The sequence below is a fragment of the Hibiscus syriacus genome, unplaced genomic scaffold (assembly GCF_006381635.1).
Source record: "Hibiscus syriacus cultivar Baekdansim isolate YM2019G1 unplaced genomic scaffold, ASM638163v2 tig00002511_pilon, whole genome shotgun sequence".
NCBI lineage: Eukaryota > Viridiplantae > Streptophyta > Magnoliopsida > Malvales > Malvaceae > Hibiscus > Hibiscus syriacus.
Window position 1 is genome coordinate 1117015 of NW_024061932.1, and position 72089 is coordinate 1189103.

At 34.4% G+C, this 72089-nt stretch overlaps 1 protein-coding gene across 1 annotated transcript; it reads left to right on the forward strand.

The window, feature by feature from the left end:
* Nucleotides 1–28196: 28196 nt before the first annotated feature.
* On the forward strand, nt 28197–46984 carry LOC120147334 (G-box-binding factor 4-like). The gene is given in 7 exon segments (XM_039160736.1): nt 28197–28251; nt 39123–39453; nt 39455–39563; nt 39659–39732; nt 40998–41025; nt 41517–41574; nt 46731–46984. Coding segments are annotated over 7 exon segments (909 nt in total).
* The last annotated feature ends 25105 nt before the right edge of the window (nt 46985–72089 follow it).

The window sequence follows — 72089 nt, forward strand, 5'->3', positions numbered from 1 at the left end:
AGTAGGATCTATTTTGGGGTAACACCGAGGTAAACTTTTTCAAGTTATATATTACTCTAGCCGTACATTGAATGAAGCACAATTGAACTACACCGCCACTGAGAAAGAATTACTTGATGTGGTATTTACTTTTGATAAATTTAGACCATAGCTAGTAGACACTAAAGTTATTGTTCACACTGATCACTCGGCTATAAAATACTTAGTGAATAAAAAGAATGCAAAGCCTAGACTTATTAGATGGATCTTACTTTTGCAAGAATTTGACTTAGAGGTTGTAGATAGGAAAAGTACTGAGAACCAAGTTGTTGATCATTTATTTAGGCTAGAGAACAATTCTGAATGCCATGACACTGTAGACATTCAAGAGGAATTTCCTGATGAGAAAATTTATATGCCACGACAATCCCATGGTGCGTTGACCTTGTGAATTTTCTTGTTAGTGGAATACTGCCTTTTGATTTGAACATCTAGGGTAAAAAGAAATTCAAGCACGATGCTAGGTATTATTTTTGGGATAACCCATATTTATTTAAGCATTGTGTTGATCATCTCATTAGACGATGTGTACCTGAAGAGGAACAACGTGACATTCTATACCATTGTCCCTCGACCCCAAGTGGAGGTCATTTTGGAGAAGCAAGGAATGCTGCCAAGGTCCTGCAATCAGACTTTTATTGGCCAACTCTGTTCAGATATGCACAGACATTTTACAAATATTGTGATCGATGACAACGCACTGGAAACATATCCAGGTGACACGAAATGACACTACAAGGTATGTTGGAAATATAGTTGTTTGATGTTTGGGGCATCGATTTCATGGGACCATTCCCATCTTCCGGAGGAGATTTATACATCTTTCTTGTTGTGGATTATCTATCCAAGTGGGTAGAAGCAATAACAACATCAAGGAATGACTCTAAAACTACTCAAGTTTTTACACAAGAATATTCACTCAGTTTGGAGTACCTCGAGCTATCATTAGTGATGAAGGAACCCACTTCGATAATAAGTTGATTTCCAAGTCACTAAGGAGATATGGAGTTCATCATAAGATTTCCACGACATATCATCTGCAGATAAATGGTTAAGCTGAGATATCCAATTGTGAGATCAAGCAAATTTTAGAAAAAGTGGTGAACCCAAGGCGAAATGATTGGTCACCAAAATTAGATGAAGCACTCTGAGCGTATAGAACAACGTTCAAAACTCCTCTGGCATGTCACCATTCAAGCTGCTGTATGGGAAGGCTTGTTATCTCCTGGTCAAACTCGAACATAAGGCGTATTGGGCCATTAAGCGATTGATTTTGATGCTCAGTTAGCTGGGGAGCATAGAATACTGGAACTTAATGAAATGGAAGAGTTTAGGACACAAGCATATGAAAATGCATGAATATACAATGAAAAAACCAAGAACTGGCACAAACAAAAACTGATGCCACTGCATTTTCACGTTGGCCAGAAAGTATTGCTTTACAATTCCAGACTTAAACTTTTTCCTGGGAAGCTTAAATCTCAATTTTTATGACCATTTGAGGTGCATTATGTTTATCCCCATGGAGCCGTTGACATTAAGAACATAGATGATGGAACGATCTTCAAAGTCTACGACCAGCGTCTGAAAGCTTATAATGGAGTTCCACCTCTACGCGACAAGGCAATGTTGTACATGCACGATGCTAAAGTGTGCCAAACTGAAACCCAAATTTCAATGCCACGATATTGAATTCCGTTGACTGTACATAAATAATAAATTTATTTTTTCCTTTATTTTGTTTTGTGTTTAATTCTGGTTTGTTTTGTAGGGGACCCACAGTACTGCAGCCGTGCATGGAGTGGTTATCAAGGGAGGAAAGGACAAAGAAATTAAAAAGGGGAAAAATATTCTTTTTGATTTATTCCTTTCTTTTATTTTATTTCCTTATTTTTAATTTTCTCTCTCTATTGTCTTGTTACATCACATTTAATTTTATAGTTACTTTCTCTTTTTACCACCTACCCATTTACCCTATCCACTCATTTCTTTTCAACTATCCACTCACTCCATCTTTTCTTTCTTTTTTCTTTAATTTTTACTTACATTTCCTTTTTCTTCATTTTCCTCCAAAGCTGAAACTCTCAAAGCTTTCCAAGCACATAAAGCTCACTCATTTTTCATTTTTCTTTCTTTAAAACACTGCAAGAATGGTGCGTACGAGACCTACCGAGGTAGAAGCTCCTACTACTCATCAGTTCAAAAATGATGAAGCAACAGCAAGGTTTCAAAACTTCAAAAATAGGAAGATCTTATTTGAGTTAGGGTTTATCTTTACAGATGAAGAGGATGGAGATTTTGGACTAGACGTAATGGATATAGTCATTTCAGACAATTGGAACAAGTTTGCAAGGCATCATGGTTCAGTGGATGCATCGTTGGTGAAAGAATTTTATGCTAATATTTCCAAACCGAGCCAGCATGCAATTTTCGTGCGAGGTAAGTACATTCGATTTACACAAATTGCCATTAATTGTTACTTTCATTTACAGTGTGTGGAAGACCAACATACAAAGTTTAAGAAAGACGCCGACAGTGCAACTTACGACGGAGTTTTGGAGGATTTGTGTTTTTTGAATACCTCTTGGAATGGCCTCCAAACCAACCGTTAACAGTTAACCGTGAACACCTCCAACCTCGTGCCAAGCTGTGGAACCATTTCATGAAGAACAAGTTAATGGAAACAACCCACAATATGACAGTATCTCTCCCCCGATTAATGCTATTACATTCTATTATGGTAAATCGTTCTATTGATGTGGGTAGGATTATTGTTCAACGAGTACATGAATGCTCAGGTAAAAAAGGCTAGTGATTTAGTTTTTCCAAATCTGATTATTGCTTTGTGTCGCAAGAGAAAGGTATGTGAGAATTCTTTTGATGAAATTTTATCAGGAGTTTCAGGTATTACTAGGGCCCGGTTACCATTATTGTTGGGTTTTGAAAACCCAAAATCTAAGGCCCCTGTTAATGAAAAGTCTTCAGATGATGCACAATCTAATGCTGAGGTAAGAATATTTGCCCTCAAAGAAGTTGTCATGCAAATTCAGACTCAGTTACATGCTTTGCACGGTGACATCAAAAATTTCTTTAGTTATGTGAAACACAAAGATGTTGTGGTGGAAACTATGTTTTAAGAAATACTTCCCCACGTGCAACAGAATTTCCCAGGTTTTCCAGATGAAATTATGTCAGTATTCAATGCCGAGGCATCTACAGAACCAGATGACGCTGATCCCCCTGTTGATGAATCGATTCCAGACCCTCAACGATCCCAACCCCATACTCACCTATTGTCTAGCTGACAGAACCCCTAGTCCAGTTCCTGCACCTGAACCTTCTCCTAAATGACACAACAACCGGTGTACAAAGAAATTGGCTGGACGCATCAACATCTCTCATTACTATTCTACATCTTCATATTCTAGCCCTGCACCACTTCGCAAGCGTACAAGACGAGGAGCTGCCAGCACCTCCATGGCAACACAACCACAGAAAACATGAGGTACCTCCATTTGCATCCATTTGCATTCATTTTTCATTTCATTGCATGACATATAGTTTTATGTTTTAGTTAGTTCTCTTCAAGCATTGAAGAAAATACTTTCCTTAAGTTTGGGGGAGGTAGTGTTCTTTGTAGAACATGTGCATGATAGTATTAGTAAAATGTTATGCCATGGCATTAGTAATTAGTAAGAGAGTTAGAAAAAAGTCTTGATGATACCCGATGATGATGAACTTTTTAGACTATAAAATGAATGTAAATGACTATTGAGAATGATAGAATTGACTTTAGGGGTTGACGCTTTGTGAATTATTCTTACACGATTTGTATGTTTTCTATACTTAGGAAATTTAGAAAATTTTTATGAAGAAACTCTGGTTAGTCTTGGCATCGAAATTTAGTATTGTACTTAAAGGATAAATCAATGATAACTCTCTTACATCCGAGATTGTGAATAAATGCTTCGACATAGCTGTAGAGGGACACTCATATTTGCTGTGGCATTGGCTGGAACTTTCTTGAATAAATAGAAGTTAAATGCATATGAGTGAATGAAAGTAGTCACTGGATGACTCTACCTAACTAGCTTGTGGGCGGAAGGTATGCTCCCTTTCACCTAGAGTATGGGAAGGTATATGTGATGGGCTGACTCTCCTTGTAGCAGTAGATTAAAAAAGGAGTACAAATGTGCTTAATGAATAAGTAAATGTTGGGGCAAAACTAGGGAACTTGATTAGAAATTGTTTAAATTTGTTAAGTATAGATTGGATACAATCACACACACACACACTACCACAAAGACTCTTGACCTAGGGAAAAGTACTTGAATTCTTGATATGTCTAGCCTGTTGAAGCCTAATTTTGTTGAGGGTTGAAATTCTATTTTTGTCTTGACTGTTTTGCTATTGATCATTGGCATGACATTCTGCTTATGTTGATTGTTATCCATTGCTTGAGGACAAGCAATAACTTAAGTTTGGGGGTGTGATAACTTCATAAAAAGGTTACTTTTAAGGTCTTTTTCACTTAAGTTATTGTTTGTTTAAACGCTCATTTTAGTCATTTTAGGATCATGTAGTTGCATAGAGTTGCATTAGTGGTGGTATTGCTAATTTATCTTGTAAAAGTGATGTATGAAGGAAAGGTTTGGTTGTTTATGTTGTGCAGGAAATAGAAAGAAAAGGTTGCTCTGGGAAGGAATGTCGAGACATCACACATTTCTGAAGCAATTTGAAATACCTTGGCATTTCTGGCGCAAAAAAGGACAAAAAGATATTTTTGTAAAAGAACAGCTAACAAGGCACATTTCTAATGGTTATAACCGTCTGATGGGGACCATTTTCACCTGGGAGGATAAGATTCACGCCCAAGGAGTGACTCTAGGGGTATGATGGGTAATTGGAATGTTAAAGCCCATTATTACCCTTGGATATTATATTTTTATATACACCGCATATGAGAGAGAGAAAAATGAGGGAATTGACCATCTTCAGCTAGATTTTCTCACATTCTTCTGTATCCTTCTTTTCATTATCTAGTGGTGTTCCTCCATTTACGAGCTCCAAGGAGTGGCGAGCTAGGCGTCCGAGAGGAGCTAGCAAGCTAAGGCGAGTCATGGTGGTTGAGTAGAGCTCCAGCTGCGCACGTCGAAGGCTTCTTCTCCCTTCCCATTTACTGTTATTTTCCATTTGATATTGGGTTATTGGAACGGATGAATTTCATGTTTTATTTCATGGATGATTCAAACCCCACCATGAACTAACCTTATTTTATGGGGTTGATTTTATGGATGTTTGATATTATTTTAATGGTAGATTTACATTTATCGTTTGCATTTACTTGTTTTTCTAATGAATGCTTTATTGTCTAAGTTTGTAGGAGGCATGAGAGTGTCCATTACTTAGATGAAGGCTAGGTGTTCGAGAGAAACTTAGCTATTAATACTTGTAGTATTCGAGAGAAACACAAGTAAGATTCGCATAAGCAATGGGGTGTAGTATTTTCTTAAGCTTAGAACCAACATAGCAATACTATATCCTAATCCCTTAGTGCTTAAGAGAGACTAGGATAGGATTTCAACGACTATGAGGGGTAGTTTTTATCATTAGTGTAGGCTGCCATAGTTGAGACTGAGTGGAGATGTCGTGGCATTCTATTCTGTAAGGTTCCTTTGACTAGAGATAGCAGGAGCATTTTCAGCAAACCTTGTTGAGCAAGTGGAGCTTAGATAAATCAAATTTGCTTGAGAGATAATATTATCATCCTTAAATAAATCTCTACCATTCATTTTCGTGAAAGCTTATTGTGTGAGGATTATCAAAATATCATTTATTTACTTTTTTTTATCATTTTTCATTGTCTTGAAATTTCTATAATTTTCAAACTATCTATCCATATTCACCAACATACACTTTTCATTGTCGTGACATTCTCCATTAGTACATATCATTACTAACTATACTTACATATAGTAGTGCTTTGGTTTGGTTAAACTTTTTAATTTCCACCAATCCCTGTGGAGACAATATTCACTCATCACTTTATTACTTTTGCGATTGTGTATACTTGCACATTATTTGCGTATAATTTTATAGTACTCACAACACAGAACACTGACCCAACGAGCTAGGGTTTTGTCATAAGCTAGGGGCTCCGCACGGTTCACAACTTTTAGATCGAGGATAGATCAACGACTCAGATTGAAGATAACTAGGGTTTCAACAATCGCACCAGCGCCGCATAGGAGTAACAGCCGTTGGATCTGGTCAAAATGATCCAACAACAGATCGAGAAAACTGAAAGGCACCCACCGGCTGAACAATGGCCACGCACCGATGAAGCAACCAGAGCCAATAAAAGCGCCAAAAAATCGGCCATGCAATAGAACCCCAAAAAAATCGGGATTGCACCATCCCATTTAGTCGGCTAATAGCAAAGCATCCTCAACCCCGAGTAAATCAGAAAATAAGGGAAAACGACCCCCCGAAGCAAACGAAAACATCCTCGGAAAATCTCTCCAAGCATGGCTATAAAAGCCCCTGCAAAGCACGAAGAAAGGACACTTAAAAATCGACACAGAGACATCACCGGAGAAACCCAAAAAAAGGCAACAAGAAAAATGCCACGAACAATCGATCATCAATCAACAAATAACCCAACAACGACCATAATAACCAAAAAGAAAACACCAACCAAGCCAAAAATCGAGTAAAAATAACCAAGCAAAATCATAAAATATTAAAAGCCTTCGCCAGAAACACATAGATGCTTTTTCGGGGAAGGAAGAACGTCGGTATTCGAAGAGTCAAGGTAAAACCCAAAAGTTTTGCTTCTAGATCTATATCGTTGTGGTGATTTTTAGGCCATTTTAACTTTGGATTTAGGCTTGGGGTGGTGAAGGGAATATTTTGGTGTGATTTTTTCTTTTTCCGGTAACTGAAGGTGGTGACAAGAGGGGCGGAGCGGTGGCGGTTGACCACTGAAGAGGTGGTCGGCCATTGACCGAGAAGGGTGAGGAAGGAAGAGGTTGAGAGAAATATTTGAAGGGGAGAGTGTTTTTTTTCTTCAAATGTTGAAATATGTTTTCCCCTTGATTTTTGGGCTTTATATAGAGAGGACCTTAGTGAAATTATAAGAAAGTTTAATTATTTCCACAGTCCCTACACTTTTGATGCGTAATTCATTTTGGTCACATGTTGTAAATTGGCTATGTAATTTTAAATTAATTCAATTTAATCCCTATTTATATTTTTATATTTATACAATTTAACCCTTTAACCTTTTATTTTTCTCCTTGCAACTTTTAATTAAATTAAATTTAACCCCTATTTTAATTATTTCTAATTTAATCCTTGTTTTAATTTTCTTTTATTTATTTAATAATGATTTATTTATTTATTTTTACAATCTAACATTTATTTGATTTTTAGGACAATTTTAATCGAATAAAGGTATGTAATTCGGATCAAATTTTAAATTTTAATTTAACTTTTAATTTTTGCAATTAAGACAACTGGAAAATTAAATTGGTACCGAAATGATAGTACAAGGTGCTAATCCTTCATTGACTGTAATCCACTCCCGAATCCGAATAATTTTTTGGTAAAACACAGATCATGTAAAATGGTAAATTAAGGTATTTGATCAACCTAATTTTAAATGATCGGTGGCGGCTCTAACACATTAAATTTAAGTCGAAGCCCGATTCCAAGCCTGCCTGAAGGACGATTACGACAACCTGGCGACTCCACTGGGGACAGGTAAGTGAGTCAGGACAAAATTAATTTTCGGTTGTCTTCTTACGCGAAATTTTTTAAGTTTAAATTATAATTTATCTTTTCGATCTTTATTATTTACCTTTGATTATTTTTTCCAAATAAATAGTTGTACTGATGTTTTTTAATGATTTCATCTTTTCAAAAAATTCATCTCAAGCACTATACCCGAGCTCCAAACCTTTTCGTAAGTGGAGGTGAAAGTGACTCATTCGTGGGAATTTATTCTCTGTATAGTCCTAGCAAGTAACCTTCAAGAAGACATGGTGCAATTTTCTCTATGTCAAGATAGATGAATCTTTGATTCGACCCTAAGTGTAATTTTGGAATCCAAGGTATAGTTGTTTTACATTCAACCAAGAAGACATGGTGCCCACAATTGAGGAATACACTACCCTATTGCATTGTGAAGGAATCAGAATGGACCGGGTCTACACAAAATATTTCAAAAGTCAGTCTTTCAAGAATGGGTTGGCAAAGGTTGCAAGGGTAGATGAAAAGTGGGTAACTGACCGGATTCAGCACAAAGGCATGGGAGAAGGAATTGCTTGGACTCACATCAAGCAATTAATGAAGAATCATTCTGATGAATGAAAGGTGATTGACCTTTTGTACTGGGTATCTATGGCTTGGTTGTCTTCCCAAAACTTTGAGATACATCGAGACAGCTGTGGTGGAATTTTTTGAACAACTACTTAAGCGAGTGAACCCTGCGTCAGCAATCTTAGCTGAAACTTTTCATTCACTAAATCATTGCAGAATGAATGGTGGAGGAAGATTTATAGGGTGTGCACAACTTCTTCAGGTTTGGATCCATAGTTTTTTCTTGAAGAATGATGGGATTTCTTACCGCCGATTTAGCACCACTTACTCTCCTTTGGAGGAATTCCTTACACAAAAGTGGCGAAAAGGCATTCTGAATGAGAAATGGGTAAATGTATTCATGCACCTTCAAGATAAGGAAATTGTATGGAGAGCCCCTTGGCTGACTCATAGTGACATCTTTTATCGATGTGGAGACTCAGGAATCATAATGTTACTTGGGTTATGGGGAGGAGTTGTTTATTCTCCGCTTTTAGCACTTCTTTAGTGTGGGGCACGTCAGTTTGTCCCAGTTACACATGAGACATTTTGATCAGAGTTTGCATACCATGAGGACAACTACAAGAATAAGGTCAAAGATGTAGTTGAGTCATGGAAGAAGATATTTCGTACAGATGTCGTAGCTGCTAAAGACATGCTTACTCTAGATTATATAGAATGGAGGAAGCTAAGGAATTTGAAGCTACTGAGAAGGATACTGAGAAATTCGAACCTTGGAAGAGAATCTTAAACATGTTCCTTCTTAATTAGAGATAGCAAAGAATAAATTCGAAGCTGAAAAGGAGGAGTTGAATCAAAGACTAAAGGAACTTAAAACTGAAAAATCCCAATGGAAGTTAAATGTCGATACTGAGAAGGATCGAGTAGACATGTTAGAAAAGGAACTAAGAAAGTCTGCTTTGAGTTGGAAGATTTGATAAAAGGGTATCAAGAGAAAGTTCAGAACAATTACATCTTAAAAAGATCTTCCGAGTACTGGAAATGTGAAGCTAACAGCCTGAAAAGAAAGTTCGAGGAACAAGATGAAAGAGAGACCCTAATAGAGCAATTAAAGACTTCCTAAAGATGTTTGTTAATAATCCAACACCAGAACAAACAATTAAAAACCAAGGTATCTGATTTGGAAAGATCCATTCAAAAGCAGTAAGAACAGGATGGTAGAACTATAGATGACTTGGAGGTCGTTGTAGACAAATTCAAGAAGTAGGCAAGTGAGCTTCAGATAGTTCCTTTTGATGGAGGACTTCAGTGGCTTTTTCGTTGGGAGCAGGCTCAACAAATGGTGAAAGCTAGAGAAGTAGTCATTCAAAACTTTTTAGAGCAGGTATAGAAAACAGCTCGTCCCCTGTATGGCTTGGAAAGAGAAGCCAGAGTGGTTTGACAAGGTATTCAACCAGTGACAAATGAAGCAAAAAGACTTTTCAACATTTTAGAAGCCATTTGGGGTCTATAGGACCAAGCTAGAATGTACATTTGAGTTGTTTTGGTCTCTTAGAAATAAGATTTTTGGCCCAATAAATATTATTTGTAATAACAGACACGTTTTTGGATCAGTGCCTCGAAAACTTAATGCATCATGCATTCCTTCATATTTTGCATTTTTCTTTTTCTTTTCATTTATTTACATTCACATTAACTAACAGAAAATGTCTCATCAAAAAAAGGGAACAAACGCTGGACGCACCTCCTCAAGTATTAGACACACCTAATCTTCACAATACTCATTCAAAGAAAAAGAAGATGTAAGCTAAGATCACTCAACTTGAAGAAAACATGCTAAGGTTATAAAAGGAACTTGAAGAAAAAATAAGTCAAAATCAACAAAATACCTTGGATTCCATCACTAGGAACCAAGAGTCATTAGTTGATCAGATCGTCGCAAGGCTGTATGGCCTAAATTAAATGAATGCTCCATGGGCAGGGGTATCTGAAGAGGTCATTGTACCATCTACCCCACAGCTGATTATCTCACATGAGATCTTACAGGGACATCAAGGAGACTCATTTGCTGTAAAAGCACAAGCTTCATCTGTTGCAAAAGCACAAGCTTCTGTAACTATCCCTCAAAATAATCTGAATGATTATCGTATTCCGAATTTTGATGAAGAGGATAAAGAAAAGAAGATGGAGGAAAAAATTAAGTTGTTGGAAGATTAAATGAAGACAATTAAGGGAGAAGATAATTATTACGGAGTTGATGCTCTGAAGCTAAGCTTAGTCCCAAATTTAATTCTTCCTCCTAAGTTTAAAGTCCCATATTTTGACAAATGCGATGCGAATAGTTGCCCTTCAGCTCACATTACCATGTTCTGTCGAAAGATGACAGGATACGTGGGAAATGATCAACTCCTAAGTCACTGCTTCTAGAAGAGCCTGTTAGGTTCAATCATCCGGTGGTATGATCAGCTGAACCGTTCGCACATCAGAACATGGAAAGATCTCAACAAGTCTTTATTAGAACAATACAAACATGTAAATGACATGAGGCCATATCATGTCATGCTGCAAAGTATGGAGAAGAAACATAATGAAAACTTCAGACAATATGAACAGCGATGAAGGGATTTAGCTGTGCAGGTTCATCATCCTTTGGATGAAAAAGAAACAAATAAGTTATTCGTACATACTTTGAAGGCTACTTTCTTTGGGCATCTGGTTGCAATTACATCTAGTAATTTCTCTGATCGGATTATGGCTGGAGAGATGGTTGAGAACATTAAACAAGGAAAGATAGATGGAAGTGAATCAAGCAGGAGACCTCCCATAAAGAAGAAAGAATGAGAGATCAACAACATCAACACCTTTAGTACGAACAAAAGTGTTACTATCTCCAAGTCAAAATCAACTGCAGCTGTACCATCAGGTACTTCTAGACAATATGCGAGGGAACCAATGAGGGAAAAGAAGTATTTTGAGCCGATTCCCATGACATACAAGGAACTCTACCAGCATCATTTTGACACACATGTGGTGTCACAATACCAGTAGAACCACTAAAGCCCTCATACCCCAAGTGGTATGATGAAAATGCACATTGTGAGTATCATGGTGGTTTCCTGGGGCATGCTATTGAAAATTACCTCGCATTTAAGAGGATCGTTTAAAGGATGCACAACAGGATCTGGATTCATTTCAACAACTCAGAAACACCTAACGTTGCGTAGTCTGCCTAACCACTAAGAAAGTGGGGTTAATGCAATCATCGAGGAGAGAGGCAAGAGGGTCAAGAAAAGTGTTTCTGAAGTAAGGTCTCCTCTGGCTTAGGTATGGAGACAAATGGTAAAGGAAGGATTTCTTGCGCCACATGCAATTACATCGGAATATAAAGACGACAATTATTGTTTTTATCACAAAGAAGTGGGACACGAGGTGCACAAGTGTTCAGAATTTAAAGCTTTGATCTAGCTGATCAATGACAAGAAGAAGCTGGAATACTATGAAGAAAACAAGGACACTCCGAAAGCCGATGTTTGTGCGACTGAAGATTTATCTGATAGGGGGAATGGCATGGGCCGTCCTTTGATAATCACCCCCAAGGTGAAGATGGAGGATAAAGTATTGAAAAAGGTGGTAATAACAGCACCAGGACCTTTTCTCTATAAAGACAACAAACAAGTACCTTGGAAATATGAATGCCAAGTAAGCTCTTTAAAGGAAGATTTCGATGAAGAAGGGCCTACTATTGGGAAATACTAATCCCAAAAATCTAACCTACCCTAGAGACCACTTGAACCATTCAAAGGGGATGTACTAGAAGTAAATGAGCCAATAAAGGAAGAAGAGGTTGTGGAGTTCTTAAAAGTTCTAAAACACAGTGAGTACAACATTATGGAATAATTATATAGCCTGCTAGCACGCATTTCAATGTTGGCACTACTGCTGAGTTCGGAGGCACACAGAGAGGCCCTTCTGAAGGTCTTAAATAAGACATTTGTGCCAAAAGACATACCGTTCAATAAGATGGATCGATTAGTTAACAACATCCAAACTGATAATGTCATCTCATTTTTCGATGATGAGATTTCGTTCGGAAGAAGAGGTCAAGCTAAAGCACTATACATCACCACTCATTACAAAGGGCATGCTTTGCCAAGAGTATTAATTGACAATGGTTTCACCCTTAATTTAATGCATTTGGTCACTCTAAAAAGGCTACCAATGGATATTTCCCACATAAGAACATGCTAGAGTGTGGTTCGAGCATTTTATGGGACAAAGAGAGAAGTGCTCGGTAAAATTGAATTACCATTGACCATTGGACCAGCCACATATAACATAGAGTTCCTAGTGATGGACATTATGCATTCATACAATTGTCTTTTAGGAAGGCCATGGATTTATCAAGTTGGGGTAGTACAATCAACATTGCACCAGAAAGTCAAGTTTGTTATTGGCGGGGCTCTTGTAATCATCAATGCTGAAGAAGACATAGTGGCCAGCGTGACCACAGATGCCCCTTACGTAGATGTGAATGAGGAGGCTTTGGAGTGTTCGTTCCTATCATTAGAGTTTTTCAATGCCATATTTATGACCGAAGGGGGTAAGATTCCCAGACCAAGACTCTCATAATGCACCAATATGGAAATCAAACAAACTTTGGGAAGAGGTTCAAAGATATGAAGAGGGTTCAGGAGTTCTTTACAAGGGAGAATTAGCCCCATTTTTCTTATTTCCAAGCTGGATCAATTTGGGCTTGGATATCAGCCCAATCATCAACAGATGAGGAAGGAAATTCAAATATGCCAAGAGATAAGAAGGGTAAGAATGACTGAGGAAGAAGTTCAATGGAAATCAATGGTTTTTCCTCCCCTTCATAACACATTCTGATCTTCTGACTATTTGTTTAAGGAGGAAGCAATTATGACCTTACCTGATCTCGAAGAAACTCTGAAAGACTTAAGCATCAATGCTATAATAACGGATGACACTGAAGACATTGATAGATCTGGAATCCCTCCATTATCGTCGGGGTTCATGCTTAACAATTGGATGGCTAAAGAACTACATGTGGTTTTCAAATCTCTTTCAGAGAAATACGCAAACTTTCCCTATTTGCCTATACCCGGGGCAATATATGATCTTTTGTAAGGGTTAATGAATTGTTTTTATTTATATTTCAATAAAAGATGCAATTTTCCTTTCCGACAAACATTTCTTTTTATTTATTTATTTTCTTTCGTATATAATTTTATTTCTTTTCTTCATTTTATGTGGGATATTTCTTCTCTCGCATATACATATTTTTCTTCTCCTTTCCCTTTCAGGTCTTTGGATCTTCATGATGTGGACAATAACGATTCTGACCCGGAGGTGGATTTTGAACAGATCAAGTGTCTTGGGGAAATTGATTAATGTGACCACAAAGAAGAGTGTGACTTACCTTCTGAGTTATTAAGAATGATGGAGAGAGAAGACAAACAAATATTGCCCCGTGAAGAGAAAATTGAAGTCCTGAACTTGGGCACGAAAGAAGAAGAGAAAGAAATTAATATTTGTACGACACTCTCGTCTGAAGCAAGGAAAAACTTGATAGACTTACTTTGGGAGTACAAAGCCATGTTTGCATGGTCGTACCAAGACATGCCTAAGCTAGACATGGATATGGTAGTCCATAAATTGCCAATCAAGCCAGAATGGAAACCCGTGCAGCAAAAACTAATGAGGATGAGACCTGAAATGCTCTTTAAGATAAAAGAAGAAGTCATGAAGCATTTTGATGTGGGTTTCCTTCAAGTGGCCAAGTATCTAGAGTGGGTGGCTAACATAGTGTCGGTACCAAAGAAGGATGGAAAAGTGCACATGTGCGTCGACTACCGAGGCCTTAATAAAGCAAGTCCTAAAGATAACTTCCCTTTGCCGCTCATAGTCACTTTGGTGGATAATACATCCGAAAATTCCTTCTTCTCATTCAAGGACGGGTTCTCGGGATACAACCAGATTAAGATGCATCCATATGACATGGATAAGATCACATTCATCACGATGTGGGGGACATTTTGCTACAAGGGCAATAATTCATGCAACCAATTTCCATATTACTATATAATTATCTATATATACAATATTTTTCATGAGACTTGCCACAAGTCTCCATAGATCATAAATTAAACTTAACAACTATGATTTTACTCACCTTTACTTAACTTACCAAAAATACACTCAAGCTCTAAGGAGGCTCAAATATATACTTTCTTCTTCCCACGAGAATTATTCCCCACATGCACAAACAATAATTTATCATCAATATCCATTTACCCAACTATACCCATATATGCATTCTTAGCCTCAAAAGTGCATATATTCTCAAAAAATAATTTCAACATTGAATAAATATAATAGTTGGATTCCTACTAGTAGTAATACTTTATTTGATGTTTCTCTCCCAAAATCCCTAGTTTCTCACATAAAAACCTACATGGTGTTTCCTAGAGTTTTAGTCGTACTCATTAACTAGCACGATATCACACTCATTTTAAAGGAAATTCCATGGGAAATATTTTTGTATTTTATTGGCTATCCCAAAATCTCACTACTTTAGGAGAAAAAGAAGGAAAAAAATAAGAACCCTTACCTTCAAAGGCAACGTCTAGTAGAAGAAGAAAAAGAAAAAGAAGATTGTTGTTCAACTAGCCCGTGGAGGTAGGCATTGCCGAACTACGTTAAATTTCGTCTCTTGTACATGTCTTATTTTCTGTTGATATCGCTTTGATTATTTTTCTGCTCTCAAATTCCTAACAGTATGTACTTACCAAAATAATTTTGTGAATTGTCTTCGTCGAAAGGTATGTAGGAAGATCCAATCTAGAAGATTGTTTGGGCGAACCTTGCCCCTCCAAATATAGAATCATTCGTTGAAAAGTCGTCCATGACATAATTCCTACCTCTGTTGAACTAGCAAAGCGTGGTGTACCTGTTCTTGCTAACTCCTGCATTTTTTGTTCTAAGGAAGTTGATTCAATAAACAACCTTTTATTCACTGCTCATTTTCGTGGATCATTTGGTCTAAATGTTGGAGGTTATGGGATTATCATACAGTGATTTCGGAGGACACTCGCTCATTCATAACCATTTGGGAGAGAATTCCTGTCAAGCATGCTTCAAAACCGGTCTGATTTATAGTTCTATTTAGTTTTCTCTGGACAACATGGCTATGTAGAAATGAAACAATTTTCAACTGTAAAAAGTTATAGGTAGATTAGGTTTACGACCTTGCTTTTATGCGGATTGATTTTTCGGCAAAAAACAAATTACCCTTATCGATCCCATCAATTATTGATTTCATGTGGATTCCATGTGCAGTTCACATTTCGAAAGCTCAAACAAGTAGACCTGTTCCGAGTTAATGTTTTGTTTTGGTTAGTCTTCTCCCCAATGGTTTCTTGCAAGTTTTGCTGCGAATTACCTTACCAAGTTTATCATAAAAGGGTATTTGGTTATTCCAATAAGTGAAGAATCTCATTATCATATGCTGAAATCTTGATTTGGATAAAAATATTGAATAAACTTTGGGTATGAATTTTTTATTTTTATTTATTAGAAAATCATAATGTATATATATATATAATAATGGCTGATCAATTGGTCCTTCTTAATGGGTGGACCATTTTTCCATGTGGATCGAATAAAACCAAAAAGGGGAATTGACAAAACCAAAAGCTACTTGATTCGTAAAACCAAATTTGGTGTACGAAAAAGTTAACGATGTAATGATTCATTCATTTTCTAATATTTTATTAGCTAAATTTTTAATCATTTTCAAAAATTAAATTATTTTTACTTAAACTATATGTTAAAATTTTTAATAAAGGAGTACGAAAATAAAACAAAAAACAAACAATAGATATAATTTTTTAAAAATAAAATTTTATATATTACAATAAATCAAAAATAATAATTTAAATACTAAACACATAATTTACCTAAATATCTATTAAAACATAAACTTTTTAACAGTATTGAATTCACGATCAACATAATCTTCTGTGTACTTCATAGTGACATGTCATTATAAAAATATTTTTAAAAGTTAAAAAATACATGAAATAAATATAAGTTACCATGCATGTTGTCATATCAATACTATTACAAATTTAATATTCTAATTTCAGAAACTTAAAATTAAAATTTAACTAAATAATAGAATAATGCATAACATGAAAATAAATATCTAAATTATACTTAAAATTAATTTTTGGTGTATAAAGATTTTTCATTAAAAATTGGCGTCTAATGTTTCCTACATTACACTTTTAAGTGTCCACCATTAAAAAACCGTTAAGTGACATGTGTCACGTTCAAATTTTTTAAAAAAATATTTAAAAAATATTATATTTTTGAAAAATAAGAAAATATAAATGTACATCTGTCACTTAATGATTTTTTAACAGTAAATACCTAAAAATGTAATAAAGAAAATATTAAGTGACTATTTTTATTAAAAAAAGTCTTTAAACACCGAAAAATAAATTTTAAATATAATTTATACACTTATTTTTATATTAAGTTAAAGAATAAAAATGAAATTAATAAAATATATTATTACATAAATTTGCAAGGCTGCGAAATGTCATCATCAGTGGAACCAAATTTTTAAGCATGCAGAATGAGGAAGGTCCAATAAACAATTACAAGATGTTTACAAAATATATTCATTTTATAATACATTAGAAAATAATAAAACATTCAAATATATTTAAATTAATATTTAAAATATTATAACAATAATTATTCTAAAATCCTAGTTTATAATTGAAGGTATTTACAGATTACATGGTTTTGATATAAGTTGGGATACAATATACTTTTGTAAGGCTAATGTATCATTTAGGCTGAAAATTCGATAGAGTTGAGTTAAAAAAATTTGAGTTATTCGAATTAATGAGTTTTAGTTTATAACTCAAATTTATTTGAAATTTTTTCAAGTCGAGTAGAGTTTATGAAATTCGAGTCGAATTGTTCGAGTTTATGTTTAAATCTAATCATAAATATTTATAATATTATGATACTATTTGATTCCAATTTAAGCGGTTTACTATAATTATGTATAATATATATATATATATATTTCTTCATAATTTTTCATATATGATATATATGTCATGCAGAGTTGAACGACTCAACTCAAACTTAAAATTTAATTTAATATTATTAAAAAAAATTGAATTATTCAAATTATATTTGATAATTCAACTCGAATTAAAAAAAATACAAATCAAGTTAAAAAAAATTAATAACAAATCATAGCCACAAAATCGGTTTTTTGAGGGAAGGTTTGCTCGTCCCTAACATCCGTAGATCAACATATAAATAATGCAACAATAATGACAACATAAAAGAGTGTTTGACTACATCACAACATTCAATAAATGTTGAGACTGTACATTCTTAAACATTCCATTTTCATTTTGTGTGAGTCATATAATTTATCTTTAATTTTTAAAATTTATATTTTAATTATTTATAAACAAATATTATTTTAATTAAATTTCAACAATCATTGACGTAAAAATATAATAAAATTGAAACGTTGAATGCTCGAAAACTTAAAAAAAGTGAAATAAAAATATCATTGAATCAAACATTAAAGGGTTAATTTTAATATTATATCATTAAATAGAATCTTGTTTCTTCAATTTTTAAATTTAAATAAAAATTTATCTTTTCAAAGTTAAACAATTTGACTAGTCTTAATATTTGATTCTAATTTGATCTATATATTTAAAGATCCCTTTGATTATTGATTTGATTATATTTTATAACAATTACTTATAATTATAGTTTAATTAGATATATTACTTGTTATTATACCTGTTGTAACATCTTTTTTGACGAACGAATAAGTTTTCAATGAAAACCCTAAATTATGACTTATTTGGAAAAATTGAATTTGTGTGTTTATCTTGATTAAATTGATTTGGGAGTCGCCATCAGCCCTTGGACTAGGTAGGCCAAATACTTAAAAAATGTTTTTAAAATAATTTTAAGAAAAATCGTTTTTAAGACAAAAATTGGTCTGTGTTATCAAAGATTCATTTTGAAATATTTGGGAGTCGATTACACTTGGGGAAGGGTTAACACCCCCACAATGCCAAAAAATTGGTACCTAATCGCTTGTATGTTATCGTGGTGGAAATTAAAAAATTTGAATTAATATTTAAAGTGTGATCCTTTTATTAAATATTAATTAACTTATTTCGAATTAATTATTAGGGAACAATCCTTAATTTAAGAAGAAATCACGGGATTTGAACATCCTCCAATGGGAAGGCTATCTCATATATTTCCCCTTTATACGAGAAATGTCCGCTCCTCAATGTTGTCAAAAAGCACAAATTGAATATAAATTAAATATAGGTAATTTCATGAAATAACATAACATACCATTTTAAACAAGCATTGACATTATTTAAATTGAAAAATAAAAATAAAAATGGAACAATTATTTTTTATAAAATAAAATCGATTAATTTCAAGTTCACTTTTTCATTCAAATGTAGTCTCGAATCGCACTAGTTCAATCGAGTAGTTCTCTTCACACCCATTCAACGATAAGTGTTCTTAAAAAAATACGAGTTAAAACATATTAAAAATGTCATAAAAAATCAAATAAAATACGAGATAACGAAAAAGTAAACTAACGTATAAGGATTAAAATGTATTAAAACAGAAGATACATGATGAAAATAAAAATAAACCAAAAACCAAGTCATGCAATAATTACAAGGACTAAATCATAAGACAAACATGACAATGAGGATAAAAAATGCAATAAACCCCTCAAGCTTTAAACACTAGATCAAAAACAGTGACTAGAGTAAAAAATCAACATAAATGCTACAACAATAAAATGGATTAAAATATGAACTTGCGGAAATTAAAGTCTTAAAATACATCAATATAAAATTTCATTCAGTGACTAAAATAGAATAATCATAAAATTATCCATTAAGAACATATATTTAACCACAATGTAATCGTGAGCAAAAGTGACTAAAATGCACACGCATAAAAGTTTAAGGCCCGAATCATGAAAAAATAAATTCCACTTAGTGACCAGAATGGGAGAATTACAAACAAAAAGGGCTTGATGCACAAATATCCCAAAAAATGCACAAATACTTCCCTCTTTCTCAAAAGAGTGCCATTTGGGGTTAGTATATAAGCCTAACTAAAGGGTTTTGAAACCCCCATACTTCATTTTGTTACAGCTGCCCAAAAAAAGAAAAGGATATAGTTCTAAACTCTCTCCCCAAACCACGAACAACCGCCACTCAACGGCGCCTCCAACAGCCGCGCACGACGACCGACGCTTGGAACAATAGCCCAAAAAAGCCCCCTCACTCTCCAAAACCCAAAACCTAAGTTATTTTTCCCTAAAACCGACCTCAAAAGCCTAGATCTAACAAAGAGAATCAAATGATCTACTTCCCACCACCGGTAAGTCCGCCGTCTGATGGAGCCGCCACCGAGGTATGTTGTTCACGGAAGCCTCATCCTTAGTCTCACCGTTCGAATTTGTGAACAAAGGCCCCAACCGCTCTGGATGCCCACCGGTCAAAAGGGAAACTCCTCATTTTTTTCCTTTCTGGTTCAAATAGTTTTTGCTATTGGGTTTTTTGGATCCTCTCTCGTTTTTCCTTTTTTCAATCTATTTTTCATTTTTGGTTATATATGTGTTACAATCTATCATAAAAAATAAATAATAAAAATTTCATTTGCTTGTTGCTTTTTGTTGATTTTGGTGTGACTGAAGTTGATGGTGGTTAGTGAGCTCGTGATGGCAGGGCTTCTGAGAGGCATGGATGTATGGGATGGCTTGGGGAAGGAGCAGCTGGTGGCAGTGTCTGATAATGGACTTTTTTATAGCATGGGATTTGGTGCAATAGTTGTTAGCGTGGAAGATGGCAGGGCATGGTGTGGTGGCAGGGCATGGCCAAAAAATGGTGATTACAGCTGCCCCTCTTTGCTCGTTGTTGTGGAACAGGAACGAAGCAAAGATTTAATGCACCATTTTTTCTTGAACTACTTAAATTCCTGAGATAAGTTTTATTTTCATTATGAACTTCTTCTATATCCGGACTAGTGTTTCTCATTATGAACCCTTCCAATGGAAATGATGATCCACCCCTTTCTATGATGGATTTGGATTTTTCAAAACTTGAGATGTGGACTAATGTTTTGCTAAAATCTTCTTCTTCAACATGGAATTGTGAAACGAAGTCTTTGCTAACTTTGAATTCCTGTCAAATATTTGAAATTTGAGAGAAAATAAATGAGTTGAAAGAAATTTGTTTCAAGAGAAGCTATCTCAGGTGAGAAAAATTTTTGTTTCGAGTGAAACAATTTCAAAATTTGCATTTCAAAGGAAAACTATCTTAAGAGAGACGAATTTTTTTTAGGAAAAAAATCTCAAGTGAGATCAAATTTGTTTCAAGTGAAACAATTTCAAAATTTTTGTTTCGAGGGAAAATTGTCTCAAGCGAGATGAATTTTTTTAGGAAAACAATCTCAAGTGAGATCAATTTTGTTTCAAGTGAAACAACTTCGAAATTTAGGCTTCAAGGGAAACTGTCTCAAGTGAGACAAAACTTTGTTTCGAGAGAAACAATCTCAAATGTTTATGTTTCAAGAGAAGTTGTCTCAAGCGAGATAAATTTTTTATCAAGAGAAACAATCTCAAAGGTTTCTGTTTCTAGAAAAACTGTCTCAAGAGATACCAAATTTGTTTCAAGAGAAACAATTTGAAACGTTTATGTTTCAAGAGAAACTATCTCAAGCGAGACAGAATTTGTTTCAAGAGAAACTATCTCAAGCAAGACAAAATTTGTTTCAAGAGAAACTATCTCAAGGGAGACAGACAATCTGCTCCTTCATGTTGAGGAGATCTAGTTGTCTTTAGAAGATATGATCATTCACTTCAGGATGTCAAATCATTGAACGACGTTGTTCCTTCATGTTGAGGATGTATAGTCATCACCAAACTTTTCTTTCCTGAAAGATCTATAAAAATGATGCATTTATGAATGACTATCTTGGATGCTTTTATGGATGTCAAGATAAAGTTTATTTCATGTATTTGATTTCATTTTTATTTTAATAAAAATGACTTTTTTGAATTTTTCCTCATGAGAGGAGAAAATGATATTGAGAAAGGAAAATTAGATGATGTCCTCGTGGGAGGAGAAAATGGCCTTTAAGAAAAATGAAATAAGGATTTCAGGAAAAATAGTCTTAAGAAATACTTGATTGATGTTCTTAGACGAACAATCTTGAGAAAAACGAAATTAGTTTCTTAAAAAAGATTATAAAGGCATCCTCACGAGAGGGGAAACAAAGTTTTATTGCATGCGATGATGAATGTATGATGCAAAGGTACAAATTCATGTGACGTGTATATTTATGTTGATGCATGCTTTCTTGATCAATAGTCAGGAATGGATGCACGAGCAATTTTCATTCTCTTTCTGATTTGGTTGTCTTCATTTTCCACCAGAGTGTACTCTTGCAAACTTTGACCTGTGACAATTTGTTCATTTTGCCTTGTCAAATTTCCCCCCGAAAATTTTGGCTTCCTCTTCCCTAGCTTCGATCATGAACTTTTGTGTCTGATATATATTCGATGAATTCCAAGATATACTTCCAGAGAGATTATCTTGTTTGAAAATGTTTTTCTTCCTTTGAAAAGTTCGATGAAGAAAATTTGAAAAATATGTGAATTTTTTATTGTTGAAGAAGCTAAAATAATGGCCCACCTTTGGGCTCACAATTCAAGCATATAAAAAAATGAGTTCATTGAATATCAAAAGAATCAACTGCTCTTTTAATCTTTCATTGTTACAAAACTTTGACAAATGTCAGTATCAAGAGGTTAGCTACCTAAATTTTGAGGTTTGTTTCATCGATTCATCTTTTTTCCTTTTCTTGGTCCTTGTGAACATTATGACATGCCCCTCTTTCTTGGGTTGACATTTTGATCGGAGGTGGACAAAATGATGCAACTAGCATAGTCAATTGCTAGACTTTTAGAATATTTCTATTTCGGGTATTTGATATCTTCCATTTGTTTAAGCTTCGTAGACTCCTTTAGTAAAGACAATGCAGAAATATAAGTCTAAAAACATAATTCATGTGTGCTTGTGTGAAGTTGACTATAATAGATGTTTCTCAACTCCCTTCGTCTATCATCCACCGATACTCCTTATTAGTTCAAACCTTAAACTTTTTTCGTTTCCTTCATTTTTTGCTTTGATTTAGTCTTCTATTATTTTAGCATAGTTGAGGGATTCATCTTGTCAAAAAGTCTTTGACTTGACAGTCATATTGGAGCAAACAACAAACTGCCAGATATCTAATCAATATCACAATTTTGAATATAATATATTCATAAAGCTAGGGCTTTTGAGTTATCTCTCTAACCAATTACATTAGCAGAATAACTCTAGCTTTACTGCATTTACCTTATAAAAATATTTCATTAATTTTATGTATATCAAGATTCAAGATTTCTTAAGCTAGTTAAGAAGAATCTATTATAGTATGGGTGTCATTAAAAGTCAGAGAATTTTATCTTTAGAGTTTAATTTCCAAGCAACTGACCTAAACTAAATTCATTTACTCAACTATTTCATCTTTGAAGATCGTGATCACCATCGAACGTCATTCACAGAAGTATAATCTAATCAGATTTGCAAGATCATACACATGATATGCCCCAATTTTGTCCGCTCCTAACACATACCTGAATACCAAGTCCTTTGATTGTCTCTTCGTAGTATTAGATGGTTATTTTTGTCCTAGTAAGATAAGATTGTGATATTCGAGTATAGATTTTAGATTAGGATCAAGGGTCATTGTTTTGCAGGGGTTCAATCTTGTCAATTGTCAAAGATTTATAACCTCAATTATTAAATAGCTTTTAATTGAGTTGATATTCAAAGAATTTCAAGATTAAAATGTTCTCATTACTCATAACCTCAGAAGGTAACATTTTATTTAAAATGTTCGAATTTCAATTGACTTACAAACATTTAAACATAGAAAGAAGTAATGAAAAAAAAGTTCAAGCAAGATGAAATGCCTTTAATGTGAGTGCAACAAAAATTCCTGATGGATGTCGTAGCCCACTCCTGATCAGAATGCCACATTATACATCGAATGTCCACACCCTTGAATCAATCAGATTTTGTACCTTGCACTTCAATGCCCCACAATTCTCAGTTGTGTGCCCTGAGCTCCCAATATGGTAGCTACATATGGCATTAACATCATGGCCTTCAAGATGTGGGGCCTCTTTTGCTTTAGACTGAACTGGAGTCACAAGGTTCTTCTCAACTAGCGTTGGGAGCAATTCCTCATATGTCATTGAAATTGGATTGATGGGAGTCTTTTCACGGAACACCTTATGAGCTTTAGTCCACTGATTAGCTAGATAAATCCCACTATGTTAATCTCAGCTCTTTTCTCAATGTCAGTATTGCTATTGCCTCTTATCTTGCTATTCTTGACAGTTATTTCAATCATTTCTCCACACATGATGACGTCAGAGAAACTCTTAGTGGAAGGTCCTAACATGTGGTTAATGTATGGAAATTTTAATGTATCAATGAACAAAGTGATGAACTCCCTTTTAATCATTGGTGGATGAACTTGAGATGCAACATCCATCCATCGTTTTGCATATTATCGGAAGCCCTCATTATGCTTCATTTCCATATTTTGCAGTGTTCTTCGATCAGGGGCCATACCATTCATGTTCTTGGATTAACCCAAAAAGGTATAAGCCAAATCCTTCTGGACCAGATTTGAATACGACTTAGTTGATTATACCACTTAGAAGTGGGTCTAGTCAAACTATCTTGAAAGCAATAAATCAACATCTGATCATTATTGGTGTATCCATTCATCCTTCGAATAAACATTGTGAGATGGGCAGTAGGGCAACTGGTTCCATTGTACTTTTCAAAATCAGGTATTTTGAATTTGGGCGGGAGCACCAAGTCAGGAACCAAAACTAGTTCACTTGCATTAGTTTCAGTATGAGAGCTTTGTCCTCTTATTCATTTGAATGTCTCTTTGCACCAATTTTTTAAGTTCTCAAGGATCTCATTCTTGGATTTTTTTCCATCTCATCACGATCAGACATGTTATGATCAGTAGGGTTAGAAGCCTACTTGGTGGCTTGGAAGCCTCTCGGGTGAAATGAGTGGTTGTGGATTAGCCGATGCCATCACACAGTTACAGGTTTCAATGGTTGAGGAAATCTTATCTTTACCTCTTTCTTGGTTGAGCCTAGTTAATTTTGCTATAATTTGGTCAAAAAGGTTGTTTTGCTTTTGCAAGATGCGATCCACATTGGCCTTTTGCACTTGCTCCATTTTACCTTCCCAATCTTTTTGCATCCTTTGCAAATTCTCTTCCAGTTCTTTCTTCAATTTCTCAAATTTTGCTTCCATTCTTAGCAATGTGTGAATAAAGTTGCGCATTTAGAAACACCTCCTAAGAGTCCTTCATGAAATAAAACCATGTATCTAGGATCAATGTATGTAAAAATGCTTAAATAAATGCCATGCAGAATGAAAGATGCGAATGCAAAAAGTGTTGGTCCCAAAGATAAATATCATAAAACAAGTTTTATTAGAGATAAAAGTCTTCACTATTACAATATAGTCCATCTTTACAAACATGCTTTCGCTTGGTCTAAATTAGGTTGATTCTTTATCTTTGTTCTCTCTGGACTTCCTTTAGCCATCAGTGCACGTCTGTGTATGCGACTATTTGAGTGAAATTTTTTTCTCCTTTTTATGAAACATTTCTATTCGATAGTGAATTATGGATCAACATCTTTCTATTATGTCATGACAATGCAATGTAGAAAGGCGATAAATGACACAAAAATGATAAGAAATGACTTAGTATAGGTGAGATAATCGATAAAGATAAAAATCATGCTATTTGAAGAGAAATTAACACCTTCCCAGTCATGATACCTACCCAAACATGTTTTTTCATTAAATAGCAATCATACCCAAAATTATTTACGTCAAGAAATTAATCATATCCGCATGGTATCTAGTTTACAACTGTCATTCGAAAAGAAATATATTATGTGAATTTAAAGTAAAATGTAAAGGTTTAGAGTGGTTCGACTTTCTCAACCAAAGTCTACGTCCACTACCTTAGCTATCTACACTAAGGATTTTCCACAAATTCACTAATTTCTCTTTCTTTTGAGGATAATGAGTAACCTTACAACTCCCTCAAGAATTATACCCTAAATTCTTGAGAACACTCTCTCCCAAAGAGAACAATACAAATTTCGTAAACTTACAGAAAAACCTCACAAGGTAAGATGTTTGCACAATTCTAGAACAAAGAAAGAACACTCAAGAATAATACAATTGAGCACAATAAGTGTTCTTGAAAGCAAAAATTAATATTGAATGACATAGGCTTGAAAATGCTCAAACTTGAGGTTTGATGCTTTCTCTTTGATTCTCTCTTAATTCTTGTTTCTTGTTGTTGATCAATGGCTCCTAAGCTTGTTTAAATACACCTTGGATCACTTCTGAACGTTGGGGATCATTGGTGGAGTCAATAGAACCGTTATTGTGTGAAAACAATTAAATAAAACAGTTGGGAGCCTGTGTGCATCGGTACACAAGGATAGTGTATCGGTACACTATGTGTAAAATTCAAATATTTCGACCGTTATAAGACTTAGTGCATCGATACACTAGGGGTGCATCGGTACACTAATTACATTCCATGTTTCAAAAGAGCCTGGAGTACATCGATGCATGGTTTGTGCATCGGTACACAAAATGTTTTTGATGTTTCAATAAACCCTGAGTGCATCGATGCATGGTCTGTGCATCGGTACACTTAATGCATTTGAAATAGGGTGTGCATCGATACACCAAAGTGTGCATCAGTACATCCCTTCATAAAATTGATTTTTGGCTCGATTTTGGTTCGAAATACTTTGTAAACTTGTTTACAAAATATTCTAATTTTAAAACACAATTTTACACTTTAGTATGGATTGAAATTGATCTTTGAAATCCTTGGAGTAATATTTTAATATTTGAATAATTTAATCGAATATAATTGAAAATTCAATATAAAATCTTAAAATTCATTAACACTTAATTTGTTATATCGAAACATTAAAATGTTTTCAAAAATCTCCCTCTTTTTGATATAACAAAACATTTTAGTAATTTTAAGATTTTCTAATTGAAAATCATTTTTGAAATCAAGTTTGAAAAATTACTCCCCCTTACTCTAACATTTCTCCCCCTTTTTGTTAAATCAAAAAAAAAAGACTCTAAAAAGTTTAAAACAAGTTTTTTCCAATTGATTTTAAATAGATAAAGTGATAGCTTCTAAGATCACAATCAAGAGAAATGTTAGCCATTAGTTTCATAAATCAATATTCATAAACAAATGTGAGATGATAAATTGGTCATATTGCACTAATATGTAAAAGATGCAAAAATAAATAAACATTAAGTTAAAATTAAAAATTCAAACAGACCAAATATATATATTAAGCTTTTAAGATCAAACATCCAAACATCCAAAACATAAACCCAAATATTCAATCATCCAAAACAATCCAAAAAACATCAAAATGTTTAACAATAAGTTTTAAATCCAATTCAAGAAAACTAAAGCAAGACAAGGTTTAATCCATTGGAGGATTGGGAGGAGGAGGATAACGTGCTCGCATCTCAAGTGTGAGCGCATCTAAACGTTCATTCATCTCCCGTTGTTGAGCTCTCATAGTTGTTAAATGGGACTCAATGGATGCAAACCTTAGATCGAACGTCACCATAAATGATCAAAAATATGAAGGCATTGGATCTTCTTGCCGTGCCAGTGCCGGTGGATCATCGTCGGGTACGTCATCAATATCTTGCATAAGCTGTTGAAGCTCTAGATCATCGTTCGCAGCCGGTGTCGATGTCGGTGGAGCTCGTGAAGAGCTAGCTCCTAGTGTTTTCTCAACGGATCGAACCCATTGACCATTTTCTCCGTCCATCCCGATTTCTTTAAGGAAGTGAGATTGATTTGGTTCTGGAGAGGGATGGGAATATCAAGCAAAACCCTAAGCCCGAGTTTGATAAACAGATTACTGAGGAGATAACCATAAACTAAAGTTTTTATATTTTTTGGATGGGACAACATTTATGGTTTCTACTAGCTCACTAAAAATAATCTGTGACAAGTTTATTTTCTTGTTATGTTGGATACAATGTATCCACCATAAATCTATGACCCTAAGAGAGGAGTACCTACCTCCGGATGGTCTAAACCACCAAGAGATCATTAAATAAAGGAATTGCTCGTGATGAGTTCGTATGGTATTAAGACTACCCTTAGATTTATAGGGAGTTGCCACAATCTCTTTCTCATTATCTAAACCATTGTTATCTAGTCCAAATTGGGTAGCGATTGTGTCATTGTCAATATAAATGAATTGTTCTAAAAGATAGGATCGAATTCCTAAGGTTGCGGTTCGTAGCTCATTTTGGACACATACCGCATTAGAATAGAAAATGCGATCTAATTGATGATAAACAATCGGTTTAAGGTGAAAAAGTTTATCAAATTTCCAGGACCTAAGAGTTGGAAGATATGGAAAATTTATATCAACAATAGCTTGAATTGAGGGAATACGCTCTTCCCAGATTTTATATGACTCAAAATAATTATGGTACCTATGGTAGAGTTCTTCTCTACGACAACCGGGTATATTAAAACAAGAGTTTAGAATGGTCATATTTGGATCGTTCGGATTTAGATTTGGATTGGGTGAAGGAATAGGAGGTCAGTTTTGACTCGAACGACTCGATGAAGTCCTAGGGCGTTTAGGATTAGAGATGGTTAAGGAAATCAGAATGAGTAAGATAACCTAAAAATTTGAAACACATGTATGCAATATAATCAATCCCAAAACTCAATAAGAGCCCGCAATATTCAAGGTTCTCTAAACCGAATCCTAATGGACAATGTTTGAAAATAATTTTGAAAACAATGTTTGAAAACTAATATGTAGTTTTCAAACAACATAATTAAATCAAAAACATCAATTTTAAAATCAAAAACATTTTTTTATTTCAAAAATTTAAATTTTTTTGAAAAATTGTGTGTTTTTGATAAAATTGATTGTAACATATATTTTCTAAACATTATATGATCAATGCCCGATACTTATTTCAACCTAGAACTAATTAAAACTAGTTCTATGTTCAAAAATCAATAAAACAACAGTTTTTGAAATATTACCTTGAAAAATTCAGATGGAGTGGAATGTAGTGATGTTGTTGAGTTAATCGATCGACGGAATCGGCCAAGAGGGGGGTGAATTGGCAATTAAAATTTCGGTGGAAGCTTTTGCAGAAAATTGAAAAGATTTGCACAGTGATTTAGAGTGGTTCGACTTTCTCAATCAAAGTCTACGTCCACTACCTTAGCTATCCACACTAAGGATTTTCCACAAATTCATTAATTTGTCTTTCTTTTGAGGACAAAGAGTAACCTTACAAACCCTCAAGAATTATACCCCAAATTCTCGAGAAAACTCTCTCCCAAAGAGAACAATACAAATTTGCAAACTTACAAGGAAATCCTCACAAGGTAGATTGTTTGCACAATTCTAGAACAAAGAAAAGAACACTCAAAGATGAATACAATTGAGCACAATATGTGTTCTTGAAAGCAAAATGAATATTGAATGAAAATAGGTTTGAAATGCTCAAACTGAGGTTTGATGCTTTCTCTTTGATTCTCTCTTGATTCTAGTTGCTTGATGTTTCTTGCTTTTGATCAATGGCTTCTAAGCTTGCTTAAATACACCTTGAATCACTTCTGAACGTTAGGGATGATTAATGAAGATAATATAGCCGTTTAAGTGTGAAAACATTTATTAAAAATACTTGGAGCGTGGGGGGAATCGGTACCCTCTCATAGGGAATCGGTTCCCTAAGTGTAAAATTCAAATATTTTGACCGTTGAATAAGGGGGAATCGGTACCCCCTATGGGGGAATCGGTTCCCTCCGAGCATTCTGGAAATCTCAGAGCCGAACCATTCAGGGGGAATCGGTACCCCCTTGGGGAATCGGTTCCCTATGAGCAATCTGGAATTTTTGGCTTTGAAATGGTTCGAAATACTTTGAAAGATTATTTTGAAAATGTTTTAAGATTAAAACTTAATTTTACACTTAAGTAAGGATTAAAAATGATTTTTGAAATATTTGGAGTAATGTTTTGATATTCGAATAATTATATCGAATATACTTAGAAAATCATTTGGAAAATATTAAAATTCATTTAACTTAATTTGTTATATCGAAATAACAAAATGTTTTCTACAGATGTTTTGCATGAATAAATGATAGTAGCAGGATTTGGAGTTGAAATGCAAGAGGATTCCGACTTTAAAACGCTGATTTTGAGCGATTTTGAGATTATGGTAAGAGAGAGGGGCGTACGGTGTGAGAGAGTTTTGTTTTGGGGTTTTGAAAGAATGAAAAATTTTAGGGATTTAATACCCAAAACCCGACGGGTGTATCGATGCACAACAAAGTGCATTGATGCACATTCAAGGAATGCATCGGTGCATCTTCACGATGTATCGATGCACATTCAAGGGATGCATCGGTACACTCTCTAGTGTATCTATGCATTAAGCACAAAAATGTAAAAAATCCCTTTTAAACACTTTAAAATGCTAAATTAATTAGCTCTAGTGGTATTGGCAACTCATAAATCGAAAATTAACAATGTTCAATCAATCAAATCTATATTTAAAATTTTATTTGAACATAATATTAATTTTCACTAAGAATCATAAACTTCACCTAACTAATAGCAAAGAATGCAATCAAAAGTGTTATTTTTATAAGCATTTTTCAAATTCTAATTTAAAAGTGCTAAAATTATTTTAAACATTAAGTGAAGATAGGTCCGTTAAACATAATTCTCTTCTAAGTGTCCAAAATCTTTCTTTATCTAAAGGTTTTGTAAAAATATCCGCTAATTGGTGCAAAGTGTCAAAAAATTCTAGAACTACATCTTCCTTAGCGACATGGTCTCTAATGAAGTGATGTCTAATTTCAATGTGCTTAGTTCTAGAGTGTTGGATGGGATTTTTAATGAGACAAATAGCACTAGTGTTGTCACACTTGATAGGTATGGTACCTACTTCAATTTCATAATCTAAAAGTTGTTGTTTTATCCATAAAACTTGTGCACAACAACTATCAGCTGAAATGTATTCTGCTTCAGTGGTAGATAATGCAACACAATTTTGTTTCTTTGAAAACCAAGAAATCAACATATTTCCTAGGAATTGACAAATACCGGAGGTGTTTTTCTTATCTATTTTGCATCCTCCAAATCCGCATTTGAGAAGGCATGCAAGCTAAAGCTAGAGTCTCTAGGATACCAAAGTCCTAAAATAGGAGTGTCCTTAAGGTATCTAAAGATCCTCTAAACAGCTAGTAAATGTGATTCCTTAGGGCATGATTGAAATCTAGCACATTAACAAACACTAATCATAATGTTCGGTCTACTTGCGGTTAGATAAAGCAACAAACCAATCATTGACCTATATAATTTAACATCCACACATTTACCTCCTTCATCTTTGTCAAGCTTTGTAGAAGAGCTCATTGGAGTGGCGTAAGGTTTCCCATTTTCCAATCCAAACTTCTTCAGCATATCCTTGACGTATTTTGCTTGATTGATGAAGATGTCATCTTTTATTTACTTGATTTGGAGTCCCAAGAAATACGAGAGCTCCCCCATCATGCTCATCTCGAATTCACCTTGCATTAGCTTTGAAAATTCTTGGCAAATTACATAATTAGTATAACCAAATATTATATCATCAACATAAATTTGAACTACTAATAAATCTTTACCTTTTCTCTTTAAAAAAAAATGTAGTGTCAACCTTCCCTTTTGAAAAACCTTTTTCAATTAAAAAGTTTGACAATCTTTCATACCAAGCTCTAGGAGCTTGCTTTAAACCATAAAGTGATTTAGTCAATTTAAAAACATGATCTGGAAATTTTGAATCTTCAAAACCTGGAGGTTGTTCCACATACACTTCTTCTTTTATAAAACCATTTAAAAATGCACTTTTAACATTCATTTGATATAATTTAAATTTGTTGAAACATGCAAATGCTAATAACATTCTTATTGCTTCCATCCTAGCTACGAGAGCATATGTTTCATCATAGTCTAAGCCTTTTTCTTTAGTATAGCCTTGAGCAACAAGTCTAGCCTTGTTTCTCACTATATTACCACTTTCATCAAGCTTATTCCTAAATACCCATCTAGTACCTACAATAGATTTATTAGTAGGCCTTTCAACTAATGTACATACTTTACTTCTCTCAAATTGATTTAACTCTTCTTGCATAGACATAATCCAATGTTCATCATATAATGCTTCTTTGATGTTCTTAGGCTCTATGCATGAAATAAATGCAACATAGTTACATATATTTCTAAGAGAAAATCGAGTTGTTACCCCTTTGGATGGATCACCTATTATTTCACCATCCTTGACATAGTTGTACTCTCTTGGTAAGATACTTCCGTTTCTTCAATGATTGGATTCTCTAGGGGATCATGAGTTTCCTCATCTTTCGTTTCTTCCTTTAATGATGGTTCTCCAACGTCATTTGCATTTACAATACCTACATTATCATTAACACAAGAATCCTTCCTCAGAAGGGGATTATCATCGAAAACAACATGTATAGACTCTTCTACAACTAAAGTTCTTTTATTAAATACCCGATAAGCTTTAGAATTTAAGGAATAACCCAGAAAAATTCATTCATTACTTTTAGCATCAAATTTTCCAAGATTGTCTTTACCGTTGTTTAAAACAAAACATTTACATCCAAAAGGATGAAAATAACTAATGTTAGGCTTTTTATTTTTGAAAAGTTCATATGGAGTTTTCTTTAAAATTGACCTAATCATTACTCAGTTTATAATATAACAAGTGATATTTGTGGCTTCCGCCCAAAAATATTTTGGCAAATTCTTTTCACAAAGCATGGTTCTAACCATTTCTTCTAAAGTTCGATTTTTCCTCTCAACAACTCCATTTTGTTGAGGGGTTCTAGGTGCTGAAAAATTATGGTTAATACCATTAGAATTACAAAAATCAGTAAATCCAAGATTTTCAAATTCAGTATCATGATCACTCCTAACACTAGCTATGGAGTAACCTTTTTCGTTTTGGATTACTTTTGAAAACGTGATGAATTTTTCTAATGATTCATCTTTAGTACTTAAAAATAGAACCCAAGTATATCTAGAATAATCATTTACCAAGACAAAACAATATTGTTTTCCACCCAAGCTAACAGTCCTAATTGACCCAAAAAGATCTATATGGATCAATTGTAATGCTCTACTAGTGGATACATCATTAATGGATTTAAAAGAAACTCGCTTTTGTTTTCCTTTAGCACAAGCATCACAAATTTTATCATTATCAAATTTCAGTTTAGGCAACCCTCTTACTAAATCTCCTTGAATTAATCGTTGCAAAACACTCATGCTAGCATGTCCTAGTCTCCTATGCCATAACCAACTATCATGTTCATCCTTGGCAACTAGGCATAAATTAGTCATATCAATAGAGTCTAAATGCACCATGTATATGTTTCATATTCTATGACCAATAAGCATAATCTGATTAGATGCAATGTCAATTACTTTACAACCATTAGTTTCAAACAAGACATTGTATCCATTATCTCATAATTGACTAATACTCAATAGATTATGCTTTAATCCATTCACATATAAAACATTTTTAATTTGTATGGAAGAGGTATTACTTATAGTACCTATACCTTCAATGTGACCTTTTGAATTATCACCAAAAGTCACCTATCCTCCATTTTTGTCGTTAAGCTCTATGAACCGACTCTTGTCTCCGGTCATGTGTCTTGAGCATCCACTATCAAGGTACCATGAGTTTTAATTTGTTTCCCGTGCCTTATAGCAATGCTCTTTTTTCCTACAAACATAAATTAATTTTTGATTTTTGGTACCCAAAGTTTTTTGGGTCCATATGCATTAGTTTCTAAAATTCTAGTCCCCTTGGGTATCCATTTGTGTAGGATATCCTTATCTTTAGTAGTAATGAGTCCTATAGGAACCCATATACTTCTAACAATTTTTTCATTTTAGGTTCTCTGGGGACCTCTATGATTGTAGTTTCTAAAGCTCTTTTTAATATAGTTGGATTTTGAATTTTCACCTTTTTCAAAACTTTTTGTTCCAACTTTATTAAAAGAAGATTTAAGATCATCAATTTCTTTTTGATGATCATCATGAACTTTTGAAAGTAAGTTATGCAAATCAGTATTTTTCTTTTTTAAATCTTCAATTTTGATTTGCAATTCTTTAATCTTACTTTCAAGATCATTGTTTGTTTTGGACATAAGACTATTTTCGTTTTTCAATTTTGAAATATTATTTTTGTATTTTGAAAATAAAGTCTTATAATCCGTAGCCAACCCATTATAATCCTCTAATAACTCATCATAAGATAAAATCATCTGAATCAAATGAGTTAGAGGTTACCTTAAAATTTTCCTCGATGGCCATCAAACACAAGTTTGCTACTTCTTGTTCCTCTTCATCGGAGGCTTTATCATCGCTCCATGTAGCCACGCGTGCCTTGTGTTTCTTCCTGGATTGACCCTTTTTCTTCAATTGAGGGCAATCGTATTTGACAAGCCCCGACTTTTTGCATTCGTAGCAAATGATAGGGTCTTTCTCATTCGGTTCATTCTTGAAGCCTTCATTTCGTTTGATTTTTCTTCCTCGGTTGGGCTTCATCAACTTTCTGAACCATTTGGCAAATAATGCCATTTCCTTGTCATCGTCATCTTCATCCGAATCACTCTCATCTTTTGTGGATTTGAGAGCAACTCCTATGTTCTTCTTTTTCTCCTTCTCCTTCAGTGTATCGTCAATCTTCTTGAGGTCTACCTCATCTTAAAGCATCATTTCTTGAGTGAAGAGGGAACCGATTAGCTCTTCAAGGGTTAAGGACTTTAAGTTCTTAGCCAAGATGATTGTCGTCTTCTTTGATTGGCAAGCCTTTGGAAGAGAGTAAACTAACTTCCTTACAAGCTTCTCGTTTGGAATGATCTCTCCATATGATTTGAGACCGTTGACAATCACAGAAAATCTATCATTCATAGCTTTGATGTCTTCATTTGGTTTCATCCTGAAATTTTCATAGCTATGAGTTAGAAGACTAATTTTAGATTCTTTTACCTCGTATGTACCTTCATGTGTGACTTGTAGTTTATCCCATATTTCTTTGGCGGTTGTACAAGATGAGACTCTTCCGTATTTATCCGGTCCAAGAGCATAGAAGATGATATGAATAGCCTTTGAGTTGAGCTGGAACATTCTTGTCTCTCCTTCACTCCACGTTCTTGAATGAGTGGAATGTATGATGTATCCATCTTTTATGATGTTACATGCTCCCATGTCACTTGATTGAATGAAGTACCTCATTTTATTCTTCCAATAGGCATATTTAGATCCATTGAAGAAAGGAGGATTATTGACGGGCATTTAATCAAGACCAAATTCGGAGTTTGATGTGGAGGCCATTGATGACTTTGAATATCGATGTAACTCTTCCCAAATCGACTCAAGAGACGATTAAACCATAAAATAAGGGAGGTTCTGATACCAATTGTTGAGTTAATCGATTGACAAATCGACCAAGAGGGGGTGAATTGGCAATAAAAATTTCGGTGGAAGCTTTTGCAGAAAATAGAAAATATTTGCACAGCAATTTAGAGTGGTTCGACTTTCTCAACCAAAGTCTACGTCCACTACCTTAGCTATCCACACTAAGTATTTTCCACAAATTCACTAATTTCTCTTTCTTTTGAGGACAAAGATTAACCTTACAACTCCCTCAAGAATTATACCTCAAATTCTTGAGAACACTCTCTCCCAAAGAGAACAATACAAATTTCGCAAACTTACAGAAAAACCTCACAAGGTAAGATGTTTGCACAATTCTATAACAAAGAAAGAACACTCAAGAATAATACAATTGAGCACAATAAGTGTTCTTGAAAGAAAAAATTAATATTGAATGACATAGGCTTGAAAATGCTCAAACTTGAGGTTTGATTCTTTCTCTTTGATTCTCTCTTAATTCTTGTTTCTTGTTGTTGATCAATGGCTCCTAAACTTGTTTAAATACACCTTGGATCACTTCTGAACGCTGGGGATCATTGGTGGAGTCAATAGAGTCGTTATTGTGTGAAAATAATTAAATAAAACAGTTGGGAGCGTGTGTGCATCGGTACACAAGGATAGTGTATCGGTACATTATGTGTAAAATTCAAATATTTTGACCATTATAAGACTTAGTGCATCAGTACACTAGGGGTGCATCGGTACACTAATTACATTCGATGTTTCAAAAGAGCCTGGAGTGCATCGATGCATGGTCTGTGTATCGGTACACTTAATGAATTCGAAATAGGGTGTGCATCGATACAAAAAAGTGTGCATCGGTACATCCCTTCATAAAATTGATTTTTGGCTCGATTTTGGTTTGAAATACTTTGTAAACTTGTTTCAAAAATATTCTAAGTTTAAAACAAAATTTTACACTTTAGTAAGGATTGAAATTGATCTTTGAAATCCTTGGAGTAATATTTTAATATTCGAATAATTTAATCGAATATAATTGAAAATTCAATATAAAATCTTAAAATTCATTAACACTTGATTTGTTATATCGAAAAATCAAAATGATTTCAACAGTTTTGTATGACTCTACCTAGGGTTACCACTCTATGGTTCACTATATGTATGGTTTCGACTCTAATAGGAAAAGGTACTCGAATTGTCCTTGTTGTTGGTGCCCTCTTGGGCTTCCAAACCCTCAATCCTCACCCATCATAGGCTTAAACGGGTTGAGTTCAATTTGAGGGGATTCACTTCCCTATATCTATACGAGGAATAAATTCCTACGAAGGTATAAGGTATGTGTACCCCAGAGGTTATTTGCTAAATCTCATGCAAAAAATAAATTCTTACGAGAGCAAAGCGTTCACCCCTACTTACTTGGGAAGAAGCTCCGTTATAGAGCTTATGTAATACGAATTCACGTGAGGTGTGTGAGGAGGAACACACAAACCATTGACCAAATAAAATAATAAAAATAAAAGAAAAACTTTCGAGAGAAATTTTGGTGAAGCTGTAAACATGAATTTAAACATTAGTACAACTATTTACATAAAAAATGTATAGTAATGTAAAATTTCAATAAAAGAATCATAAACTAACTATAGACTCGAACTCATAATTTCCACCACTATGACAATGTATAAGCAACTTATAGCTTGACTCTCTAATGTGTCCCCAATAGAGTCGCCAAGTTATCGTAACGTCTTTTTTGACGAACGAATAAGATTTCGATGAAAACCCTAAATTATGACTTATTTGGAAAAATTAAAATTTTGTGTTTATTTTGATTAAATTGATTTGGGATTCACCATCGACCATTGGGCTAGGTAGAACGATTACCAAAAAAGGCCTTTTAAAACAATTTTAAGAAAAAACATTTTTAAGATAAAAATTGGTCTGCGTTATCAAAGATTCGTTTTTAAAGATTCCAGAGTCGATTATGCGTAAGGAAGGGTTAGCACCCCCACAACGCCCAAAAATTGGTACCTAATCGATTGTATGTTGTCATGCTGGAAATTAAAAAATTTGAATCAATATTTAAAGTGTGATCCTTTTATTAAATATTAATTAACTTATTTCGATTTATTTATTAGGATACACTTCTTAATTTGATAAGAAATCACGGGATTTGCGCATCCTCCAATGGGAAGGCTATCCCATATATTTCTCCTTTATACGAGAAATGTCCCCTCCTCAATGTTGTCAAAAAGAACAAATCGAATATAAATTAAATGTCGGTAGTTTCATGAGATAACATAACATACCATTTTAAAAATGCATTGACATTATTTAAATTGAAAAATAAAAATAAAAAAATGGAACAATTATTTTTATAAAATAAAGTCGATTTATTTCAAGTTCACTTTTTCATTCGAATGTTGTCTTAAATCGCACTACTTCAATCGAGTAGTTCTCTTCACACCTATTCTACGATAAGTGTTCTTAAAAAATACGAGTCAAAATATATTTAAAATGTCAAAAAAAATAAAATAAAATATGAGCTAACGAAAAAGTAAACTAACATATAAGGATTAAAATGTATTAAAACAAAAGATACATGATAAAAATGAAAATAAACCAGAAACCAAGTCATGCAATAATTACAAGGACTAAATCATAAGACAAACATGACAATGAGGATCAAACAAGCAACAAAACCCCTCAAGCTTTAAACACTAGATCAAAAACTATGAATAGAGTCAAAAATCAACATAAATGCTACAACACATAAAAGGGGATAAAAATATGAACTTGCGGAAATTACAGGTTCAAACTACATCATTCTAAAATTCTATTCAGTGACTAAAATAGAATAATCATAAAATTATCCATTAAGAAAAGATATTTGACCACAATGTAATCATGAGAAAAAGTGACTAAAATGCATATGCATAAAAGTTTAAGGCTTGAATCAAGAGAAAACAAATTCCACTTAGTGACCAGAATGGGAGAATTACGAAAGGAAAGCACTTGACGCACGGATATCCCAAAAAGGGCGCAAATATTTCTCACCTTTCTAAAAATAGCATCGTTTGGGGTTAATATATAAGCCTAACTAAGGGTTTTAAAAATCCCATACTTCATTTTTGTTACATCTTCCCAAAAAAATAAAATGAGAGAGAGTTCTAAACTCTCTGCCCAAATCACGAACAACCGCCACCCAATGGAACCTCCAACGGTCGAGCACGACAGTTGACGTTTGGAGCAACGGCCTAAAAAGGCCCCCTCACTCTCCAAAACCTAAAACCAAAGCTATTTTCCTAAAACTGACCTCAAAAGCCTATATCTAACAAAGAGAACCGAAGGGTCTACCTACCGCCGTCGCTAAGTCTGTGGTCTGATGAAGCTTCCGTCGAGGTATGTTGTTCATGGAAGCCTCCTCTTTCGTCTCACCGTTCATATTTTTGAACAAAGGCCCCAACCTCTCTGGATGTCCGCCAGTCAAAAGGGAAGCTCCTTATCTTTTTATTTTTTTTTTATTTTTCCCTTTTTGGTTCGAATGGTTTTTGCTATTGGGTTTTTTTGGATCCTCCCTCGTTTTTTTTTATTTTCTTCAATCTGTTTTTCATTTTGGGTTATATACCTGTTACAATCTATCATAAAAAATAAATAATAAAAATTGCATTTGCTTGTTGCTTTTTGTTGATTTCACTACAAGAAAATATACCTTTAATGACACACGAACGATGACACACGCTAATTTATGACTTGCAAAAAATGTGTGTCATAAAAAAATGTCATGTTTCTTAAAATCTGAACGATTTATGACTTACAATAATGTGTGTCATATTTAATAGTCATAATCCAAAAAATTTAGCAAAACACGGAGTACATTTTTCATTGTGTGTCATCTCTAAAAGTCATCTTTTAATTTCCCCCCATAATTTTAATCTTCTTTTGAATGTTGCCGCGGATAATTTCGAAGCTTCTGAGGTTCAAGCTTTAGCGGATTTTAATAACAATGTTGTGAGAAGTGTGGACGAGGTTTGGAGGAAAATTGTATCGGGCGAGAGGAAAGAGATCACGATGAAAGAGGAGGCGCCGAACGAGATGGTGACTTTGGAGGATTTCTTGGTGAAGTCTGGTGCTATGGAGGAAAAGGAGGAGGTTAAGTTGCATGCGAATAGGTTGAATGGTGGAGTGTACCCGATCGATCCAGTGGGAGGGGGTGCGTTTCAGATATTGGATAAGATGGAGGGGTCAATTGTTGGGTTTGGGAACGGGATGGAAGTTAATGGGAGTGGAGGTGGTTGAGGGAGAGGGAAGAGGGGTTTTAGTGGAGCCGTTGGATAAAGCAGCACAACAGCGGCAGATAAGGATAATTAAGATCAGGGAATTTGCTGCCCGGTCCCGGGAAAGGAAACATGTATACAATTGGTTTAGTTCTTTTGATTGAATTGTGTCAACTTTAATGGATTGTTTCTTTTGAAAAATTTGGTGTTTTTTTTATCATAATTGCAGGCATACCAAGTTGAATTGGAATCATTAGCCGTAAAACTGGAAGAGGAGAACGAGTGGCATTTGAAAGAAAATGAATTTTCTTATCAAAAAGAAAAGGTATTGAATTTTTTTCTCAACTTTTATCACCTTTCATCTTATGAATTTATGATTTCAGATAATGATCGGAATGGTTAATTTCCTCATTAATTACTTGCTAAAGGCGGAAAGTTTCTTTTATCTCAGACACATAGTGTGTCTCTTGTCCTCAATGTAGTTACAATGACTTCCTCTAGAAGAGACGTTTTCTTTAGCTGCCTCTGAAAGGATTTTGTTTGAAATCTAGGAGCTCCTGTTTTGGTCAACTTTTATTCCGAAATTTCCAAATGTTGATAATAATAATACTTGCTACTTTTTTAGCGTTACTGTGTTTAACTGGCTTGATGCATCTTCCAACAATAAGTTTCACAATATTCTCTTGGACTCTACCATAATTTCCTTGCCTATCATGTCCATAGTCTTTGTTGTATTGGGCTAGTGATTATTCACCATAAAAGTTCCCAAGCTACTTGTAAGCTATAATCTCGTTTTGTGGTGTTCTTTCACTTATCAATTCACATCTTTCAGTTTCATGTTTTCTATAGAAAATATTCTTTATTTTCTATGTGTTGTTTTTATATACTATGGTCCCTTAGGCCATAGGTATATGGGTGCATCCTACACTGCTTTATGCACTCAAATTTAGAAGCCTTGCATTTTCAAGAACTTAATATGACTAGCTTCACCTAAATATATGTATCCATGTACAGTTGGCTTTAATTCTTGGTGGATATAGCTTGAATGTGAATTCCCTGGATTTTCCATTGTTGCAATTATTCAAGCAGAAGCACACTTGCATCCGAATGAACATGCATGCATATACCACACTTAAAAATGAAAAAATTATTCAATGCATGATATTTCTTGCCCTTATGCACATTACATAAATCATATTTTACCCAGGGCAAAACACTTCTCTCCCTTATTATGCATCTCATGCATGAGGTGTTAAGTCAGTTGCTTGGAAGGAACTAAGTTTTAACTTTACCCATTTTATTTCATGTATGTTTCTGTTTTCATTTCCTGGGCCTCAATTCCTTGCAGCTTAAATTTAGGTTTTCTTATTATCCTTTGTTTCTTAGTTACAATATTATAAATTATAGTACTATCTTGTAGAGTAAGCTAATGCTCACAATTTATTTATTGTTATGCTTTTCTATTTTCTCATTCTAATTTCCTTGTTAATGCATTGTAACGTCTTTCACTTCACTAGATTTTATTGCGTATGCTTTCATCTCTAACTGCATTTGTTTTACTTGCAGACTGAGAGAACTAAGGAAAGATTTAAGCAGGTTATAAATCTCTGCTTTTATCAGAGCATTAAGTGTTAGATTAATGGTTAAACTGATTCAATGGGATTGGTCAAAATAAAGAAATAGTTTGATCTTAAGTGTAGTTGGAACCGTTTGTATTAGTAAGAAATTAAAGTGGGAAGGTTTTAAGAATAACCTAATGCACTAAATATATAGGATTACGTTGTTAATAGGAAGTTAAAGAACTATTAATGTGTCCTTTTTCCTTTTCCAACAAGTAACACAATTTGATTTAAATATCTAGATAAGTGTAATTATTTTTGGTTGAGGAATATTATGATTCTTTCATTGTAATATCTGATACGTAGTTTGTATTTTAACACTTATAGATAACTTGGCTTTAGTAGTTGTGTTAGTTCTTAAACAATACCTAAGTGAGAAATGTAATTATGGACAACAGAGCATACTCTAATAAGATGTGCCTATCAAGTTCCTAAAAGAGTTTCTCATCATGTTGATTTTTACTGCAGCTCATGGAGAAGGTGGTTCCAGTTGTGGAACAGCGAAGACCAGCGCGTCTGCTACAATGTTTCTAATGCAGGAAACAAGTAGGAAAGCTAAAAAATGTGTGGACATCATAGATACAGTCATCGGTTGAGTAGAAAAGGATATGCTGGACTAACTCTTGAGATTGTATGTAGTAAATTAATTGAATAGTTTAGATATGCATCTGTTTATGTTAATTCATTGTTGTTATTAATTTAGATACAAGAAACGGGAAAGGAGGAAGACGGTATTGATAGAGCATTGTTGTGGAAAAAGGCAAGACAAATGAAAAAATGAGGTTATGACCCGAATGTCCAGATTGTTGTTGATAAAATGGTAAGTTCCTGTGAACATTCCTACTTTATTTATTTTCTACTTATTGTTATAGCACCAAGTTAGTATATATATGTTTTCTTATTTCAAACTACTTTATTTATTTCCATACTTGCAATAATCTTATTATCATGATTAAAATAAAACCCCACGAAAAATAAAATCAAGTAAATATTAAGAACCCTTGGGTTCTCCCTTGTTGAATTAATAACAAGAATCATATTAGTTCTAGCAAACCTGGTCAAATATGAATCTGTTGGCTACACGTTTGATGGTGGCAGCATCAACTGCATCAATTCTGGCAAATAATTCAGTAAACTGGATTCTTCTCCCATAAGTAAGTAGTTGCAACAACAAAAAAACAGTCAACTACAAATAAGACTTCATCATGCCATCAATTACTATAAAGTATTATGAACAATGCAAAAGAGAAAATCATAAAACGTCTTCATCATGCCATCAATTACTATAAACTATTATGAACAATAGCTCCACCTCAATATACACAGAATCTGATGGATCACCTATGATAAGTAAGAAAAAATAGGTCCTATGATGTAATGGTATGTTGCATTCATTCCATAGTTGTATTATTTTCTTTCTTTGCTCCTCAAACACCAAAGACCACTCTTTCTCATAATCCAAACTCTCATTTGCAGCATCTCCTGATTCAATGTCTTTAGTTAAAAAGCAAACGGGTCAAAATCACCCAAAGTATGCCCACATGGAGTTGTGATTGGTTCATAGAGTAATTTTAAGCAAACAGTGCAGAATAAGTTGAAATACTCACCAAAATCAGCGCATTAGCCTTTAGGATATATGCCATTATATAATTATTTTTTAAGTTCATAAACTGCTCAGCGTCATTCAATGCAAGTTGAATAAACAAACATCAAACTTTCAAAAATGATAGGATCATCTTGTTTGATATTATGAGCTTTAATCCTTTGACATACAACTATCACATCATACATACACATTTTAGTATCATATGGACTCGAAGTGTTGGTCAATAAGAATGTAAGCAAACTTTTCTAATACACATCTGTCATATCATACATACACATTAGTCATACAACTATCATATGGACTTGAAGTAGGATTATATTCTAAACAAATTAATGCAAGTACTTGTTAGCAAGACTGAAAACTGTGAATTCGTGCCGTGATAATGTATATAATTTATATGGGAAGTTTTACTAATTAAATGTGTAAAATTTATTTTTACATATGCTTCAAAGAATGCATATGTAAAATTGGTCATTTTAGTACTCTTTGATAGTTATATACTTCACTTTAAATAAGTATAAATTATATACTTATTTCATATTTTTTACTTAGGTTGGCGATGGGAAGGAAGAATACACGGATGATGACATTGATGATATTCGCAAAGAATGGGTATCTTATGTGGCAAACTTTAACATGTCGTGATATTTTGTATCGACATACGATTACAATATTTTTGATAACTTAATGTTAATATATTGTATGCAAATGGATTGCTTATATATAATATGATATATATATATTTAGTATTATGAAGCATTAAATGCGATTTAGTTTGATTATTTGTCAATCTACAATATATATATATACATATATATAATTTACGGCATACAATCACGACACACGAATGTGTGTCATCTTTTTTTAGTGACATGTGCTTCAATGCCACACAATGTAAGTCGTAAATGTAAGTCATAAATTTATGACACACAAATGTGTGCCATCTTCATTTATGATGGGAGCTTCAATGACGCACAATACGCGTCATAAATGCGTGTCATAAATGCGAGTCATAGATTTATGACACACAATTGTGTGTCATCTAAGATTTATATCGGTGGCTTCAATGACGTGCATATGTGTGTCATCTGCACCCATAGATGACGTACAATGCGCGTCATTAAAGGGGGTTTTTCTAGTAGTGTTTTAGGGTGATTGGAGTTGATGGTGGTTGGTGAGCTTGTGATGGCAGGGTTGTTGGGAGGCATGACTGCACGGGATGGCTTGGGGCAGGAGTAGTTGGTGACAGTGACTGATAAGGATTGTTTTGTAGCATGGCATTTGGTGCAGCAGTTGTTAACGTTGAAGATGGCACGGCATGATGTGGTAGCAGGGCATGGCCAAAAATGGTGATTACAATACCCTTTATATTTGTAATTGAAAAAAGAATTAAACGTCATATAGAAGGCAAATAATGCACATATTATTGTTAGATATAGGTTACAATCGGTCATTCGGATGGGGTTCGGGTTACATCATTTCGGGTCTAGATTACTTCTGTTTAGATTCGATTTGAGTCGGATTAGATTTGGTTTGGGTATATGAAAATTTAGTTTAAGTCCGGTTTCAGGTCGAATCAAAATTGAATCGATTGATTTTTGGATTGGGTTAATAACAAATCGGTTGGATTCGGGTCGGGTCAATATCGGATAAGTTGCCTTCGGTTCAGGTCAACCATTAGATTTTCGGTTCAATTCAGATTGGTTTTGATTTGGGTCAGCCTTTAGATTTTCAGGTTAACCTTTAGATTTTTAGATCAATCATTATTGCACTTTATCGTCATAATGTTTGATGTTTTTCTTTATTACTTATAATTTAAGAATTTTGTATGAGTATATAGTATCACATCGCAAATGCAGAGTTAGAAGTTTTAGTTTTAATCAATTGAATCCATAAATCTCTAAAATCAAGAATTTTATATGAATATATATTGTCACAGTTCATATTTGGAGCTAGAAGTTATTTCATCAAACATAGAAATTGTCTTTTAACTGAGAAAATATTATATTGAACCATTAAACTATTACTAGAAGTAGTATTTAACTAGTAGTATAATAAAAAATAAAATAAAAAATAGATCATTTTACTATTTATAATTTCTAAAATTAGATAATAATAAAAAATAAATAAAATATCCATTCATTTAGAATCAATTATCGGGTTAAAATCGGGTTTAAGTTTAGTTCGGATCGGGTATTGGTAAACTAAATTCAGGTTGCTTTCAGTTCGGGTTTTTTCGGTTTGTGTTACTTTCGGTTAGGGTTGTTTTTGGTTCAGGTTTCTTTTGGTCCAGGTTAACTTCGGTTCGAGTTTCTTTCGGTCCAACAAAAATTCAGGTCGATTTCGATTCGATTCAGGTCGATTTCGATTCGATTCAGGTCATTTCGGGTTTCAGATCAATTTTAAGTCATCCTGTTTGAGTCTATATCGAGTCTCAAATTGAGTAAATCGGTTTGCGTAATCGGGTAAGAGTCAAATTTACCATGTCTATTGTTAGGGATTAAAATTTGGATATATTTTTGGAGGATTTAAAAAGCTTCATGAAAATTCCCAAAAAAAAAAAGAAAGGTCAATAGAATAATGTTTAACGGAAAATGATGAGTTTGAAGCATATGAATAGTCAGATAATCATTTTATAATTTATAATAGTAGAAAAACTCAACTGAACATTACCTTATAGTCGGATGACTAATTTTTAACTTTCAATAATTGGGGAACTCAACAAAGTAGTAGCTTATAGTCATAGGATTATTTTTGTACTTTACTCAAAAATCAAGACATTGTTTAGTAAAATCTCCAATTTTGGTAAGATATTCGGCTTCCACTCCTAACACTTTTACCAATATTTGATCTCTATAAATTGCTTTGCTGCCATTTGGGACTTTGACCAAACTTCCTTCATAAGATAGACAGTCATGGAAGAACATCAGAGCTGAACAATAAATACTCAAGTTGTATACACTTGATTAAAAATGTTTGAACCCTTATTTTTTTAATTTAAAATTTTGTTTAGATAAATTAAAAAATCAATTTAAAATTGGAAATATCTGATTTCAATTTTAAAGATATGAATTTAATGATTTGGGATTTTGTAAAAACAAAATTATTATGAAAGCTAGACCATTATTATAAACTGATGCTGAATATTCAAAAACAAACTACTGGAGTTGACTTGTTCTGGTATTTGTGAGTATTGACATCTATGGTTAGCTGTATTGCTTCGGATTTAATCCATATTTTAAAAATAATTTCCACATATATTTAGAGGTGATAAACAGGTTATTCGAATCGAATTCGGGTCGGGTCGTTTTGGATTGAGTTATTTTGGTTTGAGACTTGATTTGATTCATGTCTGGGCCAGGCCAGGATATTTTAGGTTCCATTTTTATTCGGTTATATGGTAAGTCGTGTTAGGTCAGGTATCGAGTCAAGTTAAAATCAGATCAGTCGGATTGGTTAGTTTTCAGATCGAGTCAATATCATATCAGTTGATTTTGGGTCGGGTCAATATTGGATCATTTAATTTTCGGCTCGAGTAAATATCAGATTGATCAATTTCGGTTCGGGTCAATTCAGGTTGAGTTAAGTATGAGTTCAATCAAATATATATAAAGTTATTAATGTATTATTCTTAGAAAAAATATATTTTATTTTTCAATCTTATCATTTAAGTTCAAATTCAATTTCAAAACCTTGAATGTTTCAAATTACACTATCATTTATGGATGACAATTTGACCCAAACCTATAAGGCATATTAGATTTTGTAACTTGAATTTCTTATTCATCTAACATGAAACGTTTATGGTGCAAACTATTTGGTGAATCATTAAATTATAAATTATAAATTTTATTCTCAATTAAAATTTTTAATTAAATGTTTAATGTCTAATATAAATATAATATTTATTAAATTTTAAAAATAATATAATAATTATATTCGAATAAATATTGATATAAATAATTTTATAAATATATTACACTTTGTTGACACTTGTTTTTTTCGTCCTAAATATTATTAATATTATTATTATAATAATATATTATGATTATTATTAATATACTGTTTTTTTACAGGTTACAACAACCCAGGTTGGGCCCAATTTACAAACTCAGATTACAACAAATTCCGGAGCCCAGAAAATCAACAGCAATCAGACCCGGACCCGGTTGCAGACCCATACTCGTGCCAGTTTCAGCTCCTACATGAGGCCAGCACGCCCGAGCAACGCCCATACTCTGTTGCTCCTGCACCCCCGCGCTTCACCCATGCCTCTCATGTTAACCAAGTGTTTCAGATGCCATGCCCCAATAAAGATTCCAACAGCTAATTGATTGAGCTACATTGGTCTTGCCAATTCCTACACCCCACGAGTGAGCCCATACCCTGCTCCACAACACCCAGTCGCCCACACCCTGCAAAAATAAAATTCCATCAACAAAAAGCAAAGTGGAGGGGACAACAGCAAAGTGGAGGGGACAAAATATCATTAATAATGAGCCAACCACTACATTTAAAAAAACAAAATAAATCTGGATAATCCAGATTCAACCTGCTACATCTAGATTTCATCGATCAAAGTCATCACCAAATCATTGACGGGCAACCATAAAAGGACAGTGATCAAGAACGAAAAGAAAGGGGGGTTCGGTTCTTTAATAAAAAAGAAAAGAGGGTAGAACACAAAAAACAGTTTAAGGGAAATCAACCATTGGGAAAGCAATTGTAAACGAAAAGGGATAGGGGTTCTTATCCTTTCCATTCGAAAAGAAAAAGGACAGGGCTTCTACTCCCCATTGGATTTTGTTTAGAAAGCAATGTATTGGGGGTTATGTACCCATTTTCGCAGAAAAGACAGAAAAATAGATGTTGTTTCTTCTTTATTTTTACATGAAGCTATACGTCTTCTCCCTTAGTTTTTTTACAGAAAGCAACCAAAAATTCGACGGTGACCATCAGGAACCCATCAACAGCAAAAAATGAGGAGAAACAAACAGTAAAAAAACATCATCCTCAGCCATTCGAAATAAACGGTAAAGAAAAGAAGAGAGTTTATTTTTTTAGCATTAGTTGTCATTTCTTCTCGCCGAATTAGAAGCTAGGGGTCAGAATTCTTGGCCATTCTTTGAGCTTGCTTTCTCCCTTTTGGGGTTTGGTTTAGAGGTTGAGAGTAGTAGATTAAGGAAGATTTCAGCTTTAGGTCGAATCATGGGTGACCATGACCATCAATAGTGGTGTTTAGAGGTCGAAGTGTCAACGGTTTATGTCCTTAGGTGATTTATCTTAGGTTTGATAATGGGTTTTAGGGTTAGGAAATGGTTCGATATTGGGGGATTAGTGTCATAGAAGGGCGTAAAGGGTGTTTAAATCCTCATTGGAGTTGTGGGGTAGACGATGACCATGGTGCTTCGTGGCCGTTCGTTTTGGCTTCCTAAAATAAAAGAAGAGAGAAGAAAAGGGAGAGCTGTTGAAGATGGGGTTGCGGCTGAGAGAAAAATAAAATGGGTCTAAGGTTATTTTGTTGCCTAAATATATATATATATATATATATATATATATATATATATATATATATATATATATATATATATCTGAAATGGTGTCATTTTGGGTGTTTAGGGTTTCCCGTTTCGTGTGTGGGATATTCATCTTAAGAGCCATTTAACTTTCCAGTAACTTGCATTTAAGCCCTATTAGTTTTAGGAATCTGCATTTTGATCTTTAAATCGTCATTTTTGTGTTTCCAATTTTGTCTTCATGTTTTATTTGCATTTTAATTTCCGTCCTAAATGGTAATGTATTTAAATCATGTTGTTTAGACATCTTGCTTTTAATATTTTCATGTTTCGTTTTAGTCCCTAGGTCAAAGTTTGCATGTTTATAATTTTGTCTATTTATTTTTACCACAATTTATTTTAGTCCTAAATTTATATTTTTTAAATTATGTTTATTTTTTAATGTACCCTGTAATTTTGGTTATATGACAATTTAATCACTTAGTAGACTTGTTTATTCTATTGGGTAATTTCTATGTTGCATGCCTGATTTTCGTTCTCTGTTTTTTAGTCTCTAGTGGCATTAATGAGTATAATATTTGGGTTATGAGCAGTAGGTTTAATTTTATAGTATTTTCATATTATTTTAATGTATGTCTATTTTATTGTATGCATCTATGTTGCATATCATTACACTGTATTTTAGATTTTATTTAATGAGATAAATATTATTTTAGTCATTAATTGATTTAGCATAAAGCCATCTTACACTGTGTTATGTTTTGTTTTGTTTTATTTAGGTCGTTAGACTTTTAAATCTTTTAGAACCCGGTATTTTAGTTCTTTGACATTTTAGTCCCCGAACTTCGATCAAAACTTTATATTGACATAATTAAATAGGTTAAATAGAGCTTCCATTTTAGCTAGATTTCAAACTAGTCTTTTAATTTAGGAGATAATTCGAGTTGGCCCTCGCGTAAACGTTCGAGGGACCATCTCGGTTATTCGATTCAATAATTAACTAAAATCAAATAGGATTAATATTAGAACTTACATTTTTAGATTTGAGTCCCTAGGTTCCTTAATTCTCATAATTTGATATCTTAAGTTAAAAAAACCCTTAATTTACCTTAGATTAATTAGGATTGAATAAAATTTTGTCTGATTGCATTTTATTTTAACTTTAAGGCACTATTTAGGGAATTAATAGTATATCTCCAGCGATCATGCTCAGGGGCTGACTACTGGTGATTCCCTAAATAAGTCGACATCCTTTTCAAAATTGCATCATGTTTTCTAAACACGAGGCCATGTTCGGTTATTAGACATAATAGCTGATCTCCCGTATTTACGCTCGGGGAAGAATGTTATCGGTCTCAATTAACGAATACTCTTTTCAAACTCTGCATTTCTAATGATTTTTAAATTAAATAAAGATCGAACTCAAAATTTTTGATTTTAAATATAAGGTAACCAACTAGGTACCAATTTTTGGGAGCTTGTGGGGTGTTAATCTTTCCCCACGCGTAACTGACTCATGAACCTGATTTCTGGATTTTTGCATACCCTAAAACTAGTATTTTATTAAAATAAAATGTTTTATTAAAATCACCCAGTTTTTACGGTGTTCCAATATCACCTTAAATGATTGGTGGAGACTCCTCACATTTCGAAATGATTTTCAAAGAGAAAATCCCCGAGTCAATATCAGTCTTTTCCTTGCCCTGGCAAAAAAATGGTTACGACAGCTTGGTGACTCTGCTGGGACTTTTGTTTTTAAAAAAAAATTGAGAGTCAAGCCACGAGTTGGTTACCCTGTATTTACACTTTTGGAAATTACAAGTTCGATCTTATTTAATTTACTATTCATTATGTTATTTCAAAAAAGAAAAAAAAATAGATTTCTCTTCGGTTAATGCTTACACTTCTGTGAAATATTTAGGATTGTTGCATATCATAGCTCTACACTCGAGCTCAATCCTGATTTACCTAAGTAGGGAGTAACGTCACACCTCACGAGGAGCATTGGGCTTCCTTGTGTGGGTCTGGCAAAGTATCTCTGGAAAGCACCCTAAGTTGCCTATCCGGATATCAGTTCCGAGGTATGCTTTTAGTGGTGTCATCCCCTGAGCTGAACCAAATTCGCAAGTCTGTAATGGGCCATAATCGGATCAACCTTAGAAGGTTGTAAAAATAGCTTGGGAACCTTTGCTAGAACCCATCCTCATATAGAGAATTTAGTAAGCCTACCCCGCTAGAGCCATATGGATAACCTAGGAGAATTAGAACGCATTCAGTTAGGACCATTAATTTCCTTTGTATGATTTATTTTTTAGTCTCAACTTTAAGTCATATTTAAGATTTTTTTGACTAATCATTTCAACTAACTTGATTCTTGTTGTCTTGTTTCTACTAATATTAATTTTATTTTGTATGCTCTTTTTGCATTTTTTCATGTATTATTGTCATATCACATCATTTCATAAACAGTATTGATTCCCAGATTACCTAGTTATTATAAAAAAAGCTTAAGGCAGCAATGTCTTCCGATGGGACTGAGAATGCAATCAGTGTTCAGACTTGGTCCAAGTATGGGTAGACGCAGTTCAGAGACAGCCTTGTAACTATCGAAGAATAAGTTTTTCCAGAGAAGGTAATTATCTGAACCCTGTAGCATGGTCAGAGATTGAGAGAGCAAAGAGATGAGGCTAACCAGGAATTGGCGCAGAGGCGAGCACAAATTGAGCAGCTTCGAAGCACATCTGCTTAGTTTGGATGAGACTTTTCATAACCCTTACAACATCAAGGGGTTCCATCTTCAAAAAGAAAATGAGATGTTAAAGAAGAGGATAGCAGAGCTAGAAGAAGCAGGTTTCATCCACTCATCTGCACAATAGATAGCCATGTAGAAAAATGAGGCCTTAAAAGCTGAGATTGCTGAGCTAGAAGTTACAGTACAGAGATGCCATCAACGAATTCAAAAGTTAGAGGAGAACCAACCATTGACTAATACAAAGCTTGGAACCACGCTACGGTAGGCTCAAGACACCATTAAGAGTCAACATGAAGCAATGGGGAGAGCAGAGAGTCAGACCCATAGTGTTGCTCGCCAAGTCTACAAGTTATCTTAATAAGCGGCAGCCCTAAGAGTTTTTGTGATCCCAAAGTCAGAAGAAGAACGACGCATCATGGGATTGATGATAGAGCTCGAGAGATTAGCGAATAGGGCAATATTCTACGTTTAGTTTCCATGTTGGTGTACTCTCTTTTCCTAAGTGTTTAGACGTTGTGTGTTGTTGAGTACTTTTTGTATAAACTAAGTTATTTTGGAATCAATATCGGGTTGCATTTGCATCTCGTATTTTGCACTCCCATTTTTGCATTTTTGCATATGCATATTTTCATTTTTGCATTAACATATACACATTGTACATTACATGGTATACATTACATTTCAACATGCATTAATCACGGATCCGGGGAATAGCTTGCAGAGAGTCTTGTGATAAACGTTTTGAGGGTAAGATGAAGTGACAATCCTTAAAAAAAAAGATTCAGAGTTATGAATGTAATGTTAGCCCCGTCTGAAGTTTGAGGCATTATCGAAATTCTTGGGGCACGGAGAAGCAAGACCCAAATTTTGTTTGACCTAGGGGTATTGACCTTTAACTCGTAATGAGACATTCTAGGGGTCAGTGTTGCACTGGCCTTGTCATGTTTGAACGTGTTTTTTTTTTCTTTCCTTAGTAGATATTTTGTTAATTGGGCTTATGTCGTTTTATAAGGTTATGAGCAATAAATCAAGTTTTAATCTTGTAATTCTCTGAATATTGAATGGATTAAAGGTTCTTTTTCTACTTCATTAATTATAGATCTTTGAAAAGGGGCGAGATTAGACCTTCCATACCCCTTCCCAGACAGAAATAACCTTTCAATAACATTACCTTTTTCAGAATAACGACTTTAAAGTCACACATTTCCCTTCCTAGACATAGAACCAACATTCGTTTCCCAACCTCAGTAAATCCTGGGGGCATGATGAGGACCTTTCCTACAAGAAAGACAAGATAGAGTGTTGCGGATCAAGTTTTTAGAATTCGAATAATTGGGGCATACTAGGAGCAAGGTGAAGTATAAATAAAGGAAATCATTGAAATAATTCTATCATGCATTAATTACATTGTTTTCATGTAAATAAGGTTAATCCTGAAAACTCGTCCCCCTGGGGATACCTCTTTTACGAAGACTTCCATGTATGAGATGATGAATGACTTTGTTTCATTTATCCTTTCAAAAATATGTATATATATATATCCCTTGTTGTCCCCTTTTAAGCCTATAATATTTTTTCTTCTGATTCAACCCTAGCCAAGGATCATCCCTCCACACTGGGGGGAAAAGGTGAAGGACATCTTCTCGCATGAGTGAAGATTATCAATTTAGATTTCGCCACAGAAGCAAGTCATGATGAAATGAGAAATAACGAGATACCGTAAGGTGGACCAAATACAAGCGCTAAAAGATAAAATCGAGTTGACAACACAAAGAGAAAGAAGAGAAAATATAGCAAAAAAGGGAAAAAGATAGAAAAGAAATAAATAAAAAATAGAAAAAAGAGGAAAAAGGAAAAAAGAAAAAAATAAAGAATAAAGAAGAAAATAGACAGATCCAACACTTCAAGATGAGCGGTTCAAATATCTAGAATCAATTCACCGAAAGATCAGAAAACACCAATAAAAGACACGCGAGAAGATTCAAGTCGAGAAAAACAAGATTGAAGACAACAGAACGAGTTGATCCTTGGTTCAATAACCCTTAAACACTTGTTTGGGCCTATTTATCCTTTTCTTTCATAACCATGAGCCCTAGCCTACGTTACGTGCCTAAAAAGTCTATTCTAATCATACATGGATTTCTAAGTGGATAGACTATCTTCATATTTCATTCCGCCCCTCAGGGTTAATTTTATTTGTAAATAGTTTTTTAAATAAAATCTTTAATGCATGATAGGGAAAACAATAAAAGGATGGTTCAAGATGTAAAATTTTAGTTGACGTCTTGAAACCAAAGGAGAATTCGAGTTAAAAACCTGAAAAGGAAACTCGATTATGAAGATTGTCAATCACTGCACATAAGGGTGATCTTATACATCTTTTGATAAAGCATTGCACAGTCCAAAGGCGCTCACGAGGGTTGAGAACCAGTGAATATTTCCAGAAGGGAAACATAATGGTTGCCTCATCAGATCAATAAAACACCAGAATCAAGGAGGCAAGAAGCCAACCTGAAACACATTACCTTACCATTTCAGCCTAAGCCTTTTATCAGCATTTATCTTTACACTTTTCAAATGTATATAATTTTTGAAGGATTAAAAGAAAATTTGACTTATTTGATATTGTCGCAACCTTCTTTCGATTGGGCCCCAAAATTGGGCTTCGACTTAGGAAAATGGATTAGGAGTCGCCACCGATCATTTATTTTAAAACAAATGGGTTGATCGAATACTCTATTTCTTACATGATCTGCGTCTTACCAAATATGTGTCGGATTCGGGAGTCTGTTACAATCAAGGAAGGGTTAGCACCCTTGAACTGCCCTTTTGGTACTATATAATTTCCAGTTGTCTTAAATTAAGAAAATTGTAATTTAAAATTAAAAGGTATAAATACGATCCCAATTACTTATCTTAGATAGTTTTAAAGGTGTACCCTTAAGAGAGCCAATAAACTTGTTAGATAAAAAGGTAAGAAATAAATAAATTAATTAAATTAAAATAAAGAAAAAACAAATTAAATAGAAGATAAGATAAAGAAAGAAAAGATAAAATAGTAAGTAAAATAAATAAATAAATAAATATTAAAAATATTAAAAAATAAAGAATAAAAATAAAAAATATATATGAATAAAATAAATAAATAAAATAATAAAAAAAAGTAAAAATAATATATATATATATATAATTAATAAAAACATAAAAAAATAGTAAATATATATATAAATTAATAAAACATATAATAAAAAAATAACATATATATATATATATATATTTAATCTAAAAAATAAAAATATGTACTAAAGTAAAAAAGAAAATACATAAAATGTAAAAACCATATTGCATGAAAAAATAGAAAAGAAAAATAACAAAGCAATTAAATAAAATGGGTAATAAGGGAAATGTGCGTATAAGTAAAGTTGAATAAATAAAATAATAATAATTAAGACGTAAATGTAAGAGACTGAATCAAAAGGAAAAACAAATCGATTGACAAATTTCTAAGCAAAAAAAATTGATTTAGGGGGATAAAAAAATGAACACGCCTCGGGGTAGATCTAGGTTCGAAACTTCGAAACCCCACCCATTTTTGGTCATCGGCGCTACCCACGTTTTGGGTTATTCGAACCAAATCTCAAGAAAAATAACGTGCACATGCGAGAAATGAACGAATCAAAAAAAGATGCTACCTTTTATTTCCTTTTCGAATCGTTTACAATAGCTTTGCCTTTGTATTTTCCGTGCTTTCCTCTGTATTTTGTCTATAAATTGTCTTACAAATGGGGAGGATTAAATGTATTTATAGTGAAAAAAACTAACTATTCTTAGAATCCTATTAACAATAGAATCCTAATGCAACTAGACTCCTTGCTCGGTTGTTGCACGTTTGTTGGTATGGTTGTTGATTTAAAAGATATGGTGGTGGAAGAGTCCTCTTAGGAGAGAAACTCTTGCTAGTTATATCTTTTAAGAAAATGGGTGTCTACAGCTGCCCCTCTTTTTCCTTTTTCGTGGAACGAAAAATAGGAAAAAGATAAAAAGACACAAATTTTCGTTCAGTGGAGTTGAAGAATAACTCCATGTCGAATTGAGTTGCGGATGGCTCTTCCGTCACGAAGTCGAGTCCATCTTGAAATGATTTAAATTACAATGTGGCTTTTCTTCGTAGTCCACTTTGGTCTTCTTCTCGGTTTAAAGACCTTGGCTAAAAATTTGACTGGAAAGTGATCCCTTAACTCCACAATGTGGTTGATATACCCTTGAACTGAATGAAACCGAACTCGAAAAGTCTTCGTTGACAGATAGCTTTTCTCGACTTAAGCTATGCTGATGGAAAAAAGGCTTCTTGCTACTAAGGCACAACTAACCCAGATCTTTTTCTCGGCTTGAAAACCTCGATTGCAGCCGGACAATAGTGTGATTGAGGTGTTATCGAGCTGAATAGAATCGAACTCGCTAATTTTATTGACAGATAGCCCTTCTTGCCTTGAGCTATGCTGTAAATGATGTGCTTTGGAGCTGAGCGTAGTCGAACTCGAAGGTCTTTGTTGACAAATACCCCTTCTTTGAGTTGGATATCCTTCTTCGTGAAGTTGAAATCCAATCTAAAGATGGATGCTGCTTGTGTGCACGATTCCCTTCGTCGTGAAGTTGACATCGCGGATTGTATTGTTCCGAGTCCAATATCTTCCGCCGTGAAGTTGAAATTGGCTTTAGAACTGGGAAATTGTTTGTTGACAACCAGCCATCCCTTCGTTGTGAAGTTGAACTTGTGTTGCTTCGAGTCCAATATCCTTCGCTGTGAAGTTGAAATTGGCTCTGAAACTGGGAAATTGTTTGTTGACAACCAGCCGTCCCTTCGTCGTGAAGTTGACATTGCGGATTGTATTGTTCCGAGTCCAATATCTTCCGCCGTGAAGTTGAAATTGGCTTTAGAACTGGGAAATTGTTTGTTGACAACCAGCCATCCCTTCGTTGTGAAGTTGAACTTGTGTTGCTTCGAGTCCAATATCCTTCACTGTGAAGTTGAAATTGGCTCTGAAACTGGGAAATTGTTTGTTGACAACCAGCCATCCCTTCATTGTGAAGTTGAACTTGTGTTGTCTTGCGTCCAATATCCTTCGCTGTGAAGTTGAAATTGGCTCTGAAATTGGGAAGTTGTTTGTTGACAACCAGTCGTCCCTTCGTTGTGAAGTTGAACTTGTGTTGTCTTGAATGACGAGATATCCTCCGTTGTGGAGTTGAAATCATGGATGTGTGGGAACGATATCCTCCGTCGTGGAATTGAAATCATGGATGACCCCTTCGTTGTGAAGTTGAGCCTTGACTTGAATATCCTTCGTCATGAAGGTGAAATCCAAGTGTTGTGAAGTTTGGCTTCGAGCTAGATATCCTCCGTCGCGAAGTTGAAATCTACTCTCCAGTTGGTTGTGTAGCTTTGAGCTCAATATCCTTTGTTGCAGAGTTGAAATTGACTATAGCTAAAACCTGAAAAAGTTATGTATATGTGTGATGAGATGGATGCAATGCTCTTAGGTATGCCTAAACTGCATATGCAACATATGTTAATTTTGGGCTCACGAGAGAAATCTCGATCTCCGGTTGCTTTTCTGGAATCTTAGTTCTGGAATCTTCAAGTTATGATCCCTGATCTCGAATTCTTCAAATGTTCAAATCTGATGTGCACATTCTATTTTTTGATTTGAGAAATGCTTCTCGACCATCCCAAGCATGTGACTGAGCTAAGTGTAACGGTTCAGATGATGCTTCAAGAGGAATTGTCTCGAAAGAGACATAATTCGTTTCAAGGGAAACGATCTCAAAGATATATGTTGTTTCATGAGAAACGGTCTCAAGAGAGACAAATTTTTGTTTTAAGAAAAACTGTCTCAAGATAGACAAAACTTAGTTACAAAAGAAATTGTCTCACGGGGAGATGAAATTAGTTCCAAGGAAAACATATTCAAAGATGATGCTTCAAGAGAAATTGTCTCGAAAGCGAAAAATTCGTTCCAAGGGAAACGATCTCAAAAATATATGTTGTTTCATGAGAAACGGTCTCAAGGGAGACAAAACTTTGTTTTCTGAAAAACTATCTCAAGAGAGACAATGGTGAGCACGATTCCCTTCGTCGTGAGGTTGAAACCGTGGGTGGTCCCTTCGCTGTGAAGTTGAGCCAGTAATTGGATATCCTTCGTCGTGAAGTTGAAATCCAAGTTGAAAATGTGAACTGGATCGTTTCTGAATTAGCTCTCGAACTCGTCTGAAGTTGATTCTATGATCTGATCTTTCAATATGTCAAATTAGTTGAGGTGTAGCTCATTGCTACTGAGTTAAACAACCACCATCAATTTTTACAAACTCTTTTGAATCAGGTATCTTTCGCATTGAAGTTGAAAAGCTGCAAAAATTATGTATACTAAAAATGATAAATGTGATGCTCTTAAGTATGTCTAAAATTCATGCAACATGAATTAATGTCATTTATCTCTTGGATAGAGCCTAATTTTTGCCTGCTTGTTCCTGCATGTGGAGGAAATGCCTTCATAAGGTCTGATAATTCGCATTAGGATGTTGAATCCCCAAGGATGCCCCAATATCCAAAAATGCCCCAACATTTCATGTTGAATCTTAAAAGATGCCCCAAATGTTCCTCATTTCTTGCTTCAACATTGATTCTGAGCATGAATTTTGTGTCTAAGAGTCACATGTCATTTACCAAGATCCATTTTAGAGAGATTGTCTTGTTTGAAAAAAATGTTTTTCTTTCTCTTTTATTTTCAAAGTTATGAAAATATCAATTGAAAGAGTTATGAAAGATGTTTGATCCAAAGTTTTGAAAATATTGTCACTTTCACGGTTTTACAATTGAGACGAATCATAAAACTGGAGTTCATCGGATATCAAAGAATGTTAATCCTTCAACAAATTATATCTATTTGACAAGTGTCAAGATCAAAACTATCTTTGGGAAATGGTTAAGTAAGGAAAAGATAAAAAAGTCTCAGATTATTGTGTTTGGCCAAAGGTTTGGCATTTGATGCTCAAAGGTTTGATGGGATATCTTGCATGCTCCTCTACTGGAAGTGTTCTCTGACTCCCAACCTTCGTGGTCACACTTGGATTGTGCGTTGCCGTATCAAGGAATTTTTGTGATCGCCTCAGTTGCACAATTTTTATATTCGAGCCACCTTTTCAGGTTTTCAACTCGAACCCTCCTTTGGCTTCAAAACATTTTTCAGAATTTACGTCTTGAACCCCCCTTTGTTATTTTTCTCTACCATGCATTAATTACATTGTTTTTTACAAATAAAGATTAATCCTGATGGGCGGGATGAAATATGAAGATAGTCTCTTCTGTTTAGAAATCCATGTATAATTAGAATGGACTTTTAAGGCACGTAATGTAGGTCAAGGCTCATGGTTATGAAAGAAAAGGATAAATAGGCCCAAACAAGTGTTTCAGGGTATTGAACCAAGGATTAATTCATTCTGATGCCCTTGATCTTGTCTTGCTCAAAATGTCTCTTTCTCTTGATGCTCTATGATCTTCGAGTGAAGTGATTCAGTGATTCGGGAATGATTGTGCTTGATGAATCTCATAGTTTGAAGCTTGATGTGCCATTTTTCTTTAGGGAATCTTTTCATGTGCTTTTTGTCCCTTTTCCTTTTGATTTTTATTTCTTTTTTTTTCGTTCTTGTTTTTTCCTTTTTTTTTTCTTTTCTTTTTCTTTTTGCCCTTTTTGTTCTAATTGAATCTTCGCACTTGGCATTTGGTTCACCTTTCGGTATCTCATCTGAATCAATGTCTTCACTAATGCGAGCAAATTTTCTCCACCTTGCCCCCCATTATGGAGGGTGATCCTTGGTTAGGGTTGAATCAGAAAAAAATACTATAGGCTCGAAAGGGGACACAAGGGATATATATTTTCTCCTGTTGTGAAAGGATAAAGAAAGAAAGCCGTTCATCATCTCATACATGTAAGTCTTCACAGAAGAGGTATCCCCAGGGGGATAGGTATTCAGGATTAATTCTATTTACATGAAAACAGTGTAATTAATGCATGATAGAATTATTTCGAATGAATTGTTTTTTCTGCTTCTTGCTCCCAACATATCTCAATATTTAGGCTCTCGGCGAGATGCCCCAAGTTGTGTCTTTGGAAGAATGTTCATGTTCAAATGAACAACTTGATGTTGTGGGTTTTAATGGTGTAAAAATGTCAATTTTGAGTCTAAAAAGACAATGATGTGATCTTATTGACTCAAAGAAAGGTGTGGGTCTATCAAAAAGATAAAGGTAATGTTCAAGAATTTCAAAGGGAGGTAATGTCAAAATTTGGTCTTTTTGGTAATGACCATGGATTATTTTGGGTAAAGAATCAAGGTATTTTGTTATGGGGTTTGAGACGGGATAAGAAAGGTCTAATCTTGCCATATGTCAGAAATCTATAATTCTTGAAGAATTAAAAGAATCCTTAATTCATTTAATATTCGAAGAACTAAAGATTAAAATTTGTTCAATTGCTCCACCTTAAAAAGTAGCATAAATTCAATCCTTTATAAGATTAAGTAAACATGAAAGATCAAAGATGTATTCAAACAAAACAATCCTCTAAGTGCAAATGGTATATGCCATGCCTCCTTCTTCGGTAAGCGCCTTACAGTTTTCAGAGGAATGTTTGGGGCTTCTTATGTGGTAACATCTAACAGCTTCAACATCGTAGCCCTTAGGATATGAGGATTTTTTTCTTAGATCATCCTAGAAGGCTTTGTTCCAAAATCAACTGATCAGGCTCCCACTGTATTGATTTCCGTTTTTTCTTTAATTGTTACAATCTATCTTCAATGTGGTGTAATGTGGTTAAGACCATTTCATCGAATCCTTCATGACTTAATTTCATGTTTATGAAAATGCTTAAAAATGAAATGTAGATGCAAAATGCAAAATGCATGAAATATTCGAGGCATCGATATGAAAACATTTCCATTATTATAAATAATCTTTATTGGGACAAAAATGTTTTATCTTGTAAGAGACATAAAAATCATCAAAGGTATACTCGGACTAAATCCTCTAAACCCCGAACAACTTCTAGTAGGTTGACAAGTCTTCTGCCTTCATCTGTTACCGGTTGTATACCTTGTCGGACCACTCCCGCTTCCCTTGCCAGGTCGTGTAGATGACGAGCTGCCTTCTGTACTTGATCCAGGAAGCCTTGGATGACTGCGTTTCTAGCCTTCACCCTTTGTTGTGCTCGCTCCTAACGGAAGCGCCACTGTAAACCTCTGTCGAAGGGCACTATCTGAAGCTCGTTCGCTTGCTTTTTGAATCCATCTACAATAGCTTCTAACTCAGCTATTGTTTTGCCATCTCTCTCATGTTGTTTCTCCAGATCAGCCATCCGAATTCTCAAGCATTGGTTTTGATGCTGACTGTCTGCTAAGCGCCTCTGGGCAGTCTTCATTTGTTCCTTCCAGTCTCTTTCATCAGGCCCTTCGAACTTTCTTTTTAGGCTATTAGCTTCGTCTTTCCAGTATTCAGAAGCCACTTTCAATTTTGAGTTATCCTTAACTTTATCTTGATACCCATTTCTCAAGTCTTCGAGCTCAAAACGGACTTTTTCCTGTTCTTTTTCAAGTTTGTCTGCTCGATCTTTCTGAGTGTCGACATCTAGCTTCCACTGATAGCGCTCAGGTTCAAGTTCCTTAACTTTCTGCTTCAGCTCATTATTCACAGCTTCAAACTTTGTCTTGGCTATTTAAGGTTCAGAAGGGACGGGCCTGAGATGTTCTTCCATGGTCCGGGTGTCCTCACAGTCTGGCACCGGAATATTGTCATTTTTTCTCAATCTTCGCCACTCCACATAGTCCGGAGTAAGCATGTTTCTGGAAGCTACCACATCCATCCAGAATATTTTCTTCCATGAATCGACTGCTTCCTTGATCATCTTCTTATAGTTGTCACCGTGATACTCAAACTCTAATTTGGCTAGTCCGCATGTTGCTGGGACAAACTGACGTGCCCCATACTATCTAAGTGCTAACAATGGAGCATACCCAACTTGACCCCAAAGTCCAAGTAAGGTCATAGTGTCAGAGTCCTCACACCGGAAAAAGAACATCACTGAGGAACAACCAGGGGGCTCTTCAGGCAATATCTCGGTCTTGAAGATGAGTGAAGACTTTCATCCATTTCTCTTTTGAAGCGCCTCCATGCCATTTTATGGTGATGAACTCTCTCAAAGGTGAATACGTAGTGCTAAATCGGCGGTAGGCAACCCCATTAGTCTTCCAGAAGTGGCTGTGAATCCAGACTTGAAGAAGCTGAACACATCCAATGAATCTACCTCCGCCAGCTCTTCGGCAATGGTTGAGAGACCGAAAGGTCTCAGCTAAGATGGTCGGTGCTAGGTTGACTCGTTTCGGAAGTTACTCAAACAGTTCTACCACAGCTGCGTCAATGCATCCCAAAACCTTCGGAAAGATGATCAAGCCATACAGACCTAGTGCAAAAAAGGTCTATAGTCTTTCATTCATCAGGGTGGTCCTTCATTAGTTGCCTTATGTGGATCCACTCAATTCCTTGCCCGTTACCTTTGTGTCGGAGTCAGTCAGTCACCCACTTTTCATCAACTCAGGCAATCTTAGCCATTCCGTTCTTGAAAGGCTGGCTCATGATGTGTTTGATGTAGGCTCGTTCCAGTTTAATGCTTTCGCAGTGCAATAGTGTAGTATACTCCTCGATAGTAGGTACCATGTCCTCCTGGTTAAAAGTGAAGCAACTGTATCTCGGGTTCCAGAATTGAACCAAGGCTCTGATTAAGGGCTCATCGGTCTTAACATGAAGCAAAAGTGCAATGTCACTATACCGCTGACTGAACTTCTGTTTCTGATAATTCTTCCAACTGTCCCAGATGTATCGAAGTTCTTGCACATTGTTCTGTTTTAGACTGATAGATGCATAGCTAACCAGCTCTGACACATAACTTTCTTAAAGACTGTCTCCATTTTTCTTTCTGAGTCTTCTCGGACCATAGTCGCACTTCGAGGTTTTTAATCTCTTGTATTACAACACCTTTGTCTATAGATGCAAATTATTTATGGTTAACGAACACGTTTCTTGGTGGATCAACACCTCTTTTAAATGATGCAAGTGATGAAAATAAAATAAAATAAAAGAAAGATGAAAAGAGTTAGTGAGGTGAAAAATAATAAAAAGCGATCATAAAAATAAAAGTCCTACCGCACATGATATCTACCCCATATGCTTATTATTCCAACCCAGACATGATCTCTATCCCGCATGCTAATCTCAAACAAATCTTAACCGCATATTTGTCTAGTTCGCATGCTTTGAACAGAAAATAAAGCATGAAATAAAAACAACATAGGGCTTGAAATGAGACTTTGGGGTGGGCTCTAATTCTCCACGGTCTCCCGGTTTAGGTTCTAAAAAAATGGTACCCGAGTTCTCCCATCACAGGCTTGTGTGGACTAAGTTAAACTCGAGAGAAAACATTCCCTTATGCCCACACGGAGAATAAATTCACACGAAGGCACAAGGTATATGTATCCCGAAGGCTACTTGCTAGGCCCACACGGTAAATAAATTCACACGAAGGCGTCACTTTCACCCCCACTTAAAACGGGTTCGGAACTCGGGTATAGAGCCTTTAGATGATAAGAGTTTGGAAAGCTAAAATCATTAGAAAACGGTCAGTACAACTATTTACGTGAAAAAATATAATCAAAAGTAAGTAATAAAGATCGAAATATTACCTTAAAATAAACTTACCTTTTTCATTAAAAACATAACTGGAAATTACCTTAGCCTGACTCACTTACCTGTCCCCAGCGGAGTCGCCAAGCTATCGCAACCGTCTTTCGGTTGGGCCCCAGAATTGGGCTTCGACTTAGGAAAATGGATTAGGAGTCGCCACCGATCATTTATTTTAAAACAAATGGGTTGATCGGATACCCTATTTCTTACCTGATCTGCGTCTTACCAAAGATTCGGGAGTTGGTTACAGTCAAGAAAGGGTTAGCACCCTTGAACTGCATTTTCGGTACTATATAATTTCCAGTTGTCTTAAATTAAGAAAATTGTAATTTAAAATTAAAAGGTAAAAATACGATCCCAATTACTTACCTTAGATAGTTTTAAAGGTGTACCCTTAAGAGAGCCAATAAACTTGTTAGATAAAAAGGTAAGAAATAAATAAATAAAGAAAAATAAAATAAAGAAAAAACAAATTAAATAGAAGATAAGATAAAGAAAGAAAAGATAAAATAGTAAGTAAAATAAATAAATACATATTAAAAATATTAAAAAAACAAAGAAAAAATATATATGAATAAAACAAATAAATAAAATAATAAAAAAAGTAAAAATATATATATATATAATAAATAAAAACATAAAAAATAGTAAATATATATATAAATTAATAAAACATATAATAAAAAATAACATATATATATATATATATATTTAATCTAAAAAATAAAAATATATACTAAAGTAAAAAATATATATATAAAATGTAAAAAAAATATTGCATGAAAAAAAAAGAAAAGAAAAATAACAAAGCAATTAAATAAAATGAGTAATAAGGGAAATGTGCGTATAAGTAAAGTTGAATAAATAAAATAATAATAATTAAGACGTAAATGTAAGAGACTGAATCAAAAGGAAAAACAAATCGATTGACAAATTTCTAAGCAAAAAAAAAAATTGATTTAGGGGGATAAAAAAATGAACACGCCTCGGGGTAGATTTAGGTTCGAAACTTCAAAACCCCTCCCATTTTTGGTCATCGACGCTACCCACGTTTTGGGTTATTCAAACCAAATCTCAAGAAAAATAACGTGCACATGCGAGAAATGAACGAATCAAAAAAAATGCTACCTTTTATTTCCTTTTCGAATCATTTACAATAGCTTTGCCTTTGTATTTTCCATGGTTTCCTTTGTATTTTGTCTGTAAATTGTCTTACAAATGGGGAGGATTACATGTATTTATAGTGAAAAAAACTAACTATTCTTAGAATCCTATTAACAATGGAATCCTAATGCAACTAGACTCCTTGCTCGGTTTTTGCACGTTTGTTGGTGTAGTTGTTGATTTAAAAGATATGGTGGTGGAAGAGTCCTCTTAGGAGAGAAACTCTTGCTAGTTATATCTTTTAAGAAAATGGGTGTCTACAGATATTCAGTGAACTCTTGTTTTACAATTTGTTTTGATTGTGAGTCTGAAGAAAATGACAACATTTTTGAAACTTATTCACAAATTTTACAAACATTTTCAAAGAGGACAATCTCAAGTGAAAAAGGTCCTTGAAGCTGGTGAGTTTCATTCTGCTTCAATCAGAGAAAAAGAACAAACGATTCCAGAGCAATGAAGTATTTCTAAAAAGCAAATAGTTCGAGGGATCAGAAGGACTGAAGGATAGAACTCGTAGCACTTCCCCGTGACGTTATCAGTAACCCATCGAGAAGCAGATGATCGCCTTGTTTGAAAGGGGCACATATCCCAGTGCATAGAAATAACGCAAGGATACGACCAGTCAATGGTGAATTTTGGGCACCCAAGTAGGGAGCCATGAATACCCACAATGGGGCATGACCAGAAACCCTGATCATGTTAAGATGGCAAGGTTCAGACCAAGAAGACATTGAGAATGAGTCTCACAACTTGAAGTGTCGGGGGCAGACCGTGAATTTGAGCATAGCTTACCTTGTAAAGCAAACCAGTTGAACATCAATCAATGGCAGAGTCCTGGAAGAATAACTATGAAAGCATAATTGAGCCAAGGACGGAAAGGGGGCGTCAAGATCATATTACTGACTAAAACAAAATTCGAGAGAGAAAACACTTCCTCCGAAATGAAGATAGTAAACAAAGACCACAAGATGATTGGGCAAATCTTTAGAAGTTGAAACTGCTACACTGATATCTGCGTAAACCCTAGAGAATAATGATCAAGAGGAAGAAGGCATGGTTCCCCACCTTGGAGTCAAAGGAAAATTGAATCAGCATTTACACATGCATGAGAACATCATTTGCATAAAAATGCATTGCATTGCATTCACATTTCACACATAAACATTTGGTTTTTACATATCTTCCAAAGAAAAAAGATTTATGGTATTAAAATCCCATCAAGTGGAAGATAGAATTCAAACCTCAAATACAGGGAATCATGTTTAAGGAGGCAAAACCTGAAGAACGGGGTGGGCCCAATCCATAGAGGAAACATTACTTGGAAGTGGGGCATGTTGCCAGATCATTAAGTCATTTTATAAGTAAAAAATGAAATGAGAAAGGTTTCTCATTCCAATCTGAAAATTGAAATTTTTGAAAAGTAAGAAAGGTTTCTTACCTAGTAAAATATTTCCAAAATTTATAAACCATTTGGGCCATCCATAAGACCTTTGGGCAGGATGTTTTCACATGTCTATCAAAATATGAGAAAGGTTTCTCATTCAAATTTGAAAATTGAAATTTTTGAAAAGTAAAAAAGGTTTCTTACTTAGTAAAATATTTCCAAAATTTATAAATCCTTCGGGAAATCAGTAAGTCTTCCGAGCATGATGCTTAAATTCTTCGGGTCATCTGTAAGTCTTTCGAGCAAGATGATAAGTCATTCGGGCCATCCATAAGTCCTTCGGGCAGGATTTTTTTTAAATGTCTATTAAAATATGAGAAAGATTTCACATTTAAATATGAGATTTGAAATTGTTGAAAAGTAAGAAAGGTTTCTTACCTAGTAAACTATTTCCAAAATTTATAAGTCTTTCGGGCCATCAGTAAGTCTTCCGAGCATGATGCTTAAATTCTTCGGGTCATCTGTAAGTCTTTCGAGCAAGATGAAAGTCTTTCAGGCCATCCATAAGTCCTCCGGGCAGGATGTTTTTCAAATGTCTATTAAAATATGAGAAAGGTTTCTCATTTAAATATGAGATTTGAAATTGTTGAAAAGTAAGAAAGGTTTCTTACCTAGTAAACTATTTCCAAAATTTATAAGTCTTTCGGGCCATCAGTAAGTCTGTCGAGCATGATTCTTAAATCCTTCGGATCATTTGTAAGTCTTTCGAGCAAGATGACAAGTCATTCGGGCCATCCATAAGTCCTTTGGGCAGGATGATTTTCAAATGTCTATTAAAATATGAGAAATGTTTCTCATTTAAATCTGAGATTTGAAATTGTTGAAAAGTAAGAAAGGTTTCTTACCTAGTAAACTATTTCCAAAATTTATAAATCCTTCGGGTCGTCAGTAAGTCTTTCGAGCATGATGCATAAATCATTCGGGTAATCTGTAAGCCTTTCGAGCAAGATGATAAGTCCTTTGGGCTATCCATAAGTCCTTCAGGTAGGATATTTTCGCATGATTTTCTGGAAAATGAGAAAATAATTTCTAAAGTTCTCATTTAAATATTTTCTGAAAAAGAAAAGGAAATTTTTGAAAAAAGTAACCGATTCAGAATCCCAAAAAGTGAGAGATTCAACTAACACTCAAGTCGAGAAAGACTCCCAAATTCGATGGATGCATGACAAATTTACACAAGAAAAATTGATCCAAATCTTCAATTATGAGCTTTTAAATTTTCGAACAAATACTAACAATTGGTAATGTTTAATTTGCAGATCTGATATTCCATTCAGAGTAAACAGAACATGTCTCTCTTCTCCAAGATTTAATATTCCCTTCAGAGTAAACGGAACAAGTCTCTCTTCTCCAAGATTTGATATTCCCTTCAGAGTAAGTGGAACAAGTCTGCTTCGATTCAATGGATCAACTCCCACAGATCTGATACTCCCTTCAGAGTAAGCGGAATAGGTCTCTCTTCTCAAAGATTTGATATTCCCTTCAGAGTAAGCGAAACATGTCTCTCGTCTCAAAGATTTGATATTCCCTTCAGAAGTAAGTGGAACATGTCTGCCCCGACTGAGTGGATCAAGTCCACCAAATCTGATTTTACCTTCAACATAAGCGGAACAAGTCTCTCTTTTCCAAGGTTTGATATTCCCTGAGTGACAGTGGAATGAATCTTCCCTAATTCAATGGATCACATCATTTTCCATATCTGATATTCCCTTCAGAAGAAGCGGAACAAATTCTTATCTTCCAAGATTTGATATTCCCTTCAGAGACAGCGGAACAAGTCTACCCTGATTCAATCTTCCCTGAAGAATAGTAGAATGGATCAACATCCCCAGATCTGATATTCTCTGAGTGACAGCGGAACAGATCCCTCATTATATTTCAAACCATGAAGTTGACCAGACGAAAAAAACGCATTGTTTATTTGTCTTTGCCCTATTCTTGTTGACACAAAAATAGGACAAAGAGGGGTAGCTGTTGACACTCGTTTTTTTTTCGTCCTAAATATTATTATTATTATTATTATTATTATTATTATTATTATTATTATTATTATTAATATAACTATTTGTTTACAGGTTACAACGGCCCAGGTTGGCACTAATTTACAAACTCAGATTACAACAAATTCTGGAGCCCAAAAAATCAACAGCAATCCAACCCAGACCCGGTTGTAGACCCATACTTGTGCCAGTTCCAGCTCCTACATGAGGCCAGCACGCCCGAGCAACGCCCATACTCTTGTTGCTCATAAACCCTCGCGCTTCACCCATGCCTCTCATATTGAACAAGTGCTGCAGATGCCATGCCCCAATAAAGATTCACGCATCTAATTGATTGAGCTACATTGGTCTTGCCAATTCCTACACCCCAAGAGTGAGCCCATACCCTGCTCCACAACACCCAGTCGCCCACACCCTGTAAAAAATAAGATTCCATCAACAAATAGCAAAGTGGAGGGGACAACAACAAAGTTGAGGGGACAAAATATCATTAATAATGAGCCAACCACTACACTGAAAAAAACAAAATAAATCCCATAATTCAGGATTCAACCTGCTACAACCAGATTTCATCGATCAAAGTTATCACCAAATCATTAACGAGCAACCATAAAAGGACAGTGATCAAGAACGAAAAGAAATGGGGGGTTCGGTTCTTCAAGAAAAAAAGAAAAGAGGGCAGAACACAAAAAACAATTTAAGGGAAATCGACCATTGGGAAAGAAATTGTAACCGAAAAGGGATAGGGGTTCTGATCTTTTCCATTCGAAAAGAAAAAGGACAAGGCTTCTACTCTCCATTGGATTTTGTTTAGAAAGCAATGTATTGAGGGTTCTACATCCATTTTCGCAGAAAAGACAGAAAAATAGATGTTGTTTCTTCTTTATTTTTACATGAAGCTATATGTCTTCTCCCCTTAGTTTTTTTTTACAGAAAGCAACCAAAAATTCGACGGTGAGCATCAGAAACCCATCAATAGAAAAAAATGAGGAGAAACAAACAGTAAAAAAAACATCATCCTCAGCCATTCGAAATAAACGGTAAAGAAAAGAAGAGAGTTTATTTTTTTACCATTAGTTATCATTTCTTCTCGCCGAAATAGAAGCTAGGGGTCGAAATTCTTTTCCATTCTTCGAGCTTGCTTTCTCTATTTTGGGGTTTGGTTTAGAAGTTGAGAGTAGTAGATTAAGGAAGATTTCAGCTTTAGGTCGAATCATGGGTGACCATGACCATCGACAGTGGCGTTTAGAGGTCGAAGTGTCATCCGTTTATGGCCTTGGGTGATTTATCTTAGGTTTGATAATGGGTTTTAGGGTTAGGAAATGGTTCGATCTTGGGAGATTGGTGTCATAGAAGGGCGTAAAGGGTGTTTAACTTCTCATTGGAGTTTTGTGGTAGACGATGGCCATGGTGCTTTGTGGCCATTCGTTTTGGCTTCCCAAAACAGAAGAAGAGAGAAGAAAAGGGAGAGCTGTTGAAAATGGGGGTTGCGGCTGAGAGAAAAATAAAATAGGTCTAAGGTTATTTTGTTTCCTAAATAATTTATATATATATATATATATATATATATATATATATATATATATTCTAAAATGGCATCGTTTAGGGTGTTTAGGGTTTCTTGTTTCGTGTGTGGGATATTCATCTTAAGAGCCATTTAACTTTCCAGTATCTTTCATTTAAGCCCTCTTAGTTTTAGGAATCTGCGCTTTGATCTTTAAATCGTCATTTTTGTGTTTCTAATTTTGTCTCCATGTTTTCTTCGCATTTTAATTTCAGTCCAAAATGGTAATGTATTTAAATCCTGTTGTTTAGACATTTTGCTTTTAATATTTTCATGTTTCATTTTAGTCCCTAGGTCGAAGTTTGCATGTTTATAATTTTGTCTATTTATTTTTACCGCAATTTATTTTTGTCCTAAATTTATATTTTTTAATTATGTTTATTTTTGAATGTACTCTGTAATTTTGGTTATATGACAATTTAATCACTTAGTACACTTGTTTATTCTAATGGGTAATTTATATGTTGCATGCCTGATTTTGGTTCTCTGTTTTTTAGTCTCTAGTGGCATTAATGAGTATAATATTTGGGTTATGAGCAGTAGGTTTAATTTTATAGTATTTTTATATTATTTTAATGTATGTCTATTTTATTGTATGCATGTATGTTGCATATCATCACACTGTATTTTAGATTTTATTTAATGAGATAAATATTATTTTAGTCATTAATTAATTTAGCATAAAAGCCATTTTACACTGTGTTATGTTCTGTTTTATTTTATTTAGGTCGTTAGACTTTTAAATCTTTTAGAGCCCGGTACTTTAGTTCTTTGACATAATTTTAGTCTCGAGGGACCGTCTCGGTTATTCGATTCAATAATTAACTAAAATCAAATAGGATTAATATTAGAACCTACATTTTTAGATTTGAGCCCCTAGGTTCCTTAATTCTCATAATTTGATACCTTAAGTTAAAAAAACCTTAATTTACCTTAGATTAATTAGGATTGAATAAAATTTTGTCTAATTGCATTTTATTTTAACTTTAAGGCACTGTTCACTTGTTTAGGGAATTAATAGTATATCTCCCACGATCATGCTCAGGGGGTGACTACTGGTGATTCTCTAAATAAGTGGACATCATTTTCAAAACCGCATCATGTTTTCTTAAAACGAGGCCATGTTCGGTTTTTAGACATAATAATTGATCTCCCATATTTACGCTCGGGGGCGAATGCTATCGGTCTCAATAAACGAATACCCTTTTCAAACTCTGCATTTCTAATGATTTTTAAATTAAATAAAGATCGAACTCAAAATTTCCGATTTTAAATATAGGATAACCAACTAGGTACCAATTTTTGGGCGCTTGTGGGGGTGCTAGTCCTTCCCCACGCGTAACTGACTCCCGAACCTGTTTTTTGGATTTTCGCATACCCTAAAACTTGGTATTTTATTTAAATAAAAAGTTTTATTAAAATCACTAGGTTTTTACGGTGTTTCAATCTCACCTTAAATGATTGGTGGCGAATCATAGCATTTCGAAACGATTTTCAAAGAGAAAATCCCCGAGTCGATATCGGTCTTTTCCTCGCCCGGGCGAAAAACGGTTACGATACACTGTTAAGATTTGCGGACACTCGAATCGACAACCGAAATTGCTTGTAAAGAGGGTCGGGATCGGTTTTTGAGTATAGGGAGTAAAAAGATTAAAAGATATAAAATTGCACAGCAATTTAGAGTGGTTCGACTTTCTCAACCAAAGTCTACATCCACTACCTTAGCTCCTCACCAAGGATTTTCCAACAAATTCACTAATTTTTTCTTTCTTTTGAGGACAAAGAGTAACCTTTCAAACTCTCTAGTTTTTTCGGGCTAAACGTGAACCTTTCCCTAGCATTTACACGAGATTAGATAGAACCTTTCCCCTTCACAAAAGGATAAAAGAAGTAAACAAATAAACCTCTCAAAGGTAGGTGTTTATAAGAATTTATCTCACAAGAACAATATTTACAAGAGAGAATGAAAATAAGAATGACAAACTTCTTCTCTTGTGTTTGATTGCTTGGATAATTGTTCTCTTACTTCTTCACGTATCCTTAGCTTGTATTTATAGCTTGAAATGTGTTTGATGTTGTATATAGTCGTTGGGGATGTTTCAGAGTCGTTTGGGGATGATTTTTCTACTCAAAAAGGCTGTCCATAACATGGTGCATCGATGCATTATCAAGGTGCATTGATACCCCTTCATTAAATTCAAATAAACTAGTCGTTACTAGCCGTTGCAACCTTGATGCATTGATGCATAGCAGGATGCATCGATGCATAGCAAGGATGCATCGATGCATAACAAGATGCATCGATACACTAATTGCATTCGATGTTTGGATGCATGGATGCATTGCATGATGCAATGATGCATTAGTGCAGATACATGGATGCACTGCAGGGATGCATGGATGCACTGTAGGGGTGCATGGATGAACTTTGACACCCTTTAGCATTTTTGCTCAAATCCGAATTTAATGGACTTTGAATTATTTTTGAAACCTTTTAAAACTTTGAATAAATTCAATTAAGTCCAAAAACATTTTGTAAATTTAATTCAAGTCCAAAAATCATTTTGCCTTAAATTGTTATATCAAAACATAGTTCAACAATCTCCCTCTTTTTGATATAACAAAACATTTGAAAATTTGTTTTTGGCAAAACTCCCCCTTAATAAAATGTTTAATGAAAAAGATACTAATTGTTGGAAAATATATGAAAATGTTAAGCTCCCCTTTTTCATTAAGAAATTGAATTTTTCAAACCAAACTTCTCCCCCTTTTTGTGATATCAAAAATAATTCAATCTTTGAAGTTCAAAATAACTTTGGAGAGTAAGTAGTAAATTTGACATTTAAAAATCATTTGAAAAATCAAAGCTCCCCCTCAATAATAGCATTCCAAACAAAATTAAGCTTTTAGGATCTTGACACTTAAACAAAATTGAATTTCAACAAAGAATAACAAACATGTTAGTAGCACATGAAATTCAGTATATCCGAGACTAAAATACTTTATGCAATACCAATAGTTGAAATTAAGTACATATGAATAAAGTTTTATAAAAATGTTATGCATTTGAAAAATATTGATATCAATTGTTAGAGAGATATCATTTTCATTTAAACCTCATGCATAAACATTCAAATTTAGGTCAAAAATTTAAAATTTATAAAATCAAGGTACTTGAAAAGTTGATATCATTTGCATTAAAACCAATAT